This window comes from Sus scrofa, chromosome 15, assembly GCF_054392235.1.
Source record: "Sus scrofa isolate SSC_HxYL_T2T_F1_AM1 chromosome 15, Sscrofa_HxYL_maternal_Yorkshire_Landrace_v2.0, whole genome shotgun sequence".
NCBI classification, from domain to species: Eukaryota; Metazoa; Chordata; class Mammalia; order Artiodactyla; family Suidae; genus Sus; species Sus scrofa.
The window spans coordinates 40388572-40460660 of NC_139397.1; the positions used below are offsets into that span (position 1 = coordinate 40388572).

The window sequence follows — 72089 nt, forward strand, 5'->3', positions numbered from 1 at the left end:
CAAATACTGAACTAAGTACCTGGACCAGGTACGGAACAGGGCATTGTTTTTAATCTACCTGAGATGATGGGCCTTTTGTCAGTCACAGAAATTGACATGTTAGTCTCCAGTGTTTCCAGATCTTCTAAAGCTTTCTCAGTTGAGCAGAAAACTTACCTTTCATGCAAATTCCATTCTATAATGAATTCCACCCAGACATTCATTTTTATAGACTTTTTCATACAAACACTTTGCAAAGGTGTTTCAGATTGTGCCATATAAATCATAATGGTTGGTTGATGTTTTTTTTTCTAGACACTTTGCCTTTTCTCATACCTCTCCTATTGTTATTAAATCAAGGGAATGTTTACACATTCTGATGGAAATAACACCAAAAAGACAGAATATCTTTGTGTATGCTAAGGGGCTGGCTAAATGAATCATTAAGATCCAGCCTTGTAGACACATTCACAGTGCAGACAGATATGGAGAAGATAAAGTTTAGAATATACATATGTAGATTATGCAAATAAACCTGCACAGCTGAAATAATATCTTTGGAGTCATAAAAGGTTAAATACTATTTGTTTAATTTTATTTTTGAATTGGAGATTTCATGGGTTTTTTGGGAAACTTCTACCTATTATAAAATTTTAGAACTTCCTAGCCCTCATTCGTCAAGGGTGCACATGTTGGTAAGATAAAGAAAAGTCTGTAAATTGCACTGGCCCTTTTTTAGAATGTGGGGTCAATTAAATTTGCTCTTAAAACCTTCCAACTAATTTGTCCTTGGTGCTTTTGTTTCCCCATTAAAGCAAAGTGATCAGGAAGACTTCCTTTAGCAGATAACTTGGAAATTGTGATTTAGTTTTTTTAATTTTTAATTTTTTTTTTCTTTTTAGGGCCCCACCTGCAGCATATGAAGGTTCCCAGGGTAGGGGATGAATCAGAGCTGTAACCTTCATCCACAGCAACACAGGAGCCAATCTATGTCTGCTACCAACACACGGCTCATGGCAATTCTGGATCCCCAACCCACTGAGCAATGCCAGGGATCGAACCGGTACCCTCATGGATAATAGTTGGATTTGTTTCTGCTGTACCACAAGTGAACTCCTGGAAATTGTGATTTTAAAAACCAGATGGTCTTTTAAAAAGCCATTTAACAATTTGAAGGAAAAGCACCATGGCAGAACAGTGCACAGGAATGTACTAAGGCATGATTAAACTGGGCCAGTTAAAGAAAAAAGAAGAGGAAGATGATGGTGGGAAGGATGGGTAAGAGCCACAGGCAAGATATAGGATCTCAGGGATAAGATCAATATATTTACTTCATTTTAAATGCCATGAAAAGCCTTCAGCGTGTATTGTAAGATTTTCACTAGGAAATGTATAGCACCCATTGGAGGATTCAGTTCAAAAGAAGCCAGTGGAGGTTTTTTGGTTTTGTCTTTTACAGTTATGGAAAGAATTAGCTAGGACACAATAAGAGATGTTTGGGCAAGTTAAGAACCTGACATAGAGTCTATGAGTATGTAGGTTGCACCTCTGGCCCTATTCAGTGGGTTAAGGATCCAGCGTTGCCACAAGCAGTGGTGGAAGTCACAGATTTGGCTCAGATCCTGAATTTCTGGGGCTGTGGCAGAAGCCTGAAGTTACAGCTCCAATTTGCCCCCCATGTTGGTAAGTTCCATATTCAGCCTGGGAACTTCCATATGCTACACCTGCAGCCCTAAAACGAAAAAAATTAATTGAGAGAGATTTATGAGATTCCAGACATTAGCCCCTATGGCATCTTTTTACCAACCTGTGTCTGAAGGTAAAAATGAAGCAGTCAATGTTGTGAGAGTGAACTAGACCCAGAGACTGGGAAGAAAGTCCTCCAGCCAAAGCTCTGCACCTAAAGGAACATAGCTACCCAGGACACACAAACAAGAGGTAGCAAGGTCATACATGTCTCAACCTCTCAGTTCTCTTCTCTCTCTGGTGCCAGAAAGTATAGCAGCCTCAGTGGTGCAGTTTGTTCGGGTCAGGTTCACCAGGTGATGATTATAGCAGGGATGGGTGAGAGGTGGTGGGTGGCAAGTATAGACTAACCACACATGGGTTTTATATGGGACTCATAGAAGAAAATGGCTTTGATTTTAAAAAATTCTTGACCTAAAATGAACAATGACTTTCTGAATTTTAAAATGACTTGTGGTTTTATTTGAGGCACAGTAAACTAAAGAAATGTGGGAATAGTGATGTGAAGCCAGTGGAATAAATTCTGTATCAGGGTGTTTTTTTTTTATCCCAAACAGGCAGCATTATCTTTGAATGTAAGCTCATCAAAGATAGATGAAGAGAATGTTCAAGAACTTAGATACAGAGTTCCCCTTGTGGCTCAGCAGGTTGGTAATTGGATATTATCTCTGTAAGCTTGTCGATTGGATCCCTGGCCTCCCTCAGTGTGTTAAGGATCTGGCATTGCTGCAAGCTGCAGTGTAGGTCACAGATGCAACTCAGATCTGGTGTTGCCAAGGCTGTGGTGTAGGCCTGGAGCTACAGCTCAAATTTTGACCCCTAGTCCGGGGAACTTTCATATGCTACAGGTGTAGCCGTTTAAAAAAAAAAAAAAAAGAACGGAGATGCACAAAATTTCTAATTGTATGCTGATTGTAAAGATACAGTCATTTTAAAACCAGACTGCATTAAATAATTTGACCAGGTCTAAGAAATGCAGATTTCTTGCCCCTCCACCCCAACACGTTGAATATTTTTATCACCTCTCCAAACAATTCTGATGCAGAGTCATATTTGGGAATCACTAACATAGCATATGAAGGGCATGTTTTGCCAACTCGAACAGCTAGGATACATGCTGGGCTTTATTGATGCTGTATTTTTTGTAGTGCTCACTTCTTTGAGTCTCTTTTTCTTTTTGTTAATTAGAGGTAATGACATTACTTACATGGTTATTACAATGAATTAAAATTTGAAATGTAAAGTAAATGGCATATACTAGTTGCCTGTAAATATTAGTTACTACTGTGTCTACTAGTATTAAATTATAATAAATCAAAACAATAAAGTAGACAGAAAATTAATTCTTCTGAATTTTTTGCATGGTTTTCTTTCTTTCTTTCTTTCCTTTTTTTTTTTTTTTTTTTTTTTTTTTTGCCATACCACTGCTTGCAGAATTTCCCTAGCCATGGATCACACCTGCACCACAGCAGTAATCAGAACCATAGCAGTGACAATGCTGAATCTTTAAGCACTTGAGCCACTAGGGAATTCTTTGCCTGGTTTCTCATGATAGATCTCTGAAGGAAAAAAAAAGAAGATTTGAATGAAATTACTGAAAACATACTACACAGGTCTGATGGTAGTCAAAAAAATACTTTCCAACAGCTTGCCCCAGGATAAAAGAATGTCGAAAATGTCATAATGTACATTTTTAATTGATGACTTAAAATTATGATAAACATGTTCAAGTCATTAGAAAATGATATTGACCTAAGGAATGAGAACAGCACTCAGGAAAATGGAATAGATCAATAAATCATATTAGGCAACTACAATTTAACTTAAGATATATGTGAATTTCAATACTTGCATCCAAAAAATCAACTACATACACACCAGAGATGAAATTTTGATAAACAATATAATTTAAACACGTTTTACCACAATTGAAATAAAATCTATTTTCTTTATTAGGTAATGCATTTCTAAAAAAGAACACGTGTACAGTAAACTTCATATTATGATAAAGTTTTGATCAGATATAAAATGAAATGGGTTTATACTACCACCTCTTCTATTATAAAGTATACTGAAAATCATAGATTATGGAATAAGAGAAGAAAAATAAGTATATAAGGATTGAAAAAGAAAAATTTTCAAATTGTTGTTTGTTTAAATGTGAAAAATTCAGGAAATTTTTCACATAGTCCAAGAAAATGGACTACTTGAAATACTGGAGCCAATTGGATGTCTTTTAGTCAAGATGTCATGTAATAAATTGGGATTCTTTTAACCTCCATTACTTGTCAAAGAATTCATTGCTCTGGAGAAATGATAACATTAGTAAGAAATATCACAGGTGGCAACGTGGGTCCTTATCAACCATATATAGATAGTCTATATGTTCAGCTAGATATAAAATAGTGCAGAACTGTAAAAAGTATGCTGAAAATTATCAATCTGTTAGTAAGGGTGTTCTCTTTACATTTTTAGCTTTAGTATCTTGGTGCATCTGTTCATTCTTCTTTGTCTTGGTTTGTGTACCTCAGTCACAAATTTTATGTGATATCAAAGAGGAGGAGATGAAAAAGTCCTATGATAAGTTTCTCCAAATTAATTTGTTACTGAGTAATAGAAACATGCATCAGAAATAAGTGAGGGTTTTATATTTTCTTAAATATTTATTCAAGTATGTAGGAGAAAAGTTTTCATTAATTTCCCCAATGATTATCATATCTCTAAATTCATATTCATTTTTACTTGTTATCAAATCTCTGACATTCTATCATTATCTAGACTTTTATCTGCTCATTTATTCATTTCTGCCATGAAATAATTAAATCTGGAATGATTAATGAGAATATGTATTCATTTTACTGTAAATAATGCATCACCAACAATTATTAATTCACCTTTTTAGGACTTAGTTAATGTGATCTAAACTTTCTTCTTTTTTTTTTACTGTTAATTTTCACTTAACTCTGTCTCATTTTAGCAATTAGTAATGTTTATTTATGAATTCTTGAATTAATTAAAAAATCCATCTCATTAAGAGATGTTTCATTTAAAACTTTTATGTTTAATAGTTATTAATCCAAATTTGTAGTATAATGTTGTTTAATCAGATATGTGCTGCTAATAATCATAATGATAGCTTAATCCAGAAAGAAAATATATGCTTAATGCTTTTTGATCTAAGAAACACAGAGAAACATAAACATCTAAATTTAAATATATAGACACATTTTATGGCAGATTGCATAAAAGGTGATAAGTAAAAGATTTTCAAGGATAAAAATATATTACATCAGTGAGAAATAATGAAGAAAAACACAAGCTTAAGGAGCAAGTAGAACACAATAAAATGTATGACTTTTGAAAGTCTTTTCATTTATAAATAAATGGTTGTATGTGCCTAATTGTTATGGTGTTTCTACTTCACTGTATACATTTAAAAGCCATATATAACTACTTTTATTCTAAAATGTCAGTATTTCAAAACATCAACATTTATAACTACAGTATTCAAACATGAGGAAAACAATTTAAATCAGCTTAAATTTTGTAAATATATTCATATTTTTCGCATTTTCTTTAAAGGTTATCATAGCAAAAACATGAACAATCACTCAACTGGGCCATTTGTCAGTTCCCTTGAAAACTGAGACTTGACTTTCCATAAAGCATTTTCCAGTCACCTTTAAGGTCAAGTCTATGACACCTGGGATGAAGGAATGGAGAACATCCATACAAGCCTAGATGGCAGGTTCCCAGGCAAAGGGAGACCTGGACCCAATTTCAGGGCAAAATACTCCAAAGGAAAAGGCATTTCACCCTGAGCCAGAGACTCCAGGCAGTGGATTTGGGATGCGGCAGAGGTGGGAGCTGAAGCAGATGTTGCTTTTGAAGGGAGCTCAGCCTATTGGGATCCACCCAAGCTGTGTGAAGTTCCTGGGTAGCTTCCCAGCCTCAACCAGTTCCTCCAGTTTCTAGGACTCCTTCTCATCAATGAGGAAAAAGACTCTTGCCCTGCTCTGCTGACCACTAGCTATAGCACAGCCCTTGCACCCACTTAGGTTCCTGCAGCTCTAAGAGTGAGCCAGGAGAAGGGTACAGTCACTGCATTTCTGCCCTCACTAGCTCTTCAGAAGCCTGGTCTTAAACAGCTGGAGATGCAGGTTGCATTCCCAGCCCAGTGCAGTTGGTAAAGGACCTGGCATTGATGCAGCTGGGTATGGGTCAGAGCTGTGGCTCTGATTCAGTTCTAAGAACTACCATATGCCATGGGTGTGGCCATAAAATTAAAAATCTTTAAAAGTATTTTAGACACGCTAATGAAATAGAGCAGGATTTTATGGTTTTCCCCACCATGTCTCTGCTTGCCTTTTCTCTATAGAAAAACTTCAAAGAATAAATTCAACCAAAGTGAGAAAATGCAGAAGCTAAAGAAAGCAGTCAAACAAAACCAATCAAGAGTTTAGTCACTAAGCAAAGTCAGGGACCTTTAGTTCTTCCTCAAGGTCTATAGATCATATTCAGATCCATGTCCTGTGAGCTGTCTTATAGACATTGATACCCCCACCAGGTGGAAGAAGTTAGCTACTTGACGACCAGACTGTCGACATGACATAAACTTGCACAAGTCTGAGAAGTGGCCCTGGACCTAAAGACTGGCTGTTCTTAAACAACGAAGACCACCACACAACAAATTTCAAAGGGACCCTCAGAGCTAACTGTGCTCTTATGCAGGTAGCTCCCTCCTCTGCCTATAGAAGCTCTTGTCCACTGATTGTCAGGGGGAACCGGTCCTTGGACATGAATCCACCTTCTCCCAGGGTTGCAGGCCTCTGAAATAAAGTTACTTTCCCTTCCTACCAACACTTGTCTCCACACTATTGGCTTTCCAGTGGCACACAGCCTGACCTGAGTTCAGTAACCTAGGTGTCCAGGCACACAACATGACATCAATTCAGTGAACGCATGCTCCATCTGCTCGGACATTACACTGAGTCTTTAATTAACTTTAAATAAAGTCATCTTGGTAACAAGAAGAAGGGCTAGGAAATTATAGAAAAGATAATTTTTTCTTCCAAAGATGTTTTATTTTACATAACAAAGATCTTTAAAATAATTTTAAAATATTTCATCCTAAAATTATCTTCTCTGAATAACATAGATTTCTACTTCTTTTGATTAAGCCACTGGCCATAATTTAACCCATTTATCCTTTCACTTTCCTTTAAAGTTTTTTTTTAATTGGCATATAGTTTGCTTTACAATGTTGTGTTAGTTTCAGGTGTACAGCAAAATAATTCAGTTATACATATACATATATCCATTCCTTTTCAGATTCTTTCCCCTTACAAGTTACTACAGAGTATTGAGCAGATTTCCCTGTGCTATACAGTAGGTCTTTGTTAGTTATCTATTTTATATAGTTTAGTATATGTTAATCCCAAACTCTTAATTTATCTCTTTAACTACTCTTGAACTTCAAACAGCCCTAATATAGTATAGATACATTTTTTTTTAAGTTATCATGGCAGACAGATACACACCAACGGTTTTCTTTCAGGACTTCATAAAGTTCAATTTAATGTTGTATCAATTCTTATTTAAATTGTTTCCAGTCCTCCACATAGTGATTATTGACACACCTATGCTCCAGGTTTTATCAATACTAATAAAACCTCACATATTTGTAAATTTATTTCTATAGACATAATTTAAACATAGTGTAGTAGGAGTAAGCTAATCCATTACCATATTTCTTCTACAGAAACCATGTGGGCAGTGCAGATGAAAAAAGGATACCTCCACTGTTGCCTGATCTCCCAGTAAACTGCTACCTGAAAAGCCCAGCTTTCTATTTTTGTCAGACTGAGATAACTTATCTTACATGGTATTTTGTTCAGACTCTATTATATCACATAGATGCATTACAGTGTAATTTATCCATTTATATGTCTGCCTTCTCCATCAGAAAGATAAATTCTGAGAAAAAGGACAGTGTCTGACTCATTTTAATATGCTCAGATCTTGAATGATTGTAAGTGCATAGACATAGCCCATAAAACTATAAGTGAAAAAAATGAACAGTAGCTCAGGGTTTTCTGTCTAAACAACTCCATGTATGCCCCTTCTCACTCATGTTCCTTCTGAAAAGGGAATGCTTTAACCTAGTCACCCTTTGAGGCTGGGCTATGAGAAGCAATGTCTATGTAGGTAGAAAGTTTGTCTCTGGAGTGTCAGGATTGGCCACTCTAAAGTAGCTACCACTTCCTCTAAGGAGTCTCCTGAGCCCGCACACTGTGGAGAAGTCTAAGGGCATGAGGAGGATCAGGTAACTCAACAGTCTTGATTAGACAGCCAGCCCTCGGCTGGAATGAGACAGTGGCAGGGTGAGTGAGGAAGACTGGGTAAAAATGTAGAAATAGAATGAGGGAGACAGACCTGGAGGGAGAACATTCATCTGGGGATGATTCTATAGGAGAGAAAGGATGGTGCTACCATGGAATTAAACACTTGGTTCATCTCTCTGGACTCTGTATATATTTGATGTGTTTGCCGGTGTTCTGCTCATGGGCTGTGCCTGCTTGTCATTCTGGGCATTTGTGGGGTGGGGAGTATAACGATGAGAATCACAAAATGAAACAAATTATAGTTGAGAGCTACAATAAATGAAGATTGTTCACAGATAAGATCCTTATTTTATAAAACATCAAGGGCCATTAATTCACCAACTACCTATTTCACTAATTCACTAAGTCGCCCATGTGACATCTCATTTCTCTGGAAAACAGTACCATGTAAAGGACTCTTCCTATGCATTTCTCCAGTATAAATGGCCCATAAACCACCCCTGTTTACCCACTGCATCTCTCACTCCCACTTGGCCCATTGACCTCAAGCACTGACCAGAAATAAGTGACTTCAGCAATCGTGGAGGGTACTTAAGTAGCATGAGAAATACAGTCTCAGGATGCTTGATTTTCCATAAGGTTCTAGTTAGGATTTGGTTTTCTTCCTCGAAATCTAAATAGTATATGAATTTTACTATAATATAGTCAAGAATGATGCTCATAAAGAAATTTTTCTGTATAAGGCATATATCAGTCAACATAAATCAAATGAAAAAAGAACATGAAAAGGCAAAAAAGAGAGCAAAAGAGTGTCACCAGAGTGATAAAATTTATTTTATCAAACACCGATCATCTAAATTGTAATGGATTCAATGAATTAGTATACAATGAGCTCTGGTAGATAGAATAGAGTAACAATAATTAAAATTATAGCTTTTAAAAAGTATGTGCGCAAATCACTTTATACTTCTGCCTAAATGTAAAGAAGATTCTGTTTCCCATACACACTTTGTTACAAAGAAAATAGAATGGTATGTAGTTAAAAGGGAGACAAATGCAACAAATGCTTTTCACTGGCCAGAAGATGGAAAGAATAATGACAGTGGATCATTAATCTGGGGAAAAACAGGAGTTCCCGTCATGGCTCAGTGGTTAACGAATCCGACTAGGAACCATGAGGTTGCGGGTTCGATCCCTGCCCTTGCTCAGCGGGTTAAGGATCCAGCGTTGCCATAAGCTGTGGTGTGGGTCGCAGACGCGAATCAGATTTCGCGTTGCTGTGGCTCTGGCGTAGGCGGGTGGCTACAGCTCCAATTGGACCCCTAGCCTGGGAACCTCCATATGCCGCGGGAGTGGCCTAAGAAATGGCAAAAAGACAAAAAAGAATTAAAAAAAAATAAATTAAAAAAAAATCTGGGGAAAAACAAAACAACAGAGATAACCATCACTGATGTATTGGAGGAAGTACTGATGGAACAGAGAAGGGCATACTTTAAACCGTTAATTTGGTCCAGGAAGCTGACTTTGTGTTTTCCTTCTCTTTCTGCCTTTGCTCTTAAGAGCTGTGAGGCCACAAGCATAAGGGGCCATGAAAGAATGCTGACATCTGGGCTGATGAGAGGCTCCTGCTCAAAATAAAGAGGTGAACTACATGCTGACCCATGGCCACCCTTCAGGCAAATACTACCCAGGTCCCCAAGAGGTGAGGCCCTCAGAGGCTCTGAAAAACACGGAGGAGTTTTCATAATGGATTCTCACAAAATTTTGATCATAAAGCAGTTAATAGTGATATTGTTACGTGTGGAAAATACTCTGAGGCATTTGGCCCACAGGAGGATTTTTATGGACAGAAAAGGTGACTTTAACAAATTAATTCTGTTAAGAAGTATTTATTGCAAGCCAAATGTGTGTCAGCCACTCTAAGAGACCTTGTGGGTAATATAGTTAAAAATCTGTAATCTTGGGGCTTACATGCTAATGAACTAATAGAGGTTGTCATGGGCCAAAATCCATTACTTAAAGAAATTATAAGTATACATGTATATGCATACATATACATGATACTGTTTAATGTTTGTCATTGCTAGTATTTTCTCTGCATTAAATCTATTTCACCAATTACTAGCACTCATTGGAGAGAAGCATTAGGGGGAGGCAATATTGTTAGAAATAAGTTTTCAGGATACAAATTTTAAAGGTACATTGAGAAAATTAATTTGTATTCCTGATTGTTTTCTCTCTTTTATTTTATTTATTTTATTTTTTTATTGGTATTTCCCCAATAAATTTTTTTTTACTACTGGTAGAGCATGGTGACCCAGTTACACATACATGTATACATTCTTTTTTCTCCCATTATAATTAATGCTCTGACATAAGTGACTAGACATAGTTCTCAGTGATACACAGCAGGATCTCATTGCTAATCCATTCTAAAAGCAATAGTTTGCATCCATTATCCCAAGCTCCCAATCCATCCCATTCCCTCCCCCTCCCCCTAAGGAACCACACATCTCTTTTCCAAGTCCATGATTTTCTTTTCTGTGGAAAGGTGCCTTTGTGCTATATATTAGATTCCAGATATAAGTTATATCATATGGTATTTGTCTTTCTCATTCTGACTTACTTCACTCAGTATGAGAGCCTCTAGTTCCATCCATGTTGCTGCGAGTGGATTATTTTGTTTTTTTGTTTTTTTTTATGGCTGAGTAGTATTCCATTGTGTATATATACCACTTCTTCCTAATCCAATCATCTGTTGATGGACATTTGGGTTGTTTCCATGTCTTGTCTACTGTGAATAGTGCTGCAATGAACATGCAGGTGCATGTGTATTTTTTAAGGAAAGTTTTGTCTGGCTCTATGCCCATGAGTGGGATTGCTGGATCATATGGTAGTTCTATATATAGGTTTCTAAGATACCTCCATACTGTTCTCCACAGTGGTTGTAACAGCTTACATTCCCACAAACAGTACAGGAGGGTTCCCTTTTCTCCACACCCCCTCCAGTACTTGTTATTTGTGGCCTTACTAATGATATCCATTCTGACTGTTGTGAGGTGGTATCTCGTGGTAGTTTTGATTTTCATTTCTCTAATAATCAGGAATGTTGAACATTTTTTCATGTGCTTGTTGGCCGTCTGTATATCTTCCTTGGAGAAATGTCTATTCAGGTCTTTAGCCCATTTTTCCATTGGGTTATTAGCTTTTTTGCTGTTGAGTTGTAGAAGTTGCTTATATATTCTAGAGATTAAGCCCTTGTCTGTTGCATCATTTGAAAGTATTTTCTTTCATTCTGTAAGTAGTCTTTTAGTTTTCTCTTTGGTTTACTTTGCTGTGCAAAAGCTTGTCAGTTTGAATAGGTCCCATTAGTTTATTTTGCTTTGATTTCTGTTGCTTTGGGAGACTGACCTGAGAAAACATTTGTAAGGTTGATGTCAGAGGGAACATTCCTTAACATAATCAAAGCCATTTAGGCCAACCCATACCAAATATAATACTTAGTAGAGAAAAATAGAAAGCCTTTCCACTAAAATCTGGAATAAGACAAGGATGCCTACTCTCACCACTGTTATTCAACATAGTATTGGAAGTCTTAGCCACAGCAATCAGACAGAAAAAGGAATAAAAGGCATCCAGATAGGAAGAGAAGAGATAAAACTGTCACTGTATGCAGATGACACGATACTATATATAGAAAACCCTAAGGACTCAACCCAAAAACTACTTGAACTGATCAACAGATTCAGCAAAGTAGCAGGATATAAGATTAACATTCAGAAATCAGTTACATTTCTGTATACTAAAAATGAAATATTAGAAAAGGAATACAAAAATACATTACCCTTTAAAATTACACCACAAACAAATCAAATACCTGGGTATACACCTGACCAAGGAGGTGAAAGAGTTATATGCTGAGAACTATAAAACATTAATCAAGGAAATTAAAACGTAAAGAAATGGAAAGATATTCCACGCACCTGGGTTGGAAAAATTAATATTGTAAAAATAGCCCTACTACCCAAAGCCATCTACAGATTCAATGCAATCCCTATCAAATTACCCATAACATTTTTCACAGAACTGGAATGAACAATCCAAAAATTTATATGGAACCTCAAAAGACCCAGAATCGCCAAAGTAATCCTGAGAAACAAAAACCAAGCAGGAGGCATCACTCTCCCAGACTTCAGGAAATATTACAAAGCCACAGGAATCAAGACAGTGTGGTACTGATACCAAAACAGATATACAGACCAATGGAACAGAATAGAGAAAGCAGAACTAAACCCAGACACCTACGGTCAATTAATCTTTGACAAAGTGGGCAAGAACATAAAAGGGGAAAAAACAGTCTATTCAGCAAGCATTGCTGGGAAACCTGGACAGCTGCATGCAAAGCAATGAAATTAGAACACACCCTCACACCATGCACAAAAATAAACTCAAATTGGCTGAAAGACTTAAATATAAGACAAGACACCATCCAACTTCTGGAAGAGAATATAGGCAAACATTTTCTTTCTTTTTTTATTTTATTTTCCCACTGTACAGCAAGGGGGTCAAGTTATCCTTACATGTATACATTACAATTACATTTTTCCCCACCCTTTGTTCTGTTGCAACATGAGTATCTAGACATAGTTCTCAATGCTACTCAGCAGGATCTCCTTGTAAATCTATTCTAAGTTGTGTCTGATAAGCCCAAGCTCTCGATCCCTCCCACTCCCTCCCTCTCCCATCAGGCAGCCACAGTCTCTTCTCCAAGTCCATGATTTTCTTTTCTGAGGAGATGTTCATTTGTGCTGGATATTAGATTCCAGTTATAAGTGATATCATATGGTATTTGTCTTTGTCTTTCTGACTCATTTCACTCAGTATGAGATTCTCTAGTTCCATCCATGTTGCTGCAAATGGCATTATGTCATTCTTTTTTTATGGCTGAGTAGTATTCCATTGTGTATATATACCACTTCTTCCTAATCCAATCATCTGTTGATGGACATTTGGGTTGTTTCCATGTCCTGGCCATTGTGAATTGTGCTGCAATGAACATGCAGGTGCATGTGTCTCTTTTAAGTAGAGTTTTGTCTGGATAGATGCCCAAGAGTGGGATTGCAGGGTCATATGGAAGTTCTATGGATAGATTTCTAAGGTATCTCCAAACTGTTCTCCATAGTGGCTGTACCAGTTTACACTCCTATCAGCAGTGCAAGAAGGTTCCCTTTTCTCCACAGCCCCTCCAGCACTTGTTATTTGTCGATTTATTAATGATGGCCATTCTGACTGGTGTGAGGTGGTATCTCATGGTAGTTTTGATTTGCATTTCTCTTATGATCAGCAATGCTGAGCATTTTTTCATGTGTTTGCTGGCCATCGGTATATCTTCCTTGGAGAACAGTCTATTCAGGTCTTTTGCCCATTTTTCCATTGGTTGTTTGGCTTTTTTGCTGTTGGATTGTATAAGTTGCTTATATATTCTAGAGATTAAGCCCTTGTCGGTTGCATCATTTGAAACTATTTTCTCCCATTCTGTAAGTTGTCTTTTTGTTTTCTTTTTGGTTTCCTTTGCTGTGCAAAAGCTTTTCAGTTTGATGAGGTCCCATGGGTTTATTTTTGTTCTAATTTCTATTGCTTTGGGAGACTGACCTGAGAAAATATTCATGATGTTGATGTCAGAGACTGTTTGCCTATGTTTTCTGATGTCAATCTCTTTTATTTTTTTTTGTTTGTTTGTTTTATTTGAGTTAGAAATGATCACTATTACCGTATTTCAGTAAAGGAAAACCTTAATCCAATTTGGAGAAGAAGAGTCTGAGAACTACTAACATAGGAAAATTATTGAGTCCATCAGGGCTTGGTGAGCAAGAAAGGCAGTTATGAGAAATAAGTTAATGTTAGGAAGCAAAATTTGAACTTTCTAAAAATAGAGTTACCGTATGATCCTGCAATCATACTCCTGGGCATATATCCATAGAAAAATATAGTTTGCAAAGACATATGCACTCTGATGTTTATAACAACACTGTTTACAACAACCAAGATGTGGAAGCAACCTAAATGTCTATTGACAGATGAATGGATAAACATGTGATACATATATACAATGGAATGCTACTCAGCCATAAAAAAGAACAATATTGTGCATTTTGAAGGAACATGGGTGGACCTAGAGATAATCATACTAAGTGAAGTAAGTCAGACAAAGATAAATATCATATGATATCACTTATACATGGAATCTAAAATATAACATAAAGGAACATATTCATGAAACAGAAACAGACCCACAGACATAGGAAACAAATGTATTTACCCAAAGGGAAAGGAAGGAAGGGCAGAGATAAATTAGGAGGTTGGGATTAACATATACACACTACTAAATATAAAATAGATAACCAACAAAGACCTGCTGTATAGCACAGGGGATTCTACTTAATATTCTGTAATAACTTACAATGGAAAAGATTTCAAAAAAGAAAAAATATATATATATAAATAATATATATATACATATACATCTCTTTTTCAAAAGAAAATATATTCAAAGAATATATGTGTATATATATATATATATATATAAAACTGAAACACTTTATCACTTTGCTGTACACTTGAAACTAACAGAACACTGTAAATTAACTACATTTCAATTAAAAAAAATCTGAATTTGTAGGCAGGAACTAAGGGCTAAGGCATTCCTGGGAGAGGCTGGGGACAGTCCTCAGAATCCATGTGGGCAGTAGAGCCAGGTCATGACAGGAACACTGAGAACAAGAGGTTGAATGTATGGTGTGCAGCCCAAGTCCAAGGTTCAGAGGCTGGTATAGGAGTGGGGCCGCACTAGGAAGATCCAGCGACAGGGAGGGAACAGAGGGTTAAGACCAGAAGCTGGAGAAAGAGAGTCATTGTGTTGTTTTGAGAATGGAATTGCATAGGGTGATCACAACTTGCCACCTGTAATTATTGAAAACCTGGAATACTAGTCCGGAGATGCATCATAAGTGTAAGATATAAACTGGGTTTCCAAGATATAGTACAAAATATGTAAAATAATGTAAAATCAATACAGTTATATTTTTACATGCCAAAGGATAATATTTTAGATCTGTTGGATATACAGTCTTACTTTTTTCTTCTAAAGTGGCTCCTAGGAACTGTGAACTTGTGCACACTATTTATATTCCTACTTGATGGGGCATAGGTTTGGACAGTTGGACCCTCCATGTACCCCTGTCAGTAAACACAATTTAAATTTATCTTCATCATGTATTTTTAAATGACATATCTCTATAAAAAGATGACATTTGCTATGAAGATGGTATATGTTATAAAAATCCAGGAGTTCTCATTGTGGCTCAGCAGTTAACGAACCGGACTCGCATCCATGAGGATGTGGGTTCAATCCCTGGCCTCACTCAGTGGGTTAAGGATCTGGCGTTGCCATGAGCTGTGGTATAGGTTACAGACATAGCTCGGATCTGGCGTTGTAGTGGCTATGGCATAGGCCAGTGCTATAGCTCCGATTGGATCCCTATCCTAGGAACCTCCCCATGCTGCAGGTGTGACCCTAAAAAGACAAGATAAAAAAAAATCCAGTATATGTTATGGATGGTATATGGTGGATGTGTGTATGTGTGTGTGTGTGTGTGTATGGTATATGGAGAAATGGAACATTTTAACAGATAAAATAAAAATAGAGGTGGAAATTCTAACACTTTATTCCAGCTCTAAGTGGATCATGTGAAACATTCTTTTGGAAGTTAAAAAAATTATATTTCTTGTGTGGATTATACTATGTCAACTAAACAGTCTTATATGGATGATCGAGCCAGGCTTAAAACACCCCAAAGAAAGAATCCAAACTGAGTGTTTACTTATCAGTACATTTTAAGTCATATTTAATTTTTTTATTGGGTGGAAATATAATGCTATATTCAATCTATATCATGTATGTATAAATACTAACAATATAAATAGTAAATTAACATAAAATAAAATATGATTCTTACTTCATTTAACACATATATGGAAAATCAGAGTGCTGATATCAGGAAAAATATAAATATGAGACTAATGCCCACCTGTTGGCTGATTTCTCTTATGCTGAAGAAGAAAAATAAGAAAAGATCAGAAGAAAAAAAAACACTTTAGAGGATATGCTGTATAAGCCCTGGTTTATTAAATGGGAATAAATGCCCAATTATTTTCAATTACATAGTAATATCTCCTAAGCACATGTTTTCTTTAACTCATGCAAATTAGGATTATAGACACTCAAAGCTGAAAGGAAAATCAATAGTCATCACTTCCACCCTTTAAAAAAGGGCACATAGAAGCCGAAAATTCCAATTATGGCCAGAAACACAGGGTGGAAGGACAGGGGGAAAAGACCCTAGCACCAGGCCCTGACAGTCTCTATTGCAGCCAACATAATCTCCTGAATTCACAACCATAGCACCCTTTACAGAGACAGTTTTGTTTCAAGTTTGTTTTGTTTTGAAAAGCTCTTTTTTTTTGGTGGGGGGACATGCCCAGGGCATGTAGAAATTCCTGGGCTAGGGATTGAACCAACGCCACACCAGTGACCCAAGTGGCTTCAGTGACACTGCCAGATCCTTAACTGCTTGGCCACCAGGGAACTCTGGTTTGGCTATAAGCTATGCTTCATTAGTCTGCTTTCCTCTTTCACATTAGCAAGATCTTTATACCTCATAAATAAAGACATTATTTCCAAATTCTTACTAACCCAGAGTCAAATGTGTGCTGTTTGAATGACCTTAATTTCCAAACTGTGTACGGTCCAAGTTAATAGGATTTTACTGAATGTCACAGCAAGGGAAACAGCTCCCAGTTTAGCAAGCCCATTCTCCACACACTTCACGCTTTTCCTTTTTGTTGTGATTAAATGAAACATTATGAATTCCCCAACTAACTTCAATATGTTTTTATGATAAAGTATGCTATTATGTTCAAATATTTATCTTACTCATTGTAACAGTAATGATATGGGCAACACTTAATATTCTATTGCACTTTCCCTGTTGATATTCTAGATAGAGTGGAACAGATGTTCATATATCATAAACAGTATTTAAAGTGCACATGTGCAAGCATCAACTCCCTGGTGTGTTAAAAAGCAACATAGCATTTTTTAATATAAAGATACTAAGAAAGAACAAACAAATTATTTGGTGATTACGGTTTCTGCTATTGACAGGCAAAATTTTATGTTTACCTTTATTATGAAGAAGATTAAAATTATAAAATGAAGAATTTATTAAACTATTTTTGGTTTTTGTATTTATTTGAAAACATCTGTAATCATGTCTATGTACTGTTCAGAAAGAAAAAAGACTTCCAAATATTACCTTGCTGGTTGGTTTCCAAATTTTATGATCAAATTTTGTAAGAAGAGAACAGGCTACTACAACCTTCGTGCTACATTTTAGCTTGGCACACGCCAGAAAGAAGATCAACTTTGCAAAACACTTGCAGAATTTCCCAAGCATCCAAAAAATTGCTTAAATTCTTGATAGTTAATTATCCTTTGAACCAACGATATTATATTAACTTTAATTTTTAAATGTTACATGTTACATTTCTGTGAATTTGCTATTTAAACTTTGAATAATTTGATCTCTATCCACATGATCTCATATTACAATTTTTAGAGCATTTAATAATCAGTGCACTCTGACAAACGTACTGATGTGATGAACAGGAGATTTACTGATACAAGATTGAGTGGGACTAGTTTTATAATTAGGCCATTTTTTAAATGAATATTTTCTGCTGTTAAAAAAAAAGTGTATTTCTTTTTACAAGTCCCAGCTTCTGGGGATTCTGATGAAGCAGAGCTATGCAATGAGCGAGAGGTCCCAGATCCTTAACCCACAATTATTTATAAGAATTCATGTATTAAATGTGAAAAAAAATAAATAAAATAGATTTTTCCAGGATCAGATATTATTTAATAATTGAAACACATGGTTTTTTTTTAACTTTGAAAAAAAAAGAAGAAAAGAAAAAAGTAGTATGCATTCATAGAGCCATGATCTTAATCACTTTGATATATTAATGTAGGTTATAAGATGGTCATATCAAAAGTATGTATCAAAAATCTTATTCATTAGGAGAGAAAATGATGGAAGGTAATATGAGGAAAAGAATGTATGTATATGTATGACTGGGTCACTTTGCTGTACAGCAGAAATTGGCACAACATTGTAAATCAACTGTACTTTAATAAAAAGAAAAAACAAAATCTATTACAGGTAGAAAATACCCTATTTACTGCCTGTGTCCACAAGATTTTTCAGACCTTAGTGGCAAGAACGGTGGGGTTTTTTGTTGTTATTGTTGTTGATGTTATCCTAAAAGCCCTAAATATTTTGAAAAGTGTCTGTTTTCCTCTATTTTTTCATTGCTGGGAAGTTGTGAGCTATTTTTATGGCCTATCTTTAACAATTCCACAATGAGGCCAGCCCCAAACCTTTATCATTCTAAACTTATGATAGATTTAACTAATTCTTCAATTGTGTTTAACTTTAAAACCTGGGCTAAATATGATGAGAAAAGAAAACCAAAAGGGCATAATGCATGACACTATCTCTAAGGTACCTGCTGAAGAACTCATGCCTGTGGCAGTTCTCCCAGGCTTTGCCATGACACAGCCAGCCTGGCAGGAAGCCTCTTCCACTCTATGGCATGATCATGGCACTAGGAAGCCACTGCACACAAGAGAGATGGGTTGCCAGAAGGTATAAGACTAAAGGCTCTTGTGTGTTTAGGAGCAGAAAGAATATCCTTTGTAATCATTTTCAAGATGAAAGCAAAGACTTGGTTTTATACTCAGATATAAAACTTCAGAAGTCCTTCCCTCTGAGAAAAGAATCACCATAAGAGGGCCACATAGGCTGCACTAATTAGGAGTTGTATAGCCTAAGGCCATCTCATTAACTGCTTTCTGCCTCTTTTTTTCCTAAGTAATAAATAAATAAATAGTGCCTACTTTCTAGAATTCTTATAATTAAATCTGGGCCAATCAATAAGCCATATTTATTATTATTAAGGGTATAACAAGATGTTGCGATTTTTACAGGCTGCAAAAGATCCTGATGCCCACGAGGACAAGCACAGAATAGGAGAACCTGACTGTCCACTTCTTTTTCATTCTGATTCTTTAAACCTCTGTTATTGCCACAGCCTCTAAAATTTCATTGCTCATGGACTTCTGACTTGTAAGAAAGGCAACTGAGTGCCTGGGAAAGAGGCACAATACTCCAGATATAAAGCAACCTATTTAAACATCTACCTTTTTCTTTCCTTTATCTCTTCAGCTCTGTAATGTAAATAACCCAAGTCTTGGAAGCCTATTCCAGTTATTTAATATTTCAATTGTGTTTACTTTAGACACTTGGAAAGAAGATATTCCTCAATTTTATGTGAAAAAAATTAGCTAAAATGTCCCACTTTGGGACCTGTAGAACCTACCAGTTAGGTCTTGAGATTTCAGCAACTTGCGGCTACTGCAAAGCATAAATTCAGTGATGGGAATGCAAACACTAGCAAATATTGGGTTGAAATGGTACGTTATTAAGAAACCCTGGGAGAATTTTCTCAGTGAAAAGGAAAGCAAACCAAGGAAATTGTTGAGAACAAAAAGATGCTAATCAATGGGGTAGGAACATAGTTCTATGCTTTTGTGATACCTCAGGAAGCAGCTATGCTGGAAGCAGACCTGGGATGTACAAAAAGTGAAAGCAGGGCATAATGTTTCTGTCAGAAAGAATGTAGAAAGTGTTATTCATGGGCTCAGATTTTTGGTTTTTGGTTGGCTCTACCTTGGCATGTGGAAGTTTCTGGGCCAGTGATCGAACCCACGCCACAGTAGTAAACCAAGCCACTGGAGTGGCAACACCTGATCTTTAACCTGCTGAGCTCCACAGGCTGACTCTTGAAAGTGTATAACTAAGGGCCTTTTTTTTTCTATCTGCTGAACAAAAATGTTTAATATGGCCATATAGGAGCTAATAGGTCATTATTGTGAATATTGCAATCTCACCATAGCTAAAGTCCTAGAAGCTTCTTGACAGTCTCCTTGCCTCTTGACAGATGATTAATATAACCATTTGTTCATTCATGCACTAATTCATTCAAATTTTTAAAAAGTATGTGTAGCATGTTCATCACTAGAGATAAGAAAGTAGAAAAAAAAAATCACTGTTCTCATAGAACTTACCGATCCCAAGGTAAATTCTCTCTTTCTTTTGTAAAGAATAACAAAGGAAAGAAAAAATTCAACAAACCCTTGGAAATCAGTTCTTGACACATTTTTTTTAATATATTTTTCTTGTTCACTCTACATTCTCTATTTTTAAAAAAAAGAGTTTTTTCTTACAATTAAAGTGGGGTTAGGCATTTTGGGATAGAAGATCACAGAAGTAACATGGATCTCATCATGTATCATCGGTATAAGCCATCAGCAGCACCTGTGCCTGTTGATATTGAACTTGATCACCTGGCTAATGTAGTGCTGTCAGGTTATTCCACTGTAACGTTACCTCCCACCCTCTCCCTGCATTTTTCAGACTTAACTCTTTGAAAGAAGATCTCTATATACAACCCATATTTAAAAAATAGGTAAATTTTTAAACAACTGTTTATTGAGGGTCATTTTGTTTAACTTTGAAATGGTTAGTAATTTTTCTTACTATCTGTTTTTGCTAGTATTTTTACTTTTAATTACTAACTTAATTTCATACTATGGTCAGAAAACATAAATTGGATTATTTCAGTTTCCTGAAATTGCTGAGATTTGCTTTACAATTCCTATAGGAAAATTTTGATAAATGATGTATGCAATCTTAAAAATAATGTATACTCTCTAATAGTTGGATGCAAAGTTCTGTGTATATGAATTACACAGATTTGTTATTCTTGTTCAAATCTTCTAAGTCTTTAGCAAATATTTATCTGCTTATCTTATCAAGGAGGCTATGTTAAAATTATTTTCAGCCTTTTATGGAAAAAAATTAAAAATAAAATAAAGTAGTATTGGATTAGAATCCAAATTTAAAAATAAATATCCATGAATTCATATTGATATAAATAAACAATTGAATAATAAACAAATAGGGGACAAGAGACAAATTTATCATGAAGAATTCCAAATAATTGATGTAGGTATCTCACTCTCAAGGAATGGGAATGTAACAAACATACACAACTGATAAACACTCCCTCAGGCAAGGTTATTACCCATAAGTCATATTTACAGTAAGTACCCTTGATAAGATGTGATGCAAATGCATTTTACTTTGGTAGTCTTCTTCCAGAACATTATAACCCCAGCCTAACCATGAGGAAAAACAACAGCAGCATCTCAACCAAGGAGTTTTCTACAAAATACCTGATAAGCTCTGCCCACACTGTCAAGTTCATCTCAAACAAAGAAAATCTGAGAAACAGTCCTAGGCAAGAGAAGCCTGTGAGATAATGACAATCAAATATAATGTAGTAATATGGATAGGCTCTTAGAGCAGAAAATAAGGGGGAAAACTAAGGAAATCTGAATAGAGAATGAACTTCACTTAATAATATATCAATATTTATTCCTTATTTTAATTAAGGGAAGATAGTAATAAGGGAATTGGCAAATGGGGCATTTGGGAGCTTTTCACACTATCATCACAGGTTTTCTGTAAACCTAAAAATGTTCCAAAATTAAGGGGTATTTTGTTTTTGTTTTTTTAAATCTGTTTTTTAGCTGTTCTTCTTCCCAGGATCCCTCTTCTGGAAACTACTTTGTCCGTACCAGAAGTGGGAATGGCACTGCACATGACTTACCTCTGTCTATCCCCTCTCCCTCTGTTAATTGCAAATTTGCATTTGCACCTATGCTGCAGTCATGAGCAGGTGATCAAGAAACACTATGAGGATGTAATTGTTAGATGATTAGGAGAAAGCTGCAACAGATAGGCTGACTGCTCACCTCAAAACTTTCTAATACTTTAAAAGAATAAATCTTTTAATTGTTTAAGCCACTGAATGCTAGTTTTTCTGCTATTCAAAACCAAATTGAATCCTAGTGGATCCAGATACCAGCAATTATTTGCTGAGTGTGTTAATAAACAACATGTTAATATATTTTTTTATTTTATTTTCCCACTGTACAGCAAGGGGGTCAGGTTATCCAAGAAACACTTGACATTATGGATATCACTTAAATTTGTGCAGTTTTCTGCATAGTAGTGAACTGGTTCTGATAGTAGAAAATAAATAATGAAGAACATCTTCATTGTCAAGAAAATATATGAAATACATTAGAAAAAGCATGAACCATTGATACTAAGCAAACAAATTATAATCAATAGTTCTATGTCTATGGATAAGGTAATTAGTATCTTCAAATCTTAGCTTCTACATAATGTCAAATTAGGACACTTAACTATTTTATGGGAGTTTTTGTGAAATAAAATGATGAAATAATACATATAAAGCAATTATAATGAGAGTCATCAAACAAATGTTTCTCTTTCTCCTTTGTTATAAACCATCTAGTAAAACTTCTCTATTCTTATCAGGCTCACATAAGCTACTGAAAGGTGAAGAGAATGTTAACTTCTTTGTAGTAATAGCAGCTTTTTTGAAAATCAAACACAGCCAATTTTATTCAAATTCTCCAAAATTTATACTCAATATGTTGTTTCTAAAATATTTCACCTTTAAATAATGGCTTTATTATTTCATCTTTCTTTTACAGTTTTTACACTTTCTTTACAGTTCTTCAATAGAATCCAGAGTGCTGAGTTGACTATTAGGAGCCTCCAACCTACTATTATTTAATTTTTTTATTATAGTGACTTAAAATGTTCCACCAATTTTGGCTGTACAGCAAAAATCCAGTGTATGTAAAACCCAGTTATGGATTTACATACATTCTTTTTGTCACATTATCCTCTACCATGTTCCATCACAAATGATCAGACATAGTTTCCTGTGCTATACAGTAGGATCTCATTGCTTATCCATTCCATATGCAATTGTTTGCATCTACTAGCCCCAAACTCTTCTGATTAAGTTTCTTCTTAATATTCATGAGCAACATCTAGCTTCTGAAAGAAAAGCTTTTGGTCTTTTCAGTCAGTTGCTGGTGGATAGGGTAAGACTGCGTTGTTACCCACAACCACATGACCTAATTTAGAATCAATCTTAGCATCCAGTCTTGCATTTCTAATCAAATTTACAATACATCTTTCAGAAGGATGTGAAAAAAGTCTCAAGTGTGAAAAGATGAGCATTTTTCAATGAAGTCCTCAAGATAAGCCACCAAAAAGAAATCATCCACTAGCACTTGTTCACATTCCCTCAGTTTTTTCTGAGCCCCATCAATGTCAAGATTAACACATAAGCATTCAACAAACTCTGTAATCGGGTTTCTATATGTGTAAGATTTCTGTTGGATCATTTTGACCAGATCTTTCAGCACCTACCAGCATTTTCAAACATCTTTATTATGACTCCTGTGGTCAAATAGCAGAGTGCATGAGAACATATCATCTGAATTGCATTCAGATACTATGGCTGGTAAAGGAAGAGATTAATAATGCCATCACATCCTTTGAGGTGACTGAAGAAAAAAAACAGAGATGGGTGAATAAGCCATGTTCATTGCTGAAGAGACTGAAGTGGAGAACTTACAGAATTATTATTTATGGTCTCTTTTAGTTGGTTAAGGTCTTCTATGGCTGCAACCTAATTCTGCATTAAGATTTCAGAAGCCAGTTTTCCCCAGAGTGATCTCAAAGCATTTCTATCTGTTGCTGGAACCAACACTCTAAAGATGTGAACATATTCTTTTTTTTAATTATTGTTATTTCCCCCAACACTCTTTTTTTCCCACTGTACAGCATGGGGACCCAGATACACATACATGTATACATAATTTTTCTCCCATATTCATGCTCCCTTGTAAGTATCTGGACATATTTCTCAGTGCTACACAGCAGGATCTCATTGCTAATCCATTCCAAAAGCAATAGTTTGCATCCATTATCCCAAGCTCCCAATCCATCCCACTCCCTCCCCTTCCCCCTGGGCAACCACAAGTCTATTCTCCAAGTCCGTGATTTTCTTTTCTGTGGAAAGGTGCCTTTGTGCTGTATATTAAATACCAGATATGAGTGATATCATATGGTATTTGTCTTTCTCTTTTCTGACTTATTTCACTCAGTATGAGAGTCTTTAGTTCTATCCTTGTTGCAAGAATTGCTGGGAATTCTGGACAGCTGCATATAAATCAATGAAACTAGAACACACCCTCACACCATGCAGGAAAATAAACTCAAAATGGCTGAAAGACTTAAATATAAGACAAGACACCATCAAACTCCTGAAAGAGAATATAGGTGAAACATTATCTGGCATCAACCTTATGAATATTTTCTCAGGTTGGTCTCTCAAAGCAACAGAAATAAAAGCAAAAATAAACCAGTGGGACTAATCAAACTGAGAAGCTTTTGCACATCAAAGGAAACCAAAAAGAAAACAAAAAGACAACTTACAGAATGGGAGAAAATAGTTTCAAATGATGTGACTGACAAGGGCTTAATCTCTAGAATATACAAGCAACTTATAAAGATGTGAAGATATTCTGCTGCTCCAGAATAATTTCCACATGCGTACTAGAATTTTACATACCTGTAGAGTGTATCTAAATATTCCTGCCCAAAACCATGCTTGTCTGCCAGGTAATCAAACAGCATCCAACCATCCCTGGTTGGTTTCATTTGCCTAGTAGTTTCTGGATCTTCAAGCATCTTCACAATTAGTTCCATTTCTGCCAGTAGCTGTTTCAGTTGTGCAACAATAGCGATTCTTTTTTTCTCTCAAAGCATGAGAAATATCATCAGAATAAAGGTTTTTGTATACACCCATAGCAAAGTCCATCTTTCACTAAGAAGATCTAATTTCCCTTGTAAGAATTTTTTCATCATATATCTCCTTGACAGAGAGAAACTTAAGCAGTGGAAAGGCTAGATGCCAACCCAAAAAGTGTGCAAAGTAAGTAAAGTCGTGCTCAGCCGTCTTAGCTGAGCAAGAAAAAACAGTAAAAGTAACTTTTTAAACCATGTTCAACATGTCTGTTTCCTTGCTAGGAACATCTGTGCTAGTTATAAAGTATAATTAATCCACAGAACACATTTCTATAATAGATGCTGTTATACTAATTTTTTGTGTGTTAAGAAACTGGATCTTAGAAACACTTGATAACTCTGCAGTGATTTATAGTTAGTAAAATAACAAGTATGAGATTAAATGTCAAAGTTCTATCTTCAAGTCAGGTATTTAGTTTTTTTTTCTTTATTATACCCTAAATATCCTAGTTAGAACTCGTATTAAGCTTATGCAGCATTTTTAACTCTTACCTTCCAATTTAGATACATTTTATTTATTTTTCTTATCTGATTGCTGTGGCCAGGACTTCCAATGTTATGTTAAATACAAGTGGCAAGACTGGGCATCCTGGTCTCATTCCTGAATTCAGAGGAAAGGCTTTCAGTTTTTCACTGCTGAATATGACCTTAGCTTTTGGTTTGCTGCAAGTAGTCTTGATTATGTTGAGATATGTTCCCTCTAAACCCTCTTTGATGAGAATTTTTATCATGAATGGATTTTAAATTTCATCAAATGCTTTTTCTGTGTCTATTGAGATGATCCTTTTGTTAATATGATGTATCACACTAACCAATTTGTGAATATTGAACCATATGTGCATTCCTGGAATAAATCCCACTTGATCATGGTATATGATCTTGTTTATGTGTTGTTGAATTCAGTTTGCTAATATTTTGTTAAGAATTTTTGCATCTATATTTATCATAGATATGGACCTATAATTTTCTTTTTTTTTTTTGTAATGTATTTTGGTTTTGTTATCCATGTAATAATGGTGTACTCACAGAATGAGGTTGATAGTGTTCCCCCCCTCCTAAATTCTTTTAGAGTAGTTTGAGAAGGATAAGTATTGGCTCTTCTTTATATGTTTGGGAGAATTCTCTTTGAAGAAGTCCAGTCCTCGATTTTTATTTTGCTAGGAGTTTTTTTCTTACAAATTCAATTTTACTACTATTGATCAATCTGTTCAGATTGTCTACTCCTTCTGAAGCTGTATGTTTCCAGAAATTTGTCCATTTTTAACCACCAAATTTACACTTGTGACACTTTTGTGGCCATTTTTGGACATGCGCAGATCCTCAAAATTTTGGTTTTCATCCTACAAGTACCATCCCAGCTGAGATCAAACAGGGCAATGCTGTCTTCCTGCTTCAGCTCTTATCTGTAAACAACTTTCCTTTTTTAAATCTACTTAGTGCCAGGTCCCCCCCCCCCATTTTTATGCTTTTTGTTTGTGATTTCTCTGTTTAAAATGACCTACCAAAAGTAGTACTTAAGTGCTCTCTTGTGTTCCTAAGTACAAAAAGGTTATGATGTGCTTTCAAGCAGAAACACATTTTTTTTTTAAAAAGTACATTTTGACAGGTTGATGAACATATGCCTGGAGGCTGGCAGGAAGCCAACCCTGTATTTATCCTAGGGGTAGTAGTTCAGTATTGGTGAATTCAATGTTTGTGGCAAGATGATAGGACAGACTACTGTGAATAATAAGAATCAAAGTTTTCTTCTTCACTTGAATGACACAAGCACCTCACACTTTATGTAAAACACTGAACCCTATCAAGATATTCCTATCCTATAGATCTGAAAACAGTACCATTTTTCTAATAGTTATTTAAACCATAACTATACTACTCTTTTTTGATTTTTCAACATTTTCTGCTTTTCACACCCAATTTGGTACCTAATCCTGTTGGTTCTATCTGCCCAATTTGTATAGACTATGTCCATTCCTCACCAACCTCATGACTACAATCTCTAAACCAAACCCCTGCATTCCCTTCTCTTAACTCCAGGCAAAACAATTCCACCTAAATCAGGTTCTGAAGTTAATGAAATAAATATGTTAATGCTCCTACCTAAATCCTTTTTATATTCCCATACTTTTGAATTAATTCCAAAGTCTCTGAAATGGTTTGTATTTATGTAATGCTTTTGTTCCTCACCCCCTGTCCAGCTACTCTTTAATGCCACTTTCTTTCCTGTTGCCCTCACTTCCCCCACAACAGCCTTGTTAAGATACTGTTACCTCTACTGGGAAGTTCTCACCTAGTGCTCTCTGGGTGGCTAGTACTTTTCCAGTTGTGATCATGTCACACTCTGTAGATAGCTCAGACTGTGCTATTGATAGACTGCATTAAAGATATACAGTCTGTACCTGTCTCTCCCACTGGAATGCAAATCCTCATGGCCAACATCCCAATTATCCCTGATTACTCAGCTCCTACCTTAGAGTCTGGCCAGTGATGGCCTCTCACTAAATGTCTATTGAGGGATTCTGCCAAAACACTCAACACAAGTATGGTAAAAATTTCAAAAGTGTATTAAATAACCTGCTTTGGGGGAAAAGGAACCATAAGGGGAGCTGATTTTTTTCTTTTTCAAAGCATGATATTCACTCCCAGACATGCTTCTTGCTTGTTGGTCTTCTAAGCAGATTGCAACCTCTTTGTCTTATTCATCAGTACCAAGACAGGTATGGCAAAAAGTCTATAGCATCAATACTTCCCCCAAGGAAATGTTAAGAGAAGTCAGGTGAGACTGAAAGAAAGACATGAAGACTCTACTGACTAGCAGAACCATCTATGGCAACCAGAGTTTGACCAGAACTGTACTTGAGAGGGTGTCTTTGAAAATCTGAGAAAGTGACAGATGTAAAGGGCTGAACTAAAATTCACCTCCTGGAGTTCCCATTGTGGCATAGCAGAAACAAACCCGACTGGGATCCGGCATTGTCATGAGCTGTGGTGTAGGTCTTAGACACAGCTTGGATCTGGCGTGGCTGTGGCTGTGGCTGTGGTGTAGGCCAGTGGCTACAGCTCTGATTAGACCCCTAGCCTGGGAACCTACATATGCCGCAGGTGGGGCCATAAAAAGACAGAAGGCAAAAAAATAAAAAATAATTAAAAAAAAATCAGCTCCTAAGAAATTAATATCATCCTTTTGTATAATAACTTCCTAGTTTAAAAAATATTTCCTTGGAATCCCTTAAGTTGGTTTTCCAAGCACAGTGGCTAAATCCTCTAAGTTATATAAAAGAGTCCCTCTGTGTGATGGCTCATTTGAGAAATTGTATTCACGTGCTCAAGTAGCTCCCATGACCCCACTCAAAAAGCTAGGCATGGTATTTCTAAATTCACCCCTTTTTCTTTATTAAAGAAAATACATTTCAGTGCAAGTAAATGGCAGTAATGCAATTAGAAAACCTCTCACATTGAAAAAAAATGTATCCCCAAGCTTTGGTACTTAAATAATATTGGTAACAAATTATTTATGATACAACTCACAATAAATCACCACACACAAGTCTGGCTAGAAAATGCACTGAAGACTGAGCAACTATGCAGAGAGCCACCCATCCAATCTTTTTCTCTTAAACACACACACACATACATGCACTCACATATATGCAGACACACGCACACATACACACACTTATTTGATTAACTCTTTTGTACAAGGGCATCATATCAAAACACACTCAGTATAGAGACCATCTTATGACGATAAAAAAGTAAAAAAATAAACAAAAGTGCTGATAGACATAGGTAGATAGGTAAATAAATATGACATAGTTTTAGTGATAGTTGAAGGGGTTAAGCATTTATTTGCAAACATATCATCTATTCCATTATTCTGTTCATTCATAAAACACAGAAATGATTAGACAGAATGTATAAAAATATCATTTTAAAAGGCAAGGTAAGTTAACTTCATGTTGGAAATCACCCCCTCATCTTTTCTGCTGGTTTCTCCAACTCAACTCACCATGAATTTTAGTCCTTTCTGTCCTGATTTATTTATTTATTTATTTACATTTTATGGCCACACCCATGGCATATGGAAGTTCCCAGGCCAGGGATTGAATCCAAGATACAGCTGCAACCTACACCACAGTCACAGCAATGCCAGATCCTTAACCTGCTGTGCCTGGCAAGGGATTGAACTTGCCCCTCCACAGCTACCTGACCCTCTGCAGTAGGATTCTTAACTCTCTGTGCTACAGTAGGAACTCCTCTTTGTGATCCTTTAAATCAAATTCCCCAGGAGTTTTTTTTGTCCCCACTTATGGCATGGAGAAGTTCCAAGGGCCAAGAATCAAACCCCAGCCATGCAGCCACAGCAGAGACCTGAGCCACTGCAGTGATAATGATGGCTCCTTAGCCCCTAGGCCACCGGGAAACTCCTCCAATGAATTTTTTCACGCCAGTTGAGCAAAGAACATATTACAGAGATATTTTCTTATCATGTACACAGTCATCACAACCATCAGCCCAGCACCTTGCTCTTCCAAGTTGTCCACCAGCCCTGATTTCCTCTGGATTGGTCAGGGGGTAGGGCAGGGAGAGGCTAGTTGAGGAGGCAGCACACGGATGCCCAGGGGAGGCACCACTAGCTGTGTCCACATGGCCATGTGGCCAGTAAAATTTGCCAGAGTAAGATATACTGCCCATGGAAGTTCCACACAGCCACAATGTCTGGACCCCAACACCCCCTACATTAGTCTTCTCCATGTGTGCTGTAGTTTTGGAACAGCTGTGAATGGAAAAAAAAATTATATATGTTAAATAATGTGTATATGAAGATTTACATGCCTCGGTTTCCTAAAATTATGTTGTTTTTATATTGTGATATTTATGATATTTAACAGCTTTTAAAATTTGTGAATATTGGTTTTTTAATTCTAATTTGATATACTCATATATTTATATAAATAAATGTGTATATATATTTTTAATTAATTTTTATGGCCCCACCTGCAGCATATGAAAGTTCCCGTAGTCAAATTTGAGCTGCAGCTACAGCCTACACCACAACTAGAACAATGCCAGATCTGAGCTACCTCTGTGACCTACACTGCAGCTTGCAGCAACACCAGATCCTTAACCCACTGAGGGAGGCCAGGTATCCAACCCACATCCTCCTGGACATTATGTAAGCTCCTTAACCTGCTGAGCCACACAGGAACTCCTGTATATTCTTTTAAGAGCTACTTCCTCCTCAGAAAATTAAACCTCTGGCTTCAGAAAGCCTTGGTCCTCCACTGGCTCCCAAGTGTGTTTGGGTCCCCTAAAGTACTCAGCACCCACTATGACCTAGCTAGGTGAGTGCACTGCTCCCTCTTGGGCATAGACCATATGAAGAAAAGCTCCTCTGGACCCTGCAGAGTTCCTTTGCCTGCCTTCTTGCTCCATCTGCTTTCTATCTCCTATTTTGGCTAAGCTGAGTGTAGGTTGTGGTCACCTTTCTCCTGTTAGGTCAGAATTACTGCCCCTCTGTTCCTGGTGTTCAATTTGGGCCTCTGTGAACAATGTGGGTGTCCTTTGGAACTGGTTGGAAATGTGAAATCTCAAATCCTACTGGGTAATAATCTGCATTCTGAAAACAACCCAGGTGAGGCAGGTACACCGTTTGAGCTTAAAAGTGCTGCTCCTGATAATGTGCGCTCAACCATTTGATATATGCCAACACTTGCCCCATGTCAGTAAATATTCAAACTATTTCATATCTTTGATTCTCAGTTTTATAGTTGATCATGTGAAATATTTGTTTATATTCTAGTTACTTGGTGAATAAAATTAGTAATAATTGTTAAAATGTATTGAACACTTACTATTGGGTTGAACCCTATGGGATCTCCATTTCTAAAAATCTGTTGTGGTAAAATATACACAACATAAAATGCACCATCTTAACCATTGCAATGAGTATAGTTCAGTTATGTTAAATGCATTCATGGGAGTTCCCGTCGTGGCGCAGTGGTTAACAAATCCGACTAGGAACCATGAGGTTGCAGGTTCGATCCCTGGCCTTGCTCAGTGGGTTAAGGATCCAGCGTTGTCGTGAGCTGTGGTGTAGATTGCAGACGCGGCTCCGATCCCACGTTGCTGTGGCTCTTGGTGTAGGCCAGCGGCTGCAGCTCCAATTCGACCCCTAGCCTGGGAACCTCCATATGCTGCGAGTGGCCCAAGAAATGGCAAAAAGACAAAAAAAAAAAAAAAATGCATTCATGATGTTGTGCAACCATGACTATCATCTCTTTTTACCCTGCCAACTGAAACTCTATATCCAACGAAAAATGCCTTTCATCCTCCTTACCCAGGCCCTGGTAACCACAAATTTTTCTGTCTCTATGATTTTGACTTCTCTAAGTACTACATATGAGCAGAATCACACTTTGTCTTTTTGTGACTGGCTTATTTTACTTAGCATAATATCTTCAGGATTCATTTATCTTGTAATGTATGTCAGAATTTCCTTCCTTTTTAAGTATGAATAATTTTCCATTATATGTAAATATTCCATTTAAACAACATAGGTTTGGACTGCATGGGCCCACTTATATGCCGATTTTTTTTCCAATAAATATACAGTCAGTTCTCCTAATATATGAGTTTTGCCTCTATGGCAACTAAGCCATTTTATACTAAAGACTTGAGCATCTGCAGATTTTGGTATGTGCTGGGCCTCCTGAAATCAGTATCCCATGGATATGGAGGGATGACTTATCTGCCACATTTTGCTTATCTGTTAATTTTTCAAAGGATACTAGGGTTGCTTTCATGTTTCAGCTGTTGTGAATAACACTGCTATGAACATAGGTGTGCAAATATCTCTTTCAATTCTTTCAGGCATATATTCAGAAGAGGAATTACTAAATCATATGATAATTCTATTTTTTAATGGAATTGACATACTATTTTCCATTAAGGCTTAACATTTTACATTCCCACTAACAGTGCGCAAGGGGTCCAACCTCTCTGCATTCTCAGGCCTATTTGTTTTAAATGATCAATAGATAGATATAGATAGAGAGTAGCCATTCTAATGGGTGTGAGGTGGTATCTCACTGTAGTTTTGATTTGCATTTCTCTAATAAGTAGTGACGTTGAGCGTTTTTTCATGTGCTTATTAACCATTATATATCTCTTTGGATAAATGTCTATTCAAATCCTTTGCCCATTTTTTTTAATAGAGTAGCATTTTTTTGTTGCTAAGTTTTAGTTTTACATATATTCTGGATATTAGTATCTCATTAGGTTTATGATTTGCATTTCTCCCCAAATTTGAATCACATTATAGCATCTCTACAGTTTCAAGTAATTTCAATAACTCAGCCTTACTCCCTTTGCATCCTCAACTAAACCTTGTAGAAAACTATCAGCCATGAAGTAAGTATGAGATTAAATTTAACTTGATCTGGGCTGGCAGGATAGTACTGTAGAATCATATCCATTTACCAAGGTCTTGTGGCTTACCAATTCCTCTCTATTGATGTGCATCATGGTAAAGGTAATTAATAAGTCAGAATGTCTTTCTCAGTGAAGATGCAACTTTAGCTTTGGCATATGGGTCATTAAAAATGTTACTAATTTCCATTTTGATTCTTTCAATTTAATTGGCAGTAATAAATTGAAGTCTGATTTTATGTTCATATGGAGGCTCAAGTGAGTCTTATATTTGAAATATTAAGTATACTTAGAAATTTAATGTAGGAAGGTTGCCTTCCAGTAACTCCTTTCGAAAATGGAGATTCAATAGTTTTGAATAATTCTTAAGTTTGGGGGTTTGGAATGTCTTTCTTTCTCTATCACTATTCTGTCTTTCATCTCTCAGGCCATATTTCAATTGAAAACCATTCCTTAGTCATAGCTAGCTAGCGATACATACACATACACTGAATATGTACATACATATAAGCTTATGTGTACTTAATATATTATTGTCAAGTGCCTAAAATTATTCAATAAGTAAAGGCCTCACCAATGTAGATGCAAAATATAAACATAGTGTCTTTAATTGGCATGCATTTGTGTGGAAATTATTTTATATATTTTATATATATGTATGTGTATGTTATATATATATGTGTAGATCTCTCTCTCTCTCTCTCTCTCTCTATATATATATATATATATATATAGATCTACAATATCTCTCTCTATATATATATCTCTCTCTCTAGAGAGAGAATTGAAAATAGCCTCTGAATATTCAGGTTCAGATTTGGCTTATATATGTGAAATGCTTACTCCCAGCCAAGTCCCACATTAGCTCACCAGCCTGTTCCCTCAGCATATCCATGTTTTTGACTGAAAGTCTTGATATGGATCATCTGATAATCCCCTTTTTGTTTATATTTTTAATACTAATCACAATACATAAATATAATAACATTGCCTAAAGGTAAAAAAATCCATATTTTTGGAAACCTAGGCATTTATTTCTAGTATAATCCTTTGAGAAAATTATTGATAGCATGAATACACAAAACTTGACCATAGCATAGTTCTGGCCCAGCATGTTTTTCAGATAATGTCAAATTTGAAAGACCCATGGGGAGATCTCTTGCTGCAGCTTCTGATATAAAATATCAAAAACTTTCCTAAGACCTTTCCTCTGGTCCGTCTCTAGATTATAGCAGTCCCATATATTGAAATCAGAGCTGTGCAAATCAAAGAAAAGTATACCCTCTATGTATTTTTAAGAGGTATGAGATCTGTCAAAGAAAGTTTTTAAGACCTTTGCTTGCATAAATCATGTTCAGTAAAATTCAACAGAAGTTCAGTGAAATTTTGTGTAAATTCAGTAAAACTGCAATGTCTTCGAAGTGCTTGGAAAAACAATTAATTCTATTACAATTAATTTTTTTTCTTCTTTATGTTCAAGTAACTGTCCTCAGTTTGAGGTATAACTTCCAGCACCATTTTATGAGACCTAATTACACTTTTTGGTTGAGTACAACACAAATATTGAGATTTTGCTCTTTATTTGACCATGCCTGTGGTATGCAAAAGTTCCTAGAGCAGGGATTGAACCTGTGCTTCAGAAGTGATCTGAGCCACTGCAATGACAAAACCAGATCTTAACCCACTGCACCACCAGTGAAATCCTCGAATACTATGCTTTTGAGGATCAGAATAAATCAAGCTTTAGAGCATGCTGAGGTATATTTCAGCACTTTTTATACAAAAGGACTTACTAAATTAATAAGGTAAGTTAATAAGGTATGAAAAACAGTAAAAAAGATTTATCTAAGGTAGGAAACCAACAACAAAACTTACAAAACAATTTCCATGCAAATACATGCCAATTAAATACACTGTGTTTACATGAGGTTTTGGGAGTGATCCCTGGTCTTGCTCAGTGGGTTAAGGATCCGGTATTGCCACGAGCTGTGGTGTAGGTCACAGACATAGCTTGGATCTGGCATTGCTGTGGCTCTGGTGTAGGATGGAGGCTACAGCTCCAATTAGACCCCTAGCCTGGGAATCTCCATATGCCATGGGTGCTGCCCTGAAAAGACAAATAAATAAATAAACAAATAAATAAATACACTGTGTTTATATTTTGCAGCAATATTTGTGAGGGCTTGGAGTTCCTGTCATGGCTCAGTGGTTGATGAATCCAACTAGGAACCATGAGGTTGCGGGTTCGATCCCTGGCCTTGCTCAGTGGGTTAAGGATCCGGCACTGCCGTGAGCTGTGGTATAGGTCACAGACATAGCTTGGATCTGGCATTGCTGTGGCTCTGGTGTAGGATGGAGGCTACAGCTCCAATTAGACCCCTAGCCTGGGAACCTCCGTATGCCACAGGAGCAGCCCTAGAAATGGCAAAAAGACAAAAAAAAAAAAAAATTGTGAGGCCTTTGCTTATTGAACAATTTTAGGCACTAGACAATAGAAATGTGCTTAGAAATAATAAAATTATATTTATTTGACAATATTTGATGATTCAAAGTAAACATTATTCCATACTTATTTTAAATAGTTAAACATTTATGTATATTAACACATTCCCCCCAAAATACATTTTCATGCCAGTATCATAAGATATGGTGCTTAAAAATAAATAAAACACCTCAAAAATATAGGAAGAGAATGCTTAAAAACATTCTTTCATAACGGAAAAGCAAGACATTTTTATCTAACTCATGGATGCTTATTTTTGTATGGATTTCATGAAAAGATCTAGGTTAGCCTGGAATTTTACTAAGGCCAAGCCTCCTTAGGTCCAAGTAGCCTCTACCAGAAAGCAGGTCTTCTCAGAAATGGAAAGCCTCAATGTCCATTCAGTGGTACGTGCAGGCAGTGTTTACAAATCAGGCTGGGAAGGTTTGGACAAGCTGCCCAGGGCTAAGTGTTAGAGGAACCATGTGGTGAATGTTGCGTAAAAGTCAGAGGAAAGCTATGTTGTTGATGGTACTGTCATTCCTCTTGTATTTTTACTCTTCTTCCCATGGAGAAGAAAAGAAAACAACTTAGGAACTCTGGAAAGTTATTTGATTGACTTTATAGGAAGGGCTATGTCACAGGTTTCTCCTGAGAATGCCAGGACATTTAAATAAGACCATCTTTCACTGAGGGAGAGACATTACATTCCACCATGTGTGTGACATAGAGGACAGAGGGCAGGAATGTCACCATCACCTTCTTACTTCAGCAGAGTAAAGGGAAGCCGCACAAGATCAATTCTGGAAGCCTGATTAGAGAATTAAAGCTTCAGACTGCCAGAAGACCACAGGAATATTTGGGGCAGCTTCTCTTAGTGTTAAAAAAAAAATTAACTGCATAAATCTGAAGATCAAATTGGCCTTACCCAATAGCTCATGAACCAGGCAGCATCCTGTTTAGTCCAGCTCCAAAGCGCTACAGAAAAAGAAAGGTTTTAAAAGCAGAAGAGTTGCAAATAAGGTCATAGACAAGAGAAAGGGTTATTTCTGGGAAGGTCACCTTCCTTCACCATTGCTGGCCAAGACTGACTATGTAAAATGACATTCCAAACAGAGGCTGAAACTGCAGTCACATCTGCATCAAGTATTGCTTTGGTAACGTGGGTTTAGCATCAGTGACTCCATTTGAAGTCTATTGTTTGTTTGGTTTTTTAACACTAATTTATAACATTTTTGGAGGGTAAAATTATTAACGCTGTTATGTATGCAAAGGCAAGAGAGAGAACTCAGTCTGCTCAAACAAGTTTGGAGGTCCTAGCCTAAGATAACCTTTTAAGGTTTCAGAACACCAATAATCAGATTAAAGATCCAGCAATCAGACAGAAAATAGGCTTGTTTAAATTTGTATGTCCGGCATGTCTTAAATTTAGAATCTCTGACTTTGTGTAACTCAGACTGTCTTAAATTTGGTATCTCTGACTTTGTGTAACCTAGCATGTCTTAATTTGGTATCTCTGACTTTGAATATATTTAATCTTAAATATACGATTTGGGGACCTATGTTTTGGGGAAACCTAGTTTTTTAAGAGCTGCTTCACTTGAAAAATATGTGTTAGAATAAGCCTGCAAACTAAAATAAACCCTGATCTAAGGTTATTAAATAAATTTAAGAAATTGTTGGCGTTCCCATCATGGCGCAGTGGTTAACAAATCCGACTGGGAACCATGAGGTTGCGGGTTTGTTCCCTGGCCTTGCTTGGTGGGTTAAGGATCTGGCATTGCCGTGAGCTGTGGTATAGGTCACAGACACGGCTCAGATCCCACATAGCTGTGGCTGTGGCGTGGGCTGGTGGCTATAGCTCTGAGTAGACCCCTAGCTTGGGAACCTCCATATGCCATAGGAGCAGCTCAAGAAAAGGCAAAAAGAAAAAAAAAAGAAAAAAAAAGAAACAGTTAACTGCTAAGTTTGTATTACATAAAGGAGTGTGATAAATTACATACTTTAATATTTATATTTTTTTCTATATTTTTTAAACATGGTAGAATAGAATCACCATTTGGGACAACTAGTCATGGACAGTCTAACTATAGTTAAGATATTGGGTAACAATATTTTACTAGAACAGCACATCTAGGAGACAGATTCTGAAATGCTAGCCTTACAATAATAATTTATATGATTAAAATATTTACAAAGCATTATGACCTTTGCAGTTTTGAAACTGTTCTGAAATAATATGCCCAGCCCAAAATAATATTTAACCACTGTGTTCAACCAAAGCAAGACAACAAATTCTCATTATTTGTTAGAATTGAATAGTATAAGACGTTCCACTTTCACAATACTACAAAGAAGATTAGATCTGAGAAAATTGCTCTGCCACAGAGCCTAGTGATTTGGACAACTCTCTTTAATCACTGGGTCTTGTCTCCTGTGCAGATGGGAAGATAAAGTGATGCCTGGAGAATTGGAGGTGACTGAAGTAGGGATTTTCAATTATCCCTTCAGTTTCCATGTTCTTCCAAGATGGGAAAGAGGCAAGAATGGACATGGCTGTTATTTCAAATATGGAAACTGAGGGCAAAAAACAATTTTTTTTTTGTCTTTTTGTCTACAAAGAAAGAAGTGTAGTCAGACTCTCTTTCTTTAAGATTTTTTTTCCAGCTATCCATTCATTCTAATAGCCATTCATTTCTTACATTCGGTAGAAAGGGAATTCTTTAAAAAATTATTTAACCACCCGTACAGTCTAAATACATTTAATGGGACAATCCTAATAAAGGTCACTGGATATGCAGTGTTACAGAAAGCATGACCTCCCAGAAGCAGCTGCTGGGTGAGAAACCCCAATTAGAAAGAAAACAGATATATACACACATATATATATTATATATATATATATATAATACACACTCACATATAACATATGCATTTATTTATATGTATACATATAGGCAGACACACACAGAAACAGAGAAAAGCATAAATTAAAAAACAACAAGAAGTTCCCTCGTGGCTCAGTGGGTTAAGGATCTGGTGTTTTCTCTGCTGTGGTACAGGTTCAGTCCCTGGCCTGGGAACTTCCACATGCCATGGGCATGGCCAAAAACAGACAAAAAAGCATTAAAAAAAAAAAAAAAAAACAGAGAAAGTTTACAAGTTTGTAAGTGGAATGATGCTCTTATCCCACCCACTGGATTTTAGTTCCTCTTGCGGCAGCCCACACTATATGCCTTGTATCTACTTAGCTCCAACCACCCAGGACCGAGAAGAGCCCTTGCAATAGGATAGATGACTAAAACACAATACCTTCGAGTTGATTACTTGATTTTACAACATGACTTTGAATTTTTTATTCACTCACACGTGTTCATTCATTCACTTATTTATAATTCATCATTCCATTCATTTGCAATTCACTCTGCTTAGATACTAAACTGCAGAACAAAGTTAAAACAATGAGAAGGTTGAAGCCCTCACAGTCATCAAGGTTCTGCTCTTGATTGCTTTTGTTATCTCTGCTAGCAAGAAGGCTGCAAGGAGATGCCCACGTGGGTAGCAGGCCTGGGGAATCAATATGCCTTGTTATCATTTATTCCCAGCTGCACTGCAGCCATTGCCCCAGCTGCCAAGCACTTTACCCTCCTGGGAGATGCCCAGAGAGGTTAATTAGTTTACAGCTGGCCATAATTAGGATCAAAAGGTGGCAAGAAAGGAACTCTTAAGCATCCTGACAGAAAGCATATGCAGAGGTAAAGCTGTCAGCCTGAGCAAATTCCAGTGTTTTAACTATAAATTAGACATTTAAATTTTGGAAGTTTTACATACGTCTTTATTTCTTTGGGACAAATGCCCAGAAGTGCTATTGCTGGGTCCTATTGTAGTAGTATGTTTAGTTTTCTGTGCAACTGCCAGTTTTGCAAAGCAGCTGTAACATTTTACCTTCCCACCGACAATGTATTAGTGATTGTTTCTTCACATACTTCGTTTGTTTTAACACCTTTTTAAAAGTTTTATTTTGGCCATTCTTACAGGCATTTGGTTATATCTCATTATACTTTCAATTTGCATTTCTTTAATAGCTAATTATGTTGAATATTTTTTTCTTGTGTTTATTTGCCATCTGTACAACCTCATTGGTAAAATGGCATTTTAGGTCCCTCTGCACATCTTCTAGTTAGACTTTTTTTTTTTTAAACTGGAGTTTGTATTAAGAATTCATTATGGGAGTTCCTGTTGTGGTTCAGCAGGTTAAGAACCCAACTAGTAATCATGAGGATGCAGGTTTGATCCCTGGCCTTGCTCCATGGGTTAAGGATCTGGGATTGCTGTGAGCTATGATATAGATCACAAATATGGTTCAGATCCTGCATTGCTGTGGTGTAGGCCGGCAGCTGCAGCTCTGATTTGACCCCTAGCCTGGCAACGTTCATATGCTGCAGGTGCATCCATAAAAAGAAAAAAAAGAAGACTGTAAAAAGTACTTAAAAAAAAAAGTTCATTATGTATTCTAGATTCTAGTGTTTTGTTGTATTCATGGTTTGTAAATATGTTCTCCCAGTCTATAGCTGGTCTTTTTCTCTCTTAATACAGTCTTACACAAAGGTTAATTTTAAGATTTATGCAACAAAATATAAATTTTCCTTGTATGAATCATAGCTTTTGGCATCGAATTTTTGTATAGCCCTAGATCCAGAAGATTGTCCCCTGTTTTTCCTGTGTTTTTTTTTTTGTTCTTTTCAACATTTTTATGCATTTAACACTTAATTCCATGATTCATTGTGTATTCAATTTTGAAAGAAGCACGGGATTTAAAAAAAAAAGTTTGGAAGGAGTTCCCTTTGTTACTCAGTGGGTTAAGGGTTAGGGTGTGGCCATAAAAAAAAAAAATGGATGTTGTATATGGGAATACCAAGGGAAGATGTAATTATGAAGGGTAAGGGCCTCCTGGGAATGTGACAGTCTTGGGTGGTAGTGGCATCAAGAAGGAGACACCCAGGCACTCAGGTGGCCATGACCACCCCTGAAACTGGTGCTGTCAAAAGGGAAAGGGGTGGTTTCTCTGGACAGTGTCCAGGGCTTCAAATCCCAGTCTCTTCATGACCAAAAAGGATCTCAGGGGGGATCACAATAAGAAAGAAAGACTGGGGCCAGTTCATTCATAGCAACAATCACAGTGGCTACCACCCCTTTATCATTCACCATGCGCCCAGCACTTAATATTTCATTTAATCTCCACAGCAATCATGAAAAATGGAGGTCGCTGACACCATTATACAGATGTCAGAAATAAGATGACAAAAGGAGAGCTCACTTACTCTAAATCAAATCCTCATCAGTGGATAAACTAAATTCAGACACATGAGTTTCAGTGACTATTCATTTAACTCATCTAGCTGTTTTCCAGAAATTTGGGGCACCAGCAGAGAAAGGAAAATGAATGTCTTGAGAGAAAATTCCACCAGTTTATGCTGAGTCTCTCACAAAGGCCAGTGATCTAAGTAAACAACACTTTGGTCCAAGAGTTTCTTCAGTTGGCAACCCAAACTATAGCAAAATACAAATCCCAGAGCTGGGAAAGGAAATACCCTAGATATGCCCTTAGTCATATTTCCTCATCTCATTCACGTAGATCTAACCCCTTCACAACACCTTCTCTCACTACCATTTATAAAAGCACCTCAGGCCTCTTTATCTCCCCCCCATTTCAAAAATTTCTTTGAAGTTCCCATTGTGGCTCAGCGGAAACAAATCTGAAGAGTATCCACGAGGATGTGGGTTTTATTCCTGGCCTTGCTCAATGGTTCAGGGATCTGGTGTTGCCATGAGCTATGGTGTAGATCACAAATATGGCTCGGATTCTGCATTGCTGTGTCTATGGCGTAGGCCAGCAGCTGCAGCTCTGATTTGACCCCTAGCCTGGGAACTTCCAAATGCCTCAACTCTGGGCCCAAAAAGCAAGTCTTCCAAAGCAATGTAAGCTCCATGAATGAAGATCTGAATGTTTTGTTTACCACTCTACCCCTAGCACCTAGGACTGTTCCTGGAGCAGAGAAGCAACTCAACACATACTTTTCAATAAATTATTTTGTGAATGGTTTAATGGACGGATGAAGGATGACGAAACTTCTAATAAATGGGGAAAAAGTCTCCCAGAAGTTAAGTAATTTGCACAAGTTTCATCCTTAGTAAATCTAGAACAAGAACTGCATCCTCACCAACAACCAGGAACCAGGTCTCCACACCCTCCTCCCAAGAACCATGTGGCAGTTGCCAACCTCCGTGCAGTGAAGGAGTTCATTGGCATTTTTCTGATATCCCACAACATGACTCAAATGAACAAATTAAGAGTGAATCATGATGATCCCGTATTGAAATCATTGAGCTCCTCAGAAGCTATGCCAGGTTAATACAAGAATAGATTCATAGACTTGAATGAAAATAGTCATACCAGAGGCCATTATATTAGCTCTTGGAATCCATTTACCAATATGCAACAAAGCTCTTTAATATGTTCTGAATCTGGGATGTGCTGATTTCACATCTGGAAATATATTCTAAAGCATTCTTATACAATAAGATAGAGGTATATGCTAATTCATAACCATGAATTTTTTTATGAAGAATGTAAGTGCCAAATAATACTTACATCAATGGAATATCTTAATGGCACATGAAAATTCCTACATGATAAATTAATTGATTAAAAGTAACTGTATATATAATACACTGTCACATATTACATATGAAATACTGTGCAATGTAGTATTAATGGTGACTGTGTGTGTCAGATTCATGTTTTATAGAAAAATATGTCTTTTTGATTAATATCCAAGTTTTTAATGCATATGTTGTTTTATATAAAATTTTCAGATAAAGCAGAATGAGACAAAAGCAAAACTAAATAAATTCACAAAAATTTCTTCTTATCTAATCCATTATTGGTTATTTTCAGTCCATAGTTCACTGATTTGATGAAGACAACCAAGTATGAATTATCTTGTAAAATTAGCAAATATGATTAAGAACCAACACACAACCATGGTTAGCCCTTGCTGTAGACTGAATGCTTTTGCCGCCTCAAATTTATATGTTGAAACCTAATCCCCAAAGGGATAGTGTTTGGACGTGAGAACTTGAAGAGGTTATCAGGTTATGAGAATGGAGCCCTCAGGGTGGGTATTTTATAAAAGAGGCTTTGGAGAGCTTTTTCGCTGCTTCTTGTCATGTAAAGTTGTAGTGAAAAATTTGCCATCTATGAATTATGAACTGAGTCTTTACCAGATATCAAATCCACTTAGACCCTGATCCTGGGTTTGCAGCCTCCAAATCTATGAGAAATAAAGTGCTATTTTTCATAAATCTCTATTATTTTGTTATATTAATCCTCATATTTACTTACATTCATTTCTAATTTTCCATGTAATTGGATTTTCATTAGCAAGCTCTGCAGGTGTGTCCAGGAGAAAATTACAGAAAAAAATAAAATAAAATCAGGACATCTACATGAGAAAATGAAGCTTTATGCAAACCCTAGTTTCTTTTTTGCTCAACCTGTGAAACACATTCAATATTTCTGAGTTAGATTCTGACATGGCAAAGTGGCTTGATAGAGGGGTGTTAAATTAACAGTAGGTCAGATACTTTAAACCTACAGAGAAGAATAATTTTAGAAGAACAGGTCTATTGAAATAGTATCAGAAGAAATATAGACATTGACAAGTGCAAATCAAACCCGACCTTTCAAACATCAGCAGCGAAAAGGAATATAGACTATTTATGAGCCTTTAAGCAGAATAATCCCTGGGATGAGAAAAACAGGGGAATTTGAAATAAATAAAGTGTACTGTTTAGAGTTTTATTTCTTCTCCAATATTTGCAGTTACATGTTTGAACATCATAACTCAATGAAATAGATCATGAATTTACCTGAGATTACATAGGAGGGCCATTTCAAGATAAGATATTCAAGCACTTGTTGCAAAAATAACAGCAGAAGTTCAAAAGGCATCTGCTTTTGCTTAGTCATCCTAATTAGAAATACATATAAATTGACTTATAGAATGACTGAAAATCTTATAGGTAAGTGAATGCATTTCCTAAACGTCTACTTTTTTGGGTGTGTGCATCACCACTCTTTTTAAATTGAATTTTTATTTTATATTAAAGTATAGTTGATTTGCAATGTTGGGTTAGTTTAAGGTGTACAGCAAAGTTATTCACATATATATATAATATGAATATGTGTATGAGAAATATATACATATATATCACTCTTTTGAACTGTTTTTCTCTGACTACAGTGTTAGATGTGTCAGTGATGCTCCAAGATGGGCAGAGGAATACAGAGATAAATAAGGCAGATTTCCTGCCCTCAAGGACTTGATAGTGTAGTGGGGGAGTCAGACAAGAAAGCAGTTATAGAAGGAGGCAGATGCTCTGATCATAAGACTCTATGAATGAAGTGGCACCCAATGTAATTGAGATGAATTAAGGAAGTCTTCCTAGAAGAGGAGGCAGTTGAGCTGAGATTTAAAAGTCATCTTGACACTGGTATGAAAACTAGTAAAACTGATAGAGGGAATCTCTGGCAAAAAAATGTCTAGTGGAGATTTTGTTAGAATTATTCCTCAGAATTTAAAATTTCTTATGCTTTTAAAATGCACATTTGAATTAAATTTCCAAAACTTGAATGCTAGTATTTAGAAAATGCAATTGATGTGATTTAATTGTCCAGTATCCTGTGACCTAAATTAGCTTATTAGTTGTATTGGTTCTTTGTCAACTGTTATGTATCTTTATGAACACATTCATGTTATCTGAAAACAAAGAAACTTTTCCCCTTCAATTATTTGTCCTATTATTTTTAACTTGTATCTTATTACAGCAGAACCTTCAGGACAAATGTAAAATAAAGTATTAAGAGCAGATATTCTTGCATTTATTCTGATCAATAAGGTAAAATATTTAATGTTGCACTATTATTCAGCATGGTGTTAGATGTAAGTTTCTGCAGATGCTCTTCATCGCATTAAGGAAAGCCTCTTCTATTTTTAATTTGTTGAAAAGTTTTGTTGTAATAAGGTGCTGGCTTTTATCAAATGTCTTTTTTTGTACTTACTGACATGCTTATATGACATTTTTCTTTTAATCACTAATGCAGAATATTAAATTGTTTGATTTTTGAAATTGAAACTCTTGCATTCTTGGAGTAAGTCTTGCTTGGTTATTACATATTGTCATTTCTATAAATACTTTGACTTGATTTGTAATATATTAATTTAAATTATTTTCATCTATATTAATGAAGAATATTGACCTGAATTTTTCTTATATTATATTTTTGTGGTAATTTAGTGCTAATTTTTTGCTGGCCTCAAACATTTTGGAAATTTTACCTTTTTGTCTATTTTCTCAAAGAATTTATATAGAATTAATGGTATTCGTTCCTTAAATATTTGGTAGAATTTTTCAGTGACTATCTAATCTGGGAGTTTTCTTTTGGAATAGTTTGAAACTACAAGTTCAATGTCTTTAATAGATGCAGGACTATTTAGTTTATTTCTTCTCTAGCGAGTTTGGTATGTATACATCAAGAAATAGGTCAATTTCATCTAAGTTGTCAAACTGTACGATTTTTGAGAAGACAGGCTGAAAATGATTTTTGATTTTCTAATGTAGGTTGGCCCTGTGAATTGCTTTTAACAAATAGGATATGGCAAAAAGGAAAAGATCCAGTCCCATGATTAGGTGAGATGATATAAGACTTGCTAGCTGACTCATCTTTAGCTGACTCCCTTGACAGCTTTGAAGAAGTCCTTCAACTACAGGAGAAGAAAACTACCAATAATCACATGAATGATAAAGGGGCTGCCTCCCTTTATAAAACATTGATAAAGTCAGTCTTGGCTGACTCCTTAATTTCAGCTTCATAAAACTGCACGCAGAAGACCCAGCTAAACTTTGTGAAGTCAACCTAACCCTCCTGTACCTCTGACCTAAAGTAACTGAAATAAAATAAGTATCTTGTTAAGCTGCTAATTTTGTGATGCAACATAGGCAATTTATACATCTGCTAAATTCACTTAATATTTCTAGTAGATTTTAAATAAATTTCTTAGTCTTTACTCGAATAATGTATTAGCTGTGAATGGAGCTTCATTTCTTGTCTTACAATCTGAGTACCTTTATTTTATAAAATTGGTTATAACCTCTAATGTTAAAAAGTAGCAAGAATGTTTACTCTTATACCTGACATTAATATAAAATCATGATTTTAGTTGGTAGATATTTTTAACATATGTCAATTTTTATGAGGTTGAAGAACATCCCTTCTTTCCAAAACATTAATTTTTGTGTCATGAATGTGTGTTGATTTTGTTAATTGTTGTTTTCTACCTATTTTAATATAATCATATGATTTTTCTTTTTTAATCTCTTAATGTGGTGGCTTGTTTTTAAATCAGCCTTGAATCCCTCAGCTTAACTCTACTAAATTATAATGAATTTTTTGTTACATATATTCATGGGTTTGAATTGCTAATATTTGGCTAATTTTTTCTTCTGTATGTGAAATATGTCTCTAAATTTCTTACATACTATCCAGTTTTCATATATATATATGTATATATGAAATATATAAGCTTGATATCAAGGTATTACTGATCCCGTTAAATGCAATCAAAAGTGTTGCATTGTTTCTGTATTATGAATGAAATTTAGGGGAAATTTGTTTTACTGTTTCTCTGACTCTTAACAATATGAAGTATTCTAATCCATGGACATAGTATTTCTGTTCATTTATTTAGATTTCCTTTAATTTCTTTCTACAATGATATATGATATTTAGTACACAAGACTTGCACTTCTTTTATTAAATATATTTCTAAATAAGTTTTGACACTATTGCAAAAGGAATTCCTAATTTTATTTTTAGGCTGTTAATTGCTGTTATATAGATATACAGTTAATTTTGTATATTGATCTTGCATTTTGCCACCAGGATGAATTCATTTATTAGGTCTAATGTTTCTTTGTACTTAGAATTTTTTATTGTTTACAGATTATGTCACTTGCAAATAGTTAACTTTTTTTTTTTTACAATCTAAATCATTTTAAAAATCATTTTTCTTGCCTAATTACTATGCATAGAACCTCCAGGACTGTGTTGAATAGAAGCAGTGAGAGTTGATACCTTGTTTCTGACATATATGGATAAAATATTTTGACTTTGACCACTAAATATAATATTATCTGTGAGTCTTTCATAGAGGTCTTTTATCAATTTGATAAAGTTTTTCTTCTATTTTTAGTTTATTGAATTTCAATTTTGTCAAATGATTTTTTTCATCTATTGTGACAATTATGGTATTATCTTTGTCCTTTATTATACTGATATAATTTGTGATGTTGACTGATTTTTAGATGTTAAACCAACATTGCATACTTGAGGTAAAGCCTACTTGATTACATTGTGTATCTTTTTTAACATGCTGCCTGGATTATGTTTGCTACTGTTTTGTAGAATATTTTTGCATCTACATTTATAGGGAATACTGATCTGTAGTTTTCTTACACTTTTGTGGATTTGATAACAGAATTATACTGTTTTATAGACTGAGTTGTGATGTGTGTCCTCTTTTTCCAATTTTTGGAACTATTTGTGAAAATTGCCATTGATTCACCTTTGAATTTGGTAGAAATTACCAAAAAAAAAATCATCTGAGTCTGGAGAGCTCTAAAATAGTCAATTCAGGAGTTCCCAGTGTGGTCCAATAGGATTGGCAGTGTCTTGGGAGCACTGGGATGCAGGTTCAATCCCTGAACCTGCATCACAGTGGGCTAAGGCTCCATTGTTGCCACAGATGTGGCTTAGGTGGCAATTATGGCTATGATCTGATTCCTGGCCAGGGAACTCCATATGGCAATTAATTAAATTGCCAATTTAATCTTCTTACTTGTTATATATCAATTTAGATTTTCTATTTCTTTGCGTGTAAGTTTTTATAGCTGTGCCTTTCTAGGAATGTGTATAGTTAATCACAGTTATTGTTAGACAATTTAAGATCCTAGATTAGCATTATGTGCTTTATAGCAGGTCTTATAATTTTCTATTTCTTTAGTCACTTGAAAAGTTTTACTTTATAATATTTGATACAATTAAATTATATACATATATATAATTTCTCTTTAGTCAGATTTACCTATTCCATAAGGACAACAATCGTAAGTTATTTTTGTAATTCCTTCAGCTTACTTAATACCTGTTATAATATAGATTTTCAATTAACTATGGGTACTGTTATCTTCATCACCACCATCGTTACTATTATCATCGACATCATCATCCGCAGAAGCTCATTATACAGGTTAAAGACTACACAGTGTGACCTTAAGGAGTTACTGTATAGGCTCTAGATAGCAAATGCATTTTATTTCACTACCACACATAATTAGCTGATAGCAGCTACCTGTGTCGCCAAAACTTGAAGTATTGAATTTTACCTCAATAGAGAATAGCGCTATGCCTCATTAGAGAGGTCCACGATGCCTAATGATGAATAGTATAGACTCCAATGCCTTGTATTTGTTGATGTGGTCTAAATGTGGAGACACTAAGGTGTGAATGAAACTAGAAACTCACCACCACTGCAATAATACCATGCCAGGAGTAAGAGCACCAAACTTCATGATACATGTAAGACATTTGTAAAACCATGCTTTTCCTACAGTTATATTTTTTCTTCAGTCAAGTCCAACCTCATTAACAATACTCATCACCATCACAACATGAAAACTCCATAACTGTTTCTGGAAAAATGACTCCAGTGTTAATGATACCTGCACCAACTTCTTATAATTCTCCCTTTTCAAGTAATTGCAACATTAATTTTGATTATTTGAATTTAGTGAAAAGTATATTAGGTCTAACTTGGAGAACATTATTGGTTTCTGCAGTTGAGGAGGGAATAGAAATACGTGTTTGAATTTTAGCTGTAGGGATTGTGATCTATTTCAAGCTTCATTTTGTATAACTGCCCTGGGATAAACACACTAATGCACTTCTTTTTAACCAACATCAAACGATTGCCTTCTTTCGTTTTTCTCTCTCTCATTATTTATAGCTCTTAATTCTGTCAGTCTTTCTTACTTTAGAAAAAAAATTCACATTGCTTGGCACAAGACAATAATAGTTAAGTTTTCCTCTTCAACTTCAGCATTCCTAATTCGATTTCTTACCATTTACTCAAGAAGTGCCAGGAACCAAAATATCATATTATAATGAAGCACACTGTATGGAAATTCAGCATGAAGTCATCAGGAATGAAGAGAATAGTGAAGGCTTAAAAAAGGAGTATCCCATTAAAATATGATAAATCCATCAGTCACCACATCATCATTACAAGCTTGCATGAGGAGAAAAAAGGAACCTTCAGATTAATATACTGTTGAGCTGAATCTTTGACTTTTTCTAGTATCATCCATGCAGCTTATTTACTTTCTTCCTCTCACTAGGGCCAAATCACTTCCCCAGGAGACTACCATGTGGAGATGTCTCATTATTTTCAGAGAGAACTCAGCATTGGCAAAATACACTAAGATAAAGGTATGCTGTCATACTGAACTTAATCTGAAAACATGATCTCTTTACTAATGAAAATAATGGATTTAATTTTGATATTCAAGAATCACAGACCACTACTAGGAAGCCATATATTAATTAGCAGGTGAAAAGTGTTTATGGACCTGTAAGCATGTGTATATTTATTAACATGTATGCATTGCCATTTACCACAGAGATGTGTACTTTAGAGAAAAATAAAACCAGTTTTATTAAAGACCAATGTCTACTCTCCTAACTCAGTGTGGCATCCATATTGATAAATTCCTGCTCTTGATGTTTGAGCTAGTCAGTATCCCCCAAACTAGAAAGATTAACCATTTTTTTTTGTTGTTGAGAAAAAAAATACAATTCAATTTTTATTTCACCCAGGCTGGATAAATTGATTATTAATTAAGAGGATGAAATATGTAGCAAGGGCATCCTGTGCACCAGGTGAAGCTAAGGTCCAGTGAAGGCAGAGTCTGCAGATTCTAGGGCTTTCCAAACTCTTCACACACAAAAAAAAGAGGTGCCCAGAAAGGGTTTTTTAGTAACCCAATAAAAATTTAAAGAAGGAAAACTAAATATCAGTAGCATATCCAAAGCTGCCATAAGTGCTTCCTCTCCAGCAGCATATTCCAAGCTTTCTCTTCTTCCCAACTCACCTCCCTGAGCCTCAATAGTCATTATTAATAATTTCGTGTATTTTTTTCTTTTTTGGCAGCGCCACAGCATATGAGGTTCCAGGGCCAGGGATCATATTGAGCTGCAGTTTTGACCTGCACCCAAGCTATTGAAATGCCAGATCCTTAACTGACTGTGCTGAGCTGGGAATCAAACCTGTGTCCCAGTACTCCCAAGAAGCTGCTGATCCCATTGTGCTTCAATTTTGTGTATTTTACACAGGTTTATGAATAAAGTTTACTCCTTAACCCACTGTTCTGGACCTGGTATTGAACCTGCACCTTTGCAATAATCCCAGCTGCTGTAGTAAGATTCTTAACCCCTTGTGCCCAGCAGGAACTCCCAAAGAGGGTTCTCTTAAAGCCGTATCTTAAAAGAATAAAAGATATTCAGGGAAAGGGTTGGAGAGACATACTAAGAGGAAAAATCAGCATTTTCTAAAGCACAGAAACATTTGGATTTATCCCTGGGTCATCAGTGATCCAAGGGAATAATAATAACAATGGAGTTGGCTTGGATTAAGACACACCTACAAATCCCTAAGGAATTTGCGTCATATCCTATAATCATAAGTCAGATGTCACCTTTTTATTATCTCTCCTCTATCCGCATTAGTGTAAACATTGATTAATTTACCTAAATTTTGGTATCTTCTTCCAACAAAGAAATGGAAAGTTTCTCTTTCTAGCCTTTTAACAAATAATGGAAATGACGGGAGCATGCTAAGCATGTTTTCTAAGCATAGTTGCTCGTGAAAGTTAGTGGCATCACACTTTCCATCCTTAAGTACATAACTACTCGCACCAAATATGTTTTAAAATGAGTGTACTAGGAATTGAAAACAGATGAGATTAAAAGTATGAGGTCTGCCAGGAGTCTAGCTCAGGAACACAAATAGGTGGAGTCAGAGTGCAAACGAGAATGCAGAATAAGAATGGCATGAATATGAGGCTAACTGAAAATAATAATACTAGTAATAATAATACTAATAATACTAATAATAACAACATTAGCCACCATTACTAAATGTCAAGTTCATGAACTCCCCCAGGCACTCCAGCTGTTATCTCATTAACTTTCACAGCAACTTATGTAAGAATAGTAGTACCATATTTGTGATGAAAAAATGAAATTTAAGATGAGAGACTAAGATAGTTCACCCAAGGGAAATACCTAAGGTAGAAATGAGTATCAAATCCCCATTATTTTAACTCAAAAGTCATTTTCTGGAGTGATGTTACCACAATGATAACATAGGAGATCCCAGCTACCAGACCTGCCAAAAGATCGACAGTTAGACCACCATCTATGAAAAAAAAAACATCTCTGTGAGACTTTGGGGTCTACTGAAGAAAATTGAGCAAGCCAGCGAAAGAAAACCCCTGAGAATAACCATACAAGGTAAGAAGGCAGACAGCTTCAATGTGTGTGTCATCACAGCCCATAGCCAGCATGGCCCAGTGCCAAGAAATGACCAACTCGAAAGAGTTCACTTCACCAGTAAAGAAAGATAAGATCCCCAGTATTGTGAGCAGCACATGAAAGTCCCCCTTCAGTTTCAGCCTGCCCAGGTGGGCAAAGCTGAGATGTATAGAAATGGCTAGAAATAAGAAAAGCAGGGGCTGCTGATGGCCCCTAAGCAGTGGGAGTGGTCCCCATCCAGAGTGACCCACTGTGCAGATACATGGGCAGATTTTGCACTGGAGATGCTCTTAGCTGACACAGTCCCATGTATCTCAAATTCTTCAGCCCACATATGTTTGCATCACTGAAGCCAGCCCCCAAGCTCTTCCCTGCTCCCTTCTTCCACCTGCACTGGAGACTAGAAACACACTGCAGCCAGCTCAGGTCTCTGCAGCTGCATGAGTGCACAGAGCCAGCCTGGGATTCTGCTGCTGAGCCCCCACCACCTGTTTGCTCAAGCCCAATCCAGATACACTTGCAGTCTGCCAGCCTGACACCCTTCCCAGGCTTCCTCTGCACTATACACACATGGAGGGTGGCTCTGAAGTCCCAGGAGCAGACAGGAGCAGCCACGGCCCCTACAAGGATTTGGGTGGGTCAGGCCCCATATTCAACCCCTGGCCTGCACTGCCATCTTCCCTGTAGCCAGTGCCTCCACCTGTGTACCCACCCGCGTGGCTGGGGCCTGATCTGATTACCACACTTAATGGCTGTGCACATGTGGGAGTACATAGTTGCAGGAAAGCACTGTGACAGCAAGGCAGCTCCCCAACCACCACTGAGCCCATGGTTGCCCCTCATCCTTACTGTCTGACTCGGTTCACCATCCTCAGTACTGGCCCACTGGCAGGCAGAGCCAGGTACTGGGATGGGAAGTCCTGTATGCAGTGTTGTTTGCTGCTTGGTGTTTCCTGGCACAGCTGGCTATGGGGTCTGGGCTGCTCCTGAGCAGGTTTCCACCTGCTAGTGAGTGGGGTTATGTCCCAAGTCATCTCAAAGATGGTGTCAACAGCTGATGTGCAGGGTTAGGGCCAGGGTAGTGTCCTGGGTCTGTCACTGGCCATGCTCTGAGTCTCTGGTTGCAGATCCCAGAGGTTCCTGGAGCTTGTGTTGGCCACTGGTGCTGGTGGGTAAGGATGCTTCCTGACCTGGCTGGCTGTGGGATCTGGGGTGTCCTGAAACAAATGATGTCCACTGCTGAGAGGAGCCCATGGTGTCCCAGAGCTGGTGGTGGTCTGCTTATGGGCAGGGCCAGAGTCAAGGGGCACCTGGGATTGGTGCCAGGCTGCTGACATGCAGATTATGGGTCTACCACTGTCCTGTGGCTAGTGTCAGCCACTGGTGGGTGAAGCCAAGTCCTAGACTACTGCCAGGCTAAAGGTTGGCTATGCTGGGTCCCATAGTCTCTGGCTACAGGGCATGAGGGGCCCAGAGTTAGTGTATATGCCCACTGGTGGGTGAATTCAGTGCCCAGAGGACCTGTGGCTGGTATCTTCACGCACATCAGTGAGGCTGGTTCTGGGGCTAGTCCTGGCCCTCTGTGGAAGGAAACGTGTGATGAGGTCTCTGGCTGCAGGGTCCTGGGGGTCCCTGGGCTAGTCCTGCCCACTGGTGGGTGGGTCCAGGTCATGGGCCCTCTGTGGATAAGGATGGGTCCTGGGGAAGCTGTGGCTCACAGGGTCTTAAGTGAGCTTGTGGGCAGAAATGTGTCTCTGCCAGGCCAGGTTCTTGGCTTGAGCTGCCCTGTACTGATGATGACAGACCTCCAGACAGTGCTAATTAACTAGAGGGAGAATTCCAAAGGGCACTGGCCAGTATCAATGTCCTTGTGATGGAATAAGCCCTAATGTGGCTACTGATAGAGTCTGTGTCTCCAGAGCAAATTGTTGTTTCCTCCTTTCTGTCTCCAGGAGGCAGTGGGTCTGACCCAGTCTCTTTTCAAATGACTGCTCTGCCCCACATCCCAGAGTGTGGGATGTGGGTGCACCCTTTAAGAGTGGAGGCTCTATTTCCCATAGCTCTCTGGATGTCCCCCAGATAAGCAAATTTCTGAAGACTGGTCTTCCTGGTACAGGACCTGGGCTGGGGAGCCTCTGCCCTTGCAATTGCTCCATCAGCAGGCTGCCCAGCCTGCGGTAGAAGTCTGGAGTATATCCCATCTCTGCCCTTCCTATCTGCCATGTAGCCTCTTTGTATCTTTGGCTCTTTTCTGGCAGCCTTCTAGTTTTGCCATCAGTAGTTACTCTGTAAACAGTTGTAATGTCAGTGTACCCGGGGCAGGACATGAGCTCAGGGTCTGCCCACTGTTACCTTGGCCACCAAGAATCCTGGTGATTCTTCTGCGTGTTGAAGTTTGGGAACTTCAATCTACTCTGTGCCACCCTTTATGCTTTTTACCTGCACGATTTTGTACTTCGCACTCCTTCGAACCTCTTCCAGTATATGTTCAGGGAATATGAGGTCAAGCCATTCACAACTAAATTAACAACTGTCCACCAATTGTTGGATGCATCCTAAGCTCAAGGTTTTTATTCAAAGCTTCTGCCCTCCCAGTCTTACTTCCTCACCCCACCCCACCCCCAATAAAAGGAAGAATCTCATAAGATCAAGGGCTTTAGGTAATTTTGTGGCCACTTCTTGAAGAGTTCCCATTGAATAGAATCAAATTTAGTTGAAGATCCTCTTCTTTATTGAAATTCACTTCTTTCTTTACATTCTGTCAGGGGTAGAATGTCAGAAATGCCAAGTGAACCATGTCTGGAGACCAGAAATAACCTGGTAAGGAAACGTCAGGCCTATGCCTTGGTTTGCCAAAAGCAAATATGCAGCTCGTATTTGTAGGGAGAACAAAATAAAAATGGCTCCTTAGTGATAATAAGAACAGTAATATTTCTAAGAGTCGGACTCCCATATGGACCTAATTGGCTGTACCCCAAACCCTTTAACACTCAGGCGCTATTATTAGCTCCATTTTGATAGTGAGAAAAATGAAGTTCCAAAGACTTTTTCAAAGTCATTCGACAAATTAATGGTGAGACATCCTAATTTCTACAGTCCTGCTTCCACTGAATATTTAATTACCTCAGTAAGAAGTTCCTTTGCATGTTCCTCTTAGTTCATGGGGTGACATACTGGGTGGTATTAGCAAATAGTTCAGGAGAAAGGAATTTGAGTGTGGCTGTCCTCTATACCTTCAGGTTAAAGGCACCAAAAACTGTCAACAGAATGTGTTCTCTTCACTGTTTTATCACAAACAAGTGGTTTGGAGTTAGACATTAGTTTGGGCCAAATTCTTACCAAATAATTTAGAATGTACATATTCTTTGTGTTTATAGATTTTATGCCATAATTTCAGAGAGGTAATTGTTGAGAAAAAATATTAGAACCCTGTTTTTTGTATTTTGTTGTTGTTTTTTTTTTTTAGGTTTAACTATAACTGACATTATAGTTGTCAAGAAAATGAATGTTTTGTTAGTTGCTTTGTTAAGTTGCTGTTATTGCTGGTACTCCATTTTTAATGTGATCTTCTAGAGGATTTCAAACACGGAGTGGCCATATTATGAGTATTAAGACAATCATTCAGTCATAAGTTCTTGTGATTTTTTCCACATATCTTTGGATAGCATAGGAATAGAAATTCTAATTTCTAATTCAACAATGAGTAAATAACCACCATCAATTATTTATAAGAAATATATTTAAAATTATAGTAATAATAATATTGATACCTTGTACATGGCTTTTATTCCAAAAGGGAAAGTTACTTTTCAAAACTAAATCATTAGTCCAGAATATGGTACTTATGATCAAAGACATTTCCAAATTTAAGGAAAAATATCCAAATATATAACAATCTGTATTTCTTCACAAGAATGTTTGGGTCAGTGTCAACTCACTATTTTCATGCATCTGGTCATCATCTACTATATCTGGGAAAATAAATTACTCTGTGTGTTCACACACATGTGTGTATCTGTGTGTGAGCATGTGGTCTGACTGTCTCTTGAAGAGATCGTCCTTCAGTTACTGGCCACATCATTCTCCCTAATCCTCAAACCCTTACTCTCAAAATTGCCTTTTACTTCAAATTCTCCTTCTCCTAATAGCCAGTCTTCCAGCCCCACCTCTCCTCCTGTCATCTTTTTTGTCATCTGTGTTCCTAAGCAAGTTCATTTCAGCCTCTGCCCACAGAGACTGAGCTCTCCATCACCTGCCTCTTTGTCATCAAGTCTGCTAGGTAGGCATTCTCTAGGTGCCTTTTATCTGTTTTGAAACTTCCAGATGGCCGTGTCCTCCATTGATCAGATTACATGGACTTTTGACTTTTCATCCTTCTCACCAAGACTTTCTGTTCTACTCCAACACTTTCTTCCTGTCACTCCCATCTGCCATGGCCTTTTCCACCCAGAAATTTGTTTATGTTCACAAATGATTCTTCCTCTTCTCCAAACCCTACCCTTGGGTTTGTGGGTAAATGGTGTCATGACATGTGCATATTGGGATGGACCTAGAGATGATCATACTGAGTGAAGTGAGCCAGTGAGAAACAAACATCATATGATATCACTTATATGTGAAATCTAAAAAAGGATACAAATGAACTCCTTTGCAGAACAGAAACAGACTCAGAGACTTTAAAAACAAACTTATGGTTACCAAAGTGGACAGGTAGAGGGGGAATGTACTGGGGTTTGGGATTGGCACATGCACACTGAGGTATACGGAATGATAGGCAAGGGGGACCTGCTATAAAGGACAGGGAACTCTACCCAATATCCTCTGATAACCTGAAGAGAATGTATGTGTGTATATGTATAGCTGAATCACTTTGTTGTACAGCAGAAATTATCACAACATTGTAAATAAACTGTACAATTTGGTTTAGTTTAGCTTAATCAGTTAAACTTTAAAAATGAAAAAAAAATTGTGCATATTGGAATGTACACAGTGTCAGCCAGATATATCTATTAGATTGAGATAAATGATGCTGGACATTATATATCTATAATGGATGCACAGAATTTCTTAGGATTTGTAAGTAAGCTTGATTAAATTGCCTGGATAATTCAGAGACAAAGTCTTTTTATGCTCTGTAAATTTGATAACTCATATGCAAAGTCAAATTTTAGAACTCCATGCTCAGATTTCTTTTTAAATGTACCATATTATTTTCTTGGGTTCCATTATAGTCACTAATTAATTCTTATTTCTTATATCTCATCTGAAATGAAAAGCTAAACATCATCCTGGACTATTGTCTTTAACATTAACTTGAAAATATACATTGGAGATTTTAACTTATTTTGTCTGCATTAATCACAATATGACTGACCGAGCTCTGGTCCCTGGTGAACACAAGTTTGAGAAGAAAGAAAATATTGTATGTGTTTTCCATATTATACGTTCAGGACTGAAACATATTCAGCCAACAGACATTTCTCAAACTGTTATTTTATAAATAAATGTATTCTATCACAGCAAAAAGTGAGTTCTGGGATTGTAACTGACTCAGTTCTCACTGTAGAGGTTCATCAGACTCTACTGCCACACATTCCCACCAGCTTCTTCTCCTCCCCTCTCAGTATGCCCAACTCCAATCCCAAATCTGAGACACTTCATGTTGTTTGACAAACCCACTCCATTCACTGGCAGCCAGGATTCAGGGAGTATTGGAAAGGAAACCTGAAAAGGAGATGACCACACTGGATGGAGGGTTTTTGTGGTGTGCTTTGCTGGGGAGCTTTGTGGAGAGAGCACCAATGCCTCGTGGCAATGCTACAGGGCTGTTTTGGGTGGGCCTGTGTTTTAATTCTGATCTCTGTAAATAACAGTGATGTACTTGATATTGTGAAATTTTAGTTGTCTCAGAAGAGTGGTACAACATGTGTTTATCATAAGGGATCAGTTCTGTTATGCCTGTAAGATGCTTAGCATGGTGCCAGGTTCATAATAATATGTGCCAAACTCAGGTCCCAAAGTCAGTGGTGCTGCAGATTTAAGAAAGAAGAGACAAAGAAATAAGGTACGGATCAGGGGGCTACTGCCTTCGAGAGGCAATAGCAACCCTCTGAGCCAAGTCATGATTTTTACTTGCTACTTTCTACTTCCTTGTACTTATAGAATCACATATGTCATTTACAATGTTACGGATCAAGGCTACAGATATGCAAGGCACAGACCCTTTGTATTCATAGATGCTATAAATGATTAACCCTCCAGAGAAAGATTATATTGTTTATGCTTAAGGCTATTAATCCCTTTCCTCCAACTCCCTTAGGGTTCTCGTCATGAGAACAAGAATGTCAATGGCTTTCCATCGATGACACCTAGAGTATTTGGCAACTTGCTTTCAAACAGCCATTCCTGTGATGTACATTCCCCGTCTCACTCCCTTTCCCCCAGGGGTTTGGGAAAGTCTTATATATTTTGCAAACCTAGATTAGTGTCATTCTTCAAGCACCATCTAGTTTCTTTGATTCACTATGGCCTGTACACATGCACATCTGGCAAGCCTCCAACAGTTATTTTGCTGATGCGGTATGAAAATAGAAGTCACAAGCTCCCTCACTTGATGACTGTCTGATAAATACAACAATAATATTTCACATGGTAATTTTTCTAAGCTAGCCCATAACTGGTATTCAATAAATCCATTTCCTTCTGTACCAGAATATAATAATCAAATGATATATTTAATGTGCAAATAGGTGGAACAAGAACAAAGGTTCAAGAGAATGTATTCTGGGTTTTGTTGTAATTTGGGATTGTGTTGGTTTGTTTGGCTGTCCTTCAGTGACTTGAGAATGATGGTGACCTTGTTTTATTTTTATTTTCACAAGAAGATGCAGTCTCTAATGGAAACAGTATCTCCATACATAGCACATATTTTTTTCTGATAATAAACCAATCAAGCTGCATCTTTCTCCCCTGCTGATTTGATTGACATGATAATCACTGCAATACACTATTTCCAAAATGCATTTTTCTTTTGGCCAACTCACAACTTCACACTCTGTGAGATTAGAGTCAACATCGAATACATTTGCTGAGTCAAGTATTGTTCTGTTAAATTCTGCTTCATTTAATTAAAATTTCAAACCTATGTATTACCTCTCTGAAAAAAACTGCAATTTAACACAGAAAATGCTATTTCTTAGGAAAAAATTAGGGGTTTATCTGATAACATATGAAAACAATATATCATTGCACTGTCAAGAGATGTACTTCCAATCTTAAAATTGCTTACTATATTGCCATCGCTTAGAGTAGTGGAAAGATAGGAAAGGTATAAGTCTTTATTATTTTCTTGGTTTGGGACTCTGACCAGTTCAACCAATATTCCTATATGGGGTGGAGTTATTTTAAATAAAAATGCACATATTTTATTTCATTCATTCAGTTCACCGTCCATAATTTGCTATTTTTTTAATCATGTCACTTCCATGCTCATATTCCAATCAATAAAAAGTAGATAAAAAATACATAAGCAATTAAGTAAATAATAAATTCAGGTAATGGGAGGTCTCATTGGGAAAATAAAACAGGGTAATATGACTGCTCTTAAGTGGAGAAGGGAGGGTTCTACTTTATCTGGTATGGCCAAGGATGGTCCCTGAGGACTTAAGAGTCAGGTGCTGAAAAGGAGCTAGCCACATAAAGACTACTTAGAAGATATTCCAGGAAGAGGGGAGAGCAAATGGTCTGTAGACTAAAGTTATGTTTGTCCCAAAGCCCCTCTGCACACAGTATGTATGAGGGAAATGGGGGAGGCTCACAGCTAGAGAGAAGTTTCCACAGGCAAGGGCTGAAGGGGGAGCAAATGGATGATGAGAAATGGTCCAGCTCCATAGTATTCAGAGGGAGTCATGCTGGACTTGCTGAATTGGATATGGTGATGATTAGACTGAACACAGGAGAGGAGAATGCTTAGATTTTGACCTGAAATAGTGAGGGGATGATGGTGTTAGGAACAAAGACAGAAAGACAACCAGGACTTTTTTTTTGGGGGGGGCAGTTTGTTTTTTCCCATGTCAAATGTCAGATCCCCATTAGATATTCAGGCAGAGATGCCTTGTAAGCAGTCATTTTCCTTTCTGGGGCACAGGGGAGGGGCTGAATATGTGGACTGTGAAGACATTGGGACACCCATGGCGCTTAAAGCCATGTGACTGAAAGACACCACTGAGAGAGAGAATGTGGGCAGAAAACAGAAGGGTCCTGAGATTGGAGAAAAGGACGAGCACCCAGAGGAACAGACTGAAAAAGAGAACTAGAAATGGAGCAGCATAGCTAGAGGGGTATGATGGCCATTACTGGAGGGCAAGTACTGTCAAGAATCAAGATCGATCCACCACGAAAAGTGTATACGAGCTCAAATAAGGAATGGATGGGGAATTAACCAGTGGACTTGGCCCATCAGGATTTTATGAGTGAGCCTGATGACCCTCCTGGGTCATTTTGTTCAGCCTGTAAATATGTCATTGATATGACATTACCTGGAATAGATTGAATTATGATATTTAATTATGTGTCATTTCCTTATAATGAAATCATACATTCATGCCTTTTGCAATGTGACTTTGCTGCACCACCAAGTAGAATAGCCAAAAAAGATACCGCTACCTCTTGGTTTAGGGTTTGGCCATTTAATGGGTCATACCTCCAGGGAGGATAGAAGAAATCTGTAAAATTTAAACCTGTTAGAAGTCAACAGTGTAGCTTGGAGCCCAGAGGATTACAAGAGATAATAGAGAAAATCTTGGAAAGAAGAATGCATATTTCTCCTGTTGCCATAGGAGGAAACAAAGACTGTATGAGGAAAAATGCAAGCAGGTTAGTGAATATGTTTGTAGAAAGGCAAAGATTATAATTGTCCTCTCTCCCCTAAACCTAAGCCATTCCTACTAAATTGAATGCCTTTGCTCTTACTGGTCCCTAAAACAAATTCTTACTAAGGAAAGTCACCTCAGTCCCCCATTCTGAAATTCAGGGGTTATTCTTACAATACTGAACAAAGCCAGGGGTTCTAGGTGTTTAGCAAGCTGAAGGAAAGTGCTACATAAAACAAAGTACATCTCTGCCTCCCTCTTGCATTATTTAGGCTGAAAATAGACTCCAGAAACTTAGACAAAAAAAGTATGTAGTTAGTAACTCAGCATCGTGGGATAGTCCTTTCAATAGATGATTTCCTTTCTCCAAGAACCCTTTCAGCATGTGGCTACATTTCTTCAGCAGTGGTTCTGAAACTCTAGCTGGCATTGTGGTCAAGGGGAGGGCTTATTAAAATTACAAAATCTGGGTCTCACCTCTGCAGTTTCTAATTAATCAGTTCTTGGTGAGGTTGGAGAATTTGCCTAAGAAATTCCCCAAGTTACAAGGCTACTGTCCCAGGAACAATCCTTGGAGCCACTATCTTCGGATCCTCGGGCAATTATTACTGACTGACTCTCACTAACAGTGAGGGAGGAAAGAAGATTAGGAACTATTTGTTTCATATCTCTCCTTTACTCCTCTTTATCCATTCTTGATCTGTCTCCATGCATCTCTCTCCTCCCCCCGCCCCAGGCTGGTCTACACCATTGGGCTTCCTTGATCACTGGAATTCAACCTGGCTTAATCTATGAGGACCATGAGCAGACAACACATAGGGAGGAGAGATTGGATTTTTTATTCCCAATCCCAGTGGGCTCTCTGTCAGCTGTATCCACAACCCAAGTTCTAACTCTTGGCAGCCAGCCCCTCTTCACAGTTCTCTCTCTTCATATTGCTGGTACTTTTACTCTCTTTATCTTTTTCTGGGCTGATAGAGTCTGGTGAGCTCCCTGCTACCAGCCCTTGGATCTATCTTATCCTTTATGCCATCTTATATCCTGCCTTCACTTCTACAGTGACATCATTAAATTCTCCTTCAATCACTGAGTGTGAGCATATTATTTATTTCCTGTAGGAAACATGAATGATACACAAGACAGAAGTTTGTTTGTTTGTTTGTTTGTTTTAAACTTGAATAAAATAAGCACACCTTATTTCTGCAAAAGAGGCTAGAAAACTGGTCTAGCTCTGCTCTGAGAAAGAAGTGATTTTTTCTTTCAGTGAATCTCTAAACATCTTTTCTACACACACAGCTTTTTCAAGGTCTTAGTAGAAATTCACATACATGAAAACCATTTTATAATTATTTGAATTTAGGACTTAACTTTATATTACATTAGTACACAAAAATGCTTTTGATAATTTGTCTAGATCTTTCAGGAATACCCATATGATAATTGAGGGAAGACTATGGATTGTTTTATTACTAATTTTACAAAGCAATATCTACAATTTCAGGAAATTGAGTCGCCAATTCAAGAAAATGGAACCTTGGTGTTTAATCTCTCTATTACGTCTTCTGTATAGTTTTTCATATGTATTTATATGTTGAATATATATATTATTTTCTTCCTATTCAAGATAATAAATTGAATTGACTTGTCATTTAAAATTATATGTACTTAGGTAAATAATATTATGATTATATTGTTTAAATATGTGTTATAAAAGAAAGCATTGGGCTTTGTAGGGTTGACAATTGTATTTTATTAAGCAAGAGACTTTTAAAAAGATATTTGTAATCATACACATGTAGGAAAACAGAGGTCTGAGCTAATGAATCAAGATAATTAACAAATAGAAGAAAGTGGACACATGTCAATGACATATAAATGACAGCTGAATGGAAGCCACCAGACACTGCAGCCCCAGATGCCTTGGAAAAGGGCAACACTGTTTGCATAAAATCTCCTGAATTTGAATGCTGCCCTTATTATTGAGCCTTACCAGGCTCCCAGCCACGGACAAATGTACCTGATTTAAAAATGTTTAAGTCTTGAGGACAACATGAAAAAGACCTGGAAGAAGAGATCAGATCCATTCTACCTGTTCACTGAATAGCAGAACTTCAGTAATAGCTTGTGGTATTATCAGTACTACTGGGATCATGGCATATTTTCCTTCCTTTTATCATATGGGAATCTGCTTAGAAATTAGGGCCTAAAATAGAAATAAAATACTAATCTTTACATCTCCATTGCAATAGCAGAAAACAAAGAACTACAACAAAGAGATCTGAAAGCAAAGCAAAACTTGGAGTTCCTTTGCAGCTTAGTAGTTAAGGATTCCGAGCTGTCACTTCTGTGGCTCAGAACTTCCACATGCCTGTGTAGGGCCAAAAGAAAAACAAAAAGCCAAAAAACTCTGAGTGTTAAAGGATAACATTTATCTACATGTTACTGATAATTTCAAATGTACATGCTATTTAGAAATCTTTAGAATTTATAAGTGCTTTCTCATATATTACTTCATTTCTTCTTCACAATGGCCCTCTGAGATAATAATTATTATATTTAATGATCTCCTGAAGAGATCATGAAATACAGAAGGGCTAATTAATTTTCCTGACATTGCAAATTTAGGAAAGTGTGCTTAGGAATCAAAATTTAAATTTCCAGTAGCTATTCATGTACCACAGGCCATGACTGCCTGCATGCTGAGCTTTGCATATGAAACTTGAGAGGATGAAAGCCAGACAGATCACATAAAATATGTCAAAAATATCCTAATCACCAACTGCCTTTCAACCCAACCACTCACCACATTTGATTTTTGATACAATTTCACTAAAGAAATTGTTGACCAATAGCATGCTTTTTTTTTTTTGGATAAATAGAAAAATTTCCTTCTTCAATTTCACCTGATCTCTGAAGTCCACCATAAAAAATTTTCAAAACACATGAATACATTTATTTAGGTGCTTCTTTGTATTCCTTAAAATAAAACTGAAATCATTCCCACAGACACTCTTTTTAGGTGAATCCAACTTCTCTGGTTGTTTTCACAGCCACCAACAAGTTGGCAGCACTCACAACTTTAGTCTGAACTCATGACCTCAACCTCCCATTAGTGACTCAATACCTTTCCTAAACTATTTCATGGACAGCACAGGCTCGATGTGTAAAAAGTGAATCCTGTGCTGTCTCCCTCTCACCCACCCCCCAACACATGTACATTCTTCACACAGCTGGCAACTCTTCCTTCATTCTTTCATTCATCATCATGACCTATGAAAACCTGAGGTGCATTCTTACCTGGTCCTCTACTCAAATCACCCCTGCTTCAGATATTAATCATTATATCTCGCATCTTCATAGGTTCTCCTCCAATTCACATAATTCCTACCTTACTTCAGCTCACCATCAGTTCCTCCTAATTTGCACAATCCCAGTATTTCCACATTCTGATCTGCTATCTATGCTAAATCAGAGAAATAGAAGTTCTCAAAGAAATTTCTCAAATAAATTCTGATAATATTTTCCCCCTATCCTTACCTTCAATTACTGTCAGGTGCATCAAAGAACTTAAAGGGGTACATGGTATAATATTCTCCCTGAACTGCTGGCTACTTTACACTTTGATTTATGCATCTAGAAGCCTTCAGCCTTCTCTTGAGGAGAACTCATCAGTTTGTGGGACTTTACTCATGATCATGGGCTTGTTATTATCATGGAGTGTTGGTCACCGCTTTAATTAATATGCATGTTTGTCTATTTCATGGACTAAACTTTAATGAGCCTGAAATAAGGGTTTGCATCTTATACATCATTGTAACCCCAGCAGCAAACCGTGTTTGACACAAAGAAGACATTCTGTCAAGACCCATCAAAAGAATGAAAGAGTTATTGCACAAATGAAAGCATGTGGATAGAATACACATCACAGTCACACTGAGAAGGGCCTCTCTCCTTTTTAGTTTGAGTATTGCTGACTCTCCCCCAGCAAGACTGCCTACTGTACCTCTGAATGATCCTGACTGGACTGAGAAAACATGTTATCAGAAACTTGGAAAGAATCATTATTGTCGTGTAATGGAAGGAGAGACTTGTACCCATGAGTTACATGACTTCTCTGAGGTTATCTCAGACAGACACACAAACACATACGCGAAATACTGCTGTTTACCACATGGGCTGTCATGAAGAGTAAATTAGGTGGTAGATAGAGTTTATAGGGTAAGAACCACTTAACAAAGTTATTTTTGGCAGTTTCACTTCACAAGGCCACTGGTTCAACCATTTCAATGGAAATCAATTTTGATTAATATAAGTAGCAAATTCAGTCATTCAGTCAGGTTAAATGTATTCCACCAAATGAACTGCAGGATATCAGCTCAACTGTGTAAGACTATGTTTCTACTGACAATCATAAATTTCAACCATTTATGACTTCAGTAATTTATGGTATTAGTATGGACTCTGGGAATTTCCCTCGTACAAATTGAGCTCAAAATAAATGCTCAATATTGAAGTTTTTTTGTTTTTATTATTTATTATTAGGAGAATATTATTAACAGAAGAATATTCACATGATGTTATAAAATTGTTTAATGTTGCAGAAATACGTTTTCATTTATTAAGGTATGGCTTCAAGGAATATCTGTAATTTATATTTTCCTAATAGTAGTGAATATTACTGCTTACTACTAAGTACTATTAATTATTTGGAAATTCTTAAAATTAGGGAATAAAATACATTGCCATGCGTTATTTGTCTTCAACACAGGTCTAGTTTTGAGAAAGTGTGTGAGTGTGTGAGTGTGTGTGTGTGTGTGTGTGTGTGAGTGTGTGTGTGTGTGTGTGTGTAAGAGAAAGAGCACAGAAGAGGGTACTAATTTCATTATCAATGGTTAACAATTTGGGGACGTTCTCCAGGTCAGAAGTTAAAGAGATAGTTTCTGTGTCAGGCTGACTTTGTAATTTGCACAGTTTCTGATCTGATGGATTATGAGGGTGAAGCCAGCCCTTGCAACAGGAGACTGTGTGAGCACTAATTTTTCCAAGTGACCTTCAGAAAGGGGCACAAGTCCTTGGTATACAAGCCTTTGCCCTTCTGATCAGGAGATGTCAGTAGCATAGTTGCTTCTCAGATTCCTATTTTCTGTAGTTTTATAAAAAGAGGTTTGCATTTAAAAGAATGTATATAAAGATCTAAGCTAAGCAATTTCTGAAAAGTAAGCTATAAGCTTTATGTGGCCTGAGGCTGTTTTTAGCCATTATGCTCTCCCACTCACTTCAAATTGAGACCATCATTAGTTAGGAGGTGAGAATGAAGATATACAGTTTCACAGTGAAAAGCTCCCTGATACAAAATTGCAGAACCAGGTCAGAATCTCAATAAAGTGGAAGGAAATCTGTGAGCACGGTCTTTTGGTACAAAAAAGTAAGAGATCTAGTGAAATGTGAAAAGGATACAGGAGGGGCTAAATCCATGGATTACCACATTGATGGGCCCCAAGTAGTTATGTGTTTTCCTCAAAATATAATATCTGGGTAAAGAAAATAAATTATATCAAACACCTAAGCAAGCAATTTAGCGATATGCATCTTTTGGAGAATATAGAATATTAATAATACATTTCCTTGTTTATTGTTTACTTACATTTTATTATGGAAAAAAGTAAATACATAACACCCAAAATAATAGTAAAATAATATAAAAATTAAATTTTTATTCCTAAAACAATAGAAATTCTATTTAGATTATCTATTATTTTGATGGATCTAGGCTACATTGGTGTGATATTTCATTTGGAGCCAAGGATTCAGGCAAAAACTTCAGAGTCTGTTTATGTCTAAAGGAACCATGTTCCATTCAATAAGTTATTGAAATTACCTCAACCATAGTATTTTACAAGTCAGTATTCTCTTTTCTGCATTAACTTATGTGAGTCCATAATGTAAAAGGAATTTTTGTAGAGGTGCTTATTGTAGGTAGTTTTTTGCTTTTGATTTTTAGGGCTGCGCCTGCAATATATGGAAGTTCCCAGACCAGTGTTTGAATCAGAGCTGAAGCTGTTGGCCTATGCCCATAGGCACAGCAACATCGGATCCTTAACCTATGGAGCAAGGCCAGAAATCTAACCCACATCTTTACCAACACTATGTCAGGTTCTTAACCTGCTGAGCCACATCACAAACCCCTAGGTAGTGTTTATGCAAGACTTTGAGGCCAATTATTTGATGGAATGTAAATCACAAAAATGATGGATTCATAACTCAACCAAGGCCATGAATTTCTAACAAACTGATCATACTAATTTTGTAGGAGTATCAGCCCCAACAGATATAATCCAGCTCTCGGTCAGAAAGCAAAGAAAAAGTCATACTTATTTCAGTCTTGCTTAGCAAACTTGACTTCCAATTACAGTGGCTACTGACACAGCCTTCAGGCATCAGAGAAGAGAATGAATTTTAAGAAAAGTATCATAGATCTTGATTCAAATCCTAAATCAACCTCCTCCCAACTGTGTGACTAAAGCACTTTTGTCATTTTTCTCACCTGTGAATTGACATTGAAAAATGTCAGTTGTTGATCGCTGTGATAAAATGGAATTTTAGGGAGTTCCCACTGGGGTGCAGTGGAAACAAATCCAACTAGTATCCATGAGGATGTAGGTTCAATCCCTGGCCTCAATCAGTGGGTTGGGAGTCCAGTGTTGCCATGAGCTATGGTGTAGGTTGTAGCTAAGATACCCAATTAATCTTGGCTGAGGCATAGACCAGAAGCTGTAGCTCTGATTTGACCCCTAGCCTGGGAACTTCCGTATGCTGCAGGTGTGGCCTTAAAAAGCAAAAACATAAATTCAACTTTATATGTGTGTATGAAAACTTGACTCTGGGACATATGCAAATGGCATCTATACCTTCTCACTTTCTCCTCTGGGTCACTTAATTTTCTTTATATATTCCTCATTGATTTCTTCAGGATACACACAAAACACTCATTAAAACACTTAAATTTTCTTGGCTTTTATGTTCTGTTATAGTGTATATAACTTTCTTCTGTTTCATTTGTTGCATCATTTGGTAGTTCAATTTTCAGTTTTTGAGGATCCTCCCTATTGTTTTCCATAGTGGTTGACCAGTTTATATTATCACCAGCAGTGTAAGAGAGTTCCCTTTTCTCCATATCTTGCCAACCTTTGTAACTTGTGGTCTTTTTGACAATAGTTATTCTCACAGGTGTGAGGTGATATTGCATTTTGATTTTGATTTGCATTTACCTGATGATTTGAACATCTTTTCATGTCTTTGTTGGCCATCTGTATGTCTTCTTTGCAAAATTCTTATTCAAGTCTTCCGTACATTTTAAAATTGGGTTGTTTCTTTTTTTATATTTTATATTGAGTTGTACGAGCTGTATTAACCCCATTTTAAGTCACATAATTTATAAATATTTTCTCCCATTCCATAGTTTTTCATTTCATTTTGTAGATGATTTTCTCTGCTGTTCAAAATCTTTTAAGGTTAATTAAGCCCTGTTTACATATTTCTGCTTTTATTTCCTTTGCCTGAGGAGACAGATCCAAAAATTATTGCTACGATTTATTTTAAAAAATGTTCTATAGAAGTTCCCATGATGGCTCAGTGGTAACGAAACCGACTAGTATCCATGAGGACATGGGTTCCATCCCTGACCTCGCCTAGTGGGTTAAGGATCCAGCATTGCAAAGAGCTGTGGTGTAGGTCACAGAAGTGGCTCAGATCCTGTGTCACTGTGGCTGTGGCTGTGGTGTAGGCTGGCAGTTGTAGGAAGCCTGGGACCTTCCATTTGCCATGGGTGTGGCCCTAAAAAGACAAAAAACTAAAATAAATTTTCTGTATATGTTTCCTACCAGAAGTTTTATGATTTCTGATCTTACATTTAACTAATTCATTTCAGGTTTATTTTTGTATACAGTGTGAGAAAACATTCTAATTTCATTCTTTTACATGTGGCTGTCCAGTTTTTCCAATACCATTTTTGAAGATACTTTTTTCCCATTGTATATTTTTGCCTAATTTGTCATAGACTAATTTACCATCTGTGCATGGAATTATTTCCAGGAACTGTATTTTGTTTCATTGAACCATATGTTGCTTTTTGTGCCAGGACCACACTGTTTTCATGACCATAGTTTTGCAGCATAGTCTGAACACAGGGAGTGTGATAAGTCCAGCTTTGTTCTTTTCTCTCAATATTGCTTTGGCTTTTAATGGTCTTTTGTGGAGCCATAAAAACTTTAGGGCTTTTTGTACTTTTCTTGAAAAATGACATGGGCATTTTCATGGAGATTATATTAAATCTGTAGATTTATTTGAGTAGTTTGGATATTTTAAAAATATTGATTTTTCCAAACTATGAGCATGAGATACCTTTCCATTTCTTTATAGAATTTTCAATTTACTTCATCAGTATTTTATCATTTTCAGAGTATATGTTCTTCATCTTCTTGGTTAAGTTTATTCCTATGTATTTTAGTTTTTGATGTGATTTTTTAAAAGGATTATTTTCTTGCTTTTTCTTTCTGATTATTTCTTATTGTATAGAATAAAAATAAATTTTTACACATTAATCTTACAACTTTACTGAATTCATTTTTATTAATTCCAGTAGTTATTTTATTGGAGAATTTAGGGTATTCTATATATAATATGTCATCTGCAAATAGTGACAGTTTTACTTCTTTTCCAATTTGGATTCTTTGATTTATTTTTCTTGTCTGATTGCTATAGCTAGGAATTTCAATACTATTTTATATAAATGTGGTGAGAGTGAGCATACTTGTCTTGTTTCTTACTGTTTATTTTATGTACAGTTGATTTTAAAATTTTTGTCTTTTTTTTTTTCTCTATGCTAACTTTTTAAGTGGTTGAGCCATAGCCTTTGCTAAACATTTTCCTTTACTAGTGGGATCTTTTATTTCTTATAAATTCTTACTTCTTTTTATAGCCTCTTCTTTTCCACTTAAATAAGACTCTATATCACTTCCTGTAAGAATGGCTTAGTATTGATGTTCTCTTTTAATTTGTTTTTGTCTGAGAAGTTATTTACATCTTCTTCAATTTTGAATGATACACCTATTGTGTAGAATATCCTAGGTTGTAGACTGTCCTTTTCAGCACTTTAACTACGTCATATCACTCCTTTATGACCTACAAATTTCTGCAGAAAAAATTTACTGAGAGGCTCATGGGGTTTTTTTTTTTTTTTTTGTACACAACACTTTTTCCCCCCCTCATGATGCTGCTAAAATACTCTCTAAATTTGCCATTTTAATTGTAGTTTATCTTGGTGTGAATCTCTTTGCTTTCATCTTCTTTGGGATTCTCTATGTTTTCTGGACCCAGAAATCTGTTTTCTTCCTCACCTTCAGAAAATTTTCAGCCATAATTGCATAAAATTTATTTTATACTCCTTTTTTTTTTGTCTTTTCTCCTTCTGAGAATCCTATATTGTAAGTTTATATATGCCACATGGTCCCAGAGTTTATCCTCATTTAAAAAAATTGCTTTCCTTTTTGCTGTTCTGACTGGGTAATTTCTATTATTCCATATCATTTGTACATGCTTCTATATCACTTAATCTGATGTTAATTCCTTCTAGTGTAGTTTTCGCTTCTGTTATTGTATTCTTAAGCTCTGACTGGTTCTTCTTATATTTTCAAGTTTTCTATTAACTAAAATTCTCACCATGTTCATCTCCCCCCCCCCCAAGTTCAGTTATAAATTAATTACTAGTGCTTTGAACTCTAGGTGGTAAAGTATTAATTTCTGTCTCTTTAGTTTTTTTTTAAGGATTTTTTTCTTGTTCTTTTTATTTGAAATATATTTCTATGTATTCTCATTTTTTTCATATTCTCAGTTTTAACACTTTCTCTGTCTCCATGACATTAAATGAAACAGTTCCCTATCCCAGTCTTGTAGGGGTGTCCTTGTGTGGTCGTGGCCCTATGCAGTCTGTGAGCAATGTGACTTTGGAGGGAAACTTAGATCTGCAGTGAGCACAATTCTCATTTCCTCCAGGGTGGGCTGACAACTACCACCTTTTGGTGAGGGTTAGGGCTGGAGATGGAGGGGCTAGAGCCAGAGCCAGGTGTGATCCAGGACTTCTCCTGTGGTCCATGGCATTTACAACTCTGTCAGGGCTAGGGCCAGGGTGCAAGTTGCTGGAGCATAAACTCAGGGTTAGGTTTGAGCTGGTTCCATGTCATCTTACTGCCTGCACTACCCTGGCAGTGGCCTCACTGCCTCAATAAAGAAAAGCACCAAGGCAAGAAGGGCTGGAGCAGGCACCTGGCACAAGCCGGGTGCACCTGAGACAGTAACATCAAGCCAGTCAGAGTCCCATGCAGTTCCTAGTCTGCAATGGTCACTCTCTCCCTGTTCAGAGGCAGAGCTCGATCCAGGTCAGCTCCCTTCTCATGAGGTATGCACACTCCACTTGGCACAAGCACCTCTCCCCTATTCAGAACTGTGTTGGAGCAAGAGGGTGGGACAGGAGCCAGGTGTAGGCTGGGCATTTGCTGGGGTTTTCATAGGAAACCAGCCAGAACCCAGGCTGTTTTCATTCTGCTTCTACTGCCTTGTTCTTGGGAGTAAGCAAGCATGTGCCCACTCTATAAGTGAGTTCTAGGTTTCTTACAGTCCTGATGTCAGTCCAACTGGCTTTCAAACTCAGGAAAATTGTTTTCCTGGTATTGAATATCATATCTGGGTCACCTAATATGTGGCTTGAACCCTTCAATAACAGAGATTATCAGCAATCTTGTGATATCCTCCTCCCTTTTTATGTCCCTCTTCATGGGTGCAGGTTCTAATCTGATTGCTTCTCATCCCTTCCTACCCAACTTCCTGTGAATCTTTCTTTGAAACCTTAGTTGTAACCTTCTTTTCATCTGTCTCTAGTTTGTTTCAGTTAGAGTTTCTTCACATGTAACCACATTTTTTTATGTGTTCAAGACAGGAGGTGAGCTCAGGATCCTTCTGCTCTACCATCTTGATCTCCCTACCCCCTACTACTTCATTCTTGCACTATAATTATTTCCATTTACATGTAAAATCTTTGACAATTTAATTTTTTAATTTATATCTCTTTCTTCACTTACTAGTGTCAAGAATGGTGTGAATAAATGCTTATTGAATTAACTGAATTAAAATAATTCTTTATGAAACTGTATAACACTTTCTACCTTTTTAGCTCAGGCCACCATAATGTACTCAGTTTTAAGTAGAAATATAAATGTAATAGACAGATGTTCTGAAAAATATGAAGGGAGTTCCTGTTATGGCTCAGTTATAACAAACCTCACTAGTATCCATGAGGACATGGGTTCGATCCCTGGGCTAATTCAGTGGGTTAAGGGTCCAGCATTTCCCTGATCTGTGGCATAGATTGCAGATGTGGCTCAGATCCTGCATTGCTGTGGCTGTGGTGAAGGTCAGCAGCTGCAGCTCTAATTCAAGCTTTAGCCTGGGAACTTCTATATGCCACAGGCATCCCCCCACCCCACATACAAAAAAAGACAGAAAAAAATGCAAAAATGCAGAAGTTTTCTGATAAATTCACAAGAACATTTCAGGGTAGGGGTGGGAAAAGCCTTGTCTTTATTTTTCTCATTTTCAAAATAATGTGTGATAAAATCTCAGAAATGAGAGAGAGGACATCACCATTGACCCTAAGGACATTAAAAAGACAATAAAGAAATACTGTGAGCAACTTTTTGCCCACAAATTTGACAACATAGATTAAATAGTCCAATTCCTTGAAAGACACATAGTGCCAAAATTCGCACATAAGTAGAAAATATGAATATGCCTATATCTTTTAAAGAAGTGTGATCAGTAATTAATAATCTTCCAAAATCAGAAACACCATTCTCAATGGGTTAACTGCTGAGTTCTATCAAATATTTAAGGAAGAAACTATACCAATTTTCTAGAATCTCTTCTAGAAGATAGAAGCAGAAAGAATACTTCTAACTGTGTCAATGAGGCCAGAGGCCAGCATTATCCTAACACTAAAACCAGACAAATAAATCAATGGACCAACATAAAGAGCCCAGAAATGGGCTCACTTAACTTCACACAACTGATTTTTGAAAAGGGAACAGAGGAGTTCCTGTTGTGGCTTAGCAGTAATGAACCCACTAGTATCCATGAAGACATAGCAGGTATGATCCCTGGCCCTGCTCAGTGGGTTAAGGGTCTGGTGTTGTTGTGAGCTGTGGTGTTAAGTCAAAGATGCAGCTCAGATCTGGCATTTCTGTGTTGTGGTGTAGGCTAGCATCTACACCTCTGATTCAGCTCCTAGCCAGTGAAATTCCATATGCTGCAGGTACTGCCCTAAAAAAGCAAAATAAATAATAAATAAATAAATAAATAAAATGACAAAGGAACAAAGACACTACAATAGAGAAAATGGATCACAGCAAAGGTGTCAATTTAAATCAAATTTTTTCTCATTCTAAAATTAGCAGGTATAAATGAAGTTACCCAGTCCTTTACCAAAACATTTGCCAGCCACTTATTTTCACGGCACATGCAAATTAGAGAGTG

General features: G+C 36.8%; 1 pseudogene; it reads right to left on the reverse strand.

The window, feature by feature from the left end:
• Nucleotides 1–23100: 23100 nt before the first annotated feature.
• LOC100518808 (eukaryotic translation initiation factor 3 subunit E pseudogene) lies at nt 23101–52964 on the reverse strand (annotated as a pseudogene).
• Nucleotides 52965–72089: the final 19125 nt, after the last annotated feature.